The sequence below is a fragment of the Mixophyes fleayi genome, chromosome 9 (genome assembly GCF_038048845.1).
Source record: "Mixophyes fleayi isolate aMixFle1 chromosome 9, aMixFle1.hap1, whole genome shotgun sequence".
Taxonomy (NCBI): Eukaryota; Metazoa; Chordata; class Amphibia; order Anura; family Limnodynastidae; genus Mixophyes; species Mixophyes fleayi.
In genome coordinates this window covers 28258059-28330147 of record NC_134410.1, presented here as the reverse complement: position 1 = coordinate 28330147, position 72089 = coordinate 28258059, and the positions used below count along the sequence as shown (strand labels likewise).

Sequence of the window (72089 nt, the reverse complement as noted above, 5' to 3'; positions counted from 1 at the left end):
ACAGAGAACTTTCATGGGAACTTTTTACTCCAAGTACTATACACAGGCCACGCGGTCGCCCCCTAAGGTTAGAGGAGAGGAAATTTCACGAACAGTAAAGGAAGGGGTTCTTTACAGTAAGGGTAGTCAAGATATGGAATTCACTGCCAGGGAAGGTTGCGATGGCAGATTCAATTGATATGTTTAAAAAGGCTTAGACAATTTTTTTGTGGAAAAGGGTGTCCAGGGTTAAGACTGTTAATTCAAATAAGCAATGTGGAAGTAGTGGATCTAGGGAGAAATAGGACTGCAATATTGGGTCAGGAGGAATTTTTCTAGATTGAAACAGATTGGCGGTTACTTCATCTGGATCAATTTCAAATATAAGTGCAGGATCGCAGGAGATCCAAACTCATCCGAGAGCTTTATAATATCCGCGGGATAAAGAATTCTAGGACCACTCCCTTTTGCCCTCAAAGAGATCTGCAACTGGAGCGTATCAACCACACCCTCCTTAACATGTTGGGCACCTTAGAGAACAAAAGAAGGCCATGTCAAGCACGCATGTCAGTTAGTTGGTGCCTGCCTACAACTGCACAAAAAATTAGTCTGCTAGGTATTCTCCATATGCTTTAAGTTTACAGAGAATAGTGCACAAAACGATAAAAAGAAAAACATAAAGTGCGCACGTGTGTAAGTGTAGTAATGTCTTTTGTGCTGTAAATTCATTTGTGATTGTAAAACCTATTTCTCAAGACTGGTGGTTTGATTTACATCCAATTCAAATCCATTGCACAACAAACAGTACTACCTTGTCTGTCAGATGTGCAATGTTAGTAGGTATTAAAAAGACACAACAAATTACACAGCTGCACCCTGCCCGTAATGCTTTCTGATAATTATGTTCATATGTTAGGGATAGTTATTTGCCAAAGCAGATGCTTACAGTTAGTAATAAAAAAAATGTGTAAAACATGAGGAATAAAGGGCTAATAGGCTCTGTGAGGATATACTAAATATGTTTAATATGTTTTCATCTGCTTGTATGGAACTGCTGCCTTTTGCTTGCTGTAGCCATCGCTGAGCGTGCATCACACAACAGAAGACATCTAGGATTTTGAACTAATGTAATCTGCTTTCTATGTGCATTTATGTCCCGTTTAATACACTCTGTTTCTTTCCCTTTATTAATATCTCTAACGAGCTTGCTAGACACAAATAGGTCAGCACACAGAATATTATATAAAAAAAAAAACTACCAACAACTAACCAGTTTCTTTGTTTTTTTTGGCCTGCATCTGACTGATGAACTTGCTCTGGGCTATAATAAGGCACTAATCAAATGCGTTCTGTCTTTTCCTCACAGGCCTGTGACAACGACTCAAAATACAAACCTGATCAACCGTTTCACCCCATAGAGCCTGAAAACTGGGTCTACATCAAAGTGCGTCAAAAGAAATCTTTAGAGCTGCGTGGGTTTCGTCCGGGTGCTCCGGTTTCCTCCCACACTCCAAAAACATACTGGTAGGTTAATTAGCTGCTATCAAAATTGACCCTAGTCTCTCTCTGTCTGTCTCCCTCCTTCTCTGTGTGAGTGTGTGTCTATATTAGGGAATTTAAACTGTAAGCCCCAATGGGGCAGGGACTGATGTGAATGAGTAATCTGTACAGCGCTGCGGAATTAGTGGCGCTATATAAATAAATGATGATGATGAGATGGACTGGACTATACCAAGTGTGCCTGTCTATGTTGGGTGCTGGCATAACATTTCAAAAGATCATAGCTCTTCACCCAGACAAGGCTCCTGTGTGCCGGGAGTTTTATTGGCATCATCCCAGCTGTCAGTTTCAGTACTTATGGGTTTGACTTCCGCTCAGGGGTCTACTGTTTCAAAGTGTTATGGTAAGGAGGTGACAGTTGTCCATGCATAGTGTAGTAGGGTGCACTAGACTAACCTGTCTCTTCTCCGCCTAAGCCACTGTGATCCTAGCAATCAGGAAGTGTGAAGTGGACTACCATGTATCTGTTATTTATATTTGTTTTGTATTTCATCCTTCTGGTAATCTCATCAAGTATTGTTCACGCTTACCTGAGCAGCTTTATGGATGATGTTTTTCAACTTGCCAAAGACTTTACCCGGACAAAATTTGGGATTTACGCTCATATTTCCAATGACTCTGAAGGTAGCATACAGCTGTTACCTAATGCTTTTATAATGACAGATCATTACTGTATCTTCTACAGAGAAAGCAACTTTTCTTTTTATGGACAAAAGGAATAAGGTTAAAGCCAAAGGCCCAAATGCTTTAAAGTCTAGTAAGGTCCTTTAGGGGCAATTTATTTAAGTAAGAAACAATAAGAAAACTTGGGTAAGTTGTTATGTTCTATGCCAATTAGACACCCTAAGTAACATCTCTTACTCAAACCTTAAGTAATGCTTTAGCTTTACTTAAGCTGTTAGGCACTGCCTGTCTGTCTCCCTGCCTCTTTGTTTTGAGTCCTACCCCTTTTGGGTTATACGTTTATGGATCTCCGACTAACTGGCGGATCTTTTAAAGGGGTAGATGCCTCAATCGGTGGTTATCCGAAACAATTTTCAGTGATTTGCTGTAGATATAGAAAATTATTTTAAAGGCTAAAAGCTGTTAATAAAATTGCTGTTTTAAATAATGCCGGCAAAATGCTGAAAATCTGCATCTTCGTTTTTTTCCACCTTGGTAAGCTTTTTATTGATGATTTTCAAAGATAATCTGCGTTTTTGATACATTTATCCCTTTGTCTCCATTAGCTCCTCTCCTCTCTCTCTCTCCGCTCCTCTCTCTCACAAGCAGTTCCTTCCTTGCTGTACAAGACATGATCGGGATGTTCCATCCTTGCGCACACCCCTCTCTTTCCTCATAGGCCATAATCAAATGCACAGCTGGAGGATCGCTCCAGTCACATGGGGGGGGAGGGTGTGTCTCACAGTCAGACCCAAGCTGCCATTCTTCCATGTAGTCTCTCATCCGCCACCAAGCTTTAAAGGCGTAAAGACCCCTTTTCTCTTTACTGTTATACTCACATCCACTGGCCACAACTGACAATCACTATAACTATATACAATTGTCCTCCATATATATTATATATCTATGTACCTTATTTTAATTAATGTGAGGGATCCCTCATATCTCTACTATTTACACAGATATTCATTTTGCAGGGCACTACCATAGAATTGTATTTGCATTTTAAAATGTGACCTAAACCTAATGGGTAGTAAAATGAATTAAAGAGATGTATATTTGACACCTTATGCAAAAAATGAAGTAGCTGTATATGAAGAAATAAAAGTCACAAAAAGAATTCATGATATGTAGGTAGGTCATTAATTACTGTGGTTCGTATTGCACAAAAAACAAGAGTTAAACTTACATATATGTTTACACTTACATTGTATGTTGTAGAATAGAAAAACAAAATAACGCTTCCTTAAAAATACTTGTAGGAAATATTTTGTTTCTTTAATCTACTTGGTGTAATATTAACCTTGATTCGCCGTTCCAGACAAGGTGGTGTCCTAGGAAAAGTGCCAGCCAAATGTTTTGATTAAATAGGCGGTGTTTGCTATTCTAAGTGTTCTCATAATAAGTGTATTGTTGTATGAGGTGAAGGTGGTGTACTGCACATGTGTGTAATAGGTGTGCAAACATGTCTTCAGAAAGCATATAAACTGCTGTTTATTATTAGTCATGGTTGGCCATTTTAGGACATAATGATTGTTTTATGGCTCCAAAATAAATATATTTTATTGTTTTATGCTTTTGTATTTATATACTTTATTTATATACTTTCCCCCCACGCCTACCACAGGCACGTAAACACTAGCGCCAATTTAGTTAGAGGTCAATTAACTTACTAGTATGTTTTTGTACTCTGGAAAGAAACCACTTGAAGGAAAACCACATGGACACAGGCAGAACACACATATTCCACAGAGATATCACCCTGGTTGGATTCTAATCAGGTGCTCAGCATTGTGCTGCCACGTACCATGTGGACATGCATGATACACGATTTAAGCTTGCAAAGATTTTGGTGCCTCTCCTTTTAAAGGTACTGAGCCTTATTCATTAAGGCATGCAAAATGAACAACAACAGTTTTTAAGGTTTAGTTAAAACGCACTTAATTTGGGCATCAGCATGACTATATTCCACAACAGGCGGATCTGAAGAAACATGACGGGTCTGGGTACGCTCTGCTCTGACAGATGCAATACACTGCAGGTTATGTCCAATGCATATGTGGAATATAAAGTCCCAGCAGAACGCACAGAAAAAAAAAAATAATTATCAGCACCAGTTAATAATAAAGGGCCTGATTCAATAAGGAAGTTAAGCAAGAAATTGAGTAAGTTTTCTTATTTAAGTTTTCTGGACAAAACCATGTTTCAATACAAGGGGTGCAAATGAGTTTTCTATTTTGCACATAAGTTAAATATTGTCTGTTTTTAATGTGGCACACAAATCCTTGATAGCTTATTTGTACACTGAAATGCAAAGTTGATCTAGGGAAAAAAAGCCAGTATTTAACTTATATGCAAAATAAAAAAAATAATTTGCACCCCTTGATTGTTACATGGTTTTGTGCAGGAGAAAACCCAAGTAAAAAAATTGGTTCTTTCCTTAATGAATCAGGTCCATAGTTATTAATGAGAAAACATTTTTAAAAAAAATCCCATGCAATATAAGTTATGAATGTCTACTGTACAGAAAATGCATTTTATAGTTGCTCTTGATAGCAAACAGATATTCTATCATGCATACAGATCCATCCTCACTATCACTTGACACTTACACCTGACCTGTATCTGCTGCAAGTGATACCACTGTAAAACAAGTACCTTAGAGATTCCCACAGCTTGAATTGGAAGCTCCTATGTCATACTTGCCTACTTTTGAAGGCAGCTGTCCGGGAGGGGGTCCGTCGAGGGAGCGTGGCCACGTGTGGTGCACCGTTAGGCTCTGCCCCATGTCAATCTTAAACTATTTTAACCAATCACAGTAGGGGGCATGGCCATGATGCCGCATTTAGCCCCGCCCCCCACCATCTTAAACAAAGGCGACAGCCGGATCCGGGATTTTTGCCTGCACTCTCGGGAGTCCGGGAGAACTCCCACAAATTCGGGAGTCTCCTGGACATTCCGGGAGAGTAGGCAACTATGTCCAATGTGCCCTCGAGCTCGGCACGCCCTTACTGTACATTGAGTGCAGGCATGTGCCCATTCCCCTCCCCATTCCGCCCATGAAATCGTAGGCTGTAGTAAGTGTCCTTTGCGCTCGAACATTAATTGGATGTTTTCTTGTGTTCACTGACGTATAGTTCATTTTTGGGCATGCACAGATCGATTTTACACAAAATAAAGCATGTATTGGGATATATGTTCCTTAATTAATCAGACCCACTATTTTGCTGTCATGTTGTGCTGCACTTCTCAAACCACAAAAATTGTTCACAAGATTTACACTATTAAACAAAAAAATAAGTTTTCACAACATTTATGGGGAATATTCAATTGTTCGGCTTGACGGCCGAAAAACTCGGGCTCTAAAACTATTACCGTTAATACGGTAAAATTGCGCTTAAAAACCGTTCATACGGTAATTTACTCGCTGAATTTCAGCTCGCAGCTCAGGGAGCTACGAGCTGAAATTCAGCGAGTACTTACCGTATTAACGGTAATAGTTTTAGAGCGCGAGTTTTCCGGAGGTCCCGACGAACAATTGAATAGCCCCCATAGTGTTATAAAAAAAATACCAAACAAATCCACATTTGAGGTTTTAAATGAATGATTGAATTTAGGATATTTTCTGAATACACTGGGATTTTCCATCAACATTCTATTTTACAGTTACAATAAACACACTGAATACATCAACATGCCTAAAATGTGTTTACTGTACACACGGCTTTTGTCAACTAACAATGGCAAATAATAAGGAACCTTTAGTCTTTTGCTACTTTGAAACATGATAAACAATAACTTTGAAAAACCTGTTTAACAAACTCTCTGTTCCAATGTCTTGTGTAACAGTCTCCCAGAGGCAAGTTCTCTTCTAATACCTAAAACCCCAGGAAAATGGCTTGATTGCAAAGCTGGAAAAGGGTCCTGGGGTTTATAGATGGATAAAGAGGGCGGGCTCCATCCATTGGGTCTGTTAACCCGGGTCTTCCAGGTTACCTGTAAACCTGCTGGTAGTAAGGAGTTACACATGAATGATGCTGGTTAAAGGCTGCAGCTCAGTCAGTCTCTCACTGCCTGGGGACTGAGGCTGCAGATCCTCTGTGAGAGATAAGCCTGATATCTGCCTGTAAGTGTACTGTGCTCGAGCTGCTTATGTTTTATTTTAGTTTGTTAGCCAAGAATGACCGATGTTTAGCTAGAGCCGGGCGGCAAAGTGTTTATTTTGGAATTTATTTATTTTTACTCACTGAATAAAACTGGCTGAGGCCAGCTGCACGAATCCTGTGGACTTGTATGAAATCTCTCAGCTACTATAAATGTCATCTTCTCCAGGAGATCAGGAGATGGTACTGCCCCCCCCCCCCTTCTCCCCCGGGCACAGTATGTTCTGTTCTTCACTGTCCAGCTCCTCAGAGGAATATGACACCTTGTAAATAGACAACAATACTAATAGTTCCTCCTATTAGATGGTGGAAACATTTGTAACTGCTCAGTTGTTGCTCACAAATCCAGGCTTAGCCATAAAAATGGGTGTGTATGCACAAATATAGACACCTAACATTGCAAAGCAGCATTTACACTACTGTTCTGCATGTTTGTGAATTGACTTTTTAACTGATCTACCAAAACCCCCAGATATAGAGTCTACATCTGTGGCTTGCTGAAAGTAAGGCAGCACCGATGTAGACTTGATGACCACCAGGTTGAAGCAATTATAAAGGTACAAAGTCAGATTATTGCAGTACAAATTTCCACATTTGGACTAACCGCCTATTAAAATAATTTTTATTGGTTTCTTGCTATGAATTTCTCCTATGACACACATTAATTAATTAGCTTGGCAGAGTAAGAACACAATGGAGCATTCATTGTTCAAGTATCCTGTTTGCAGAGTTAATAACATTACATTGCACCATAGCATCAATTAGGATTTGCAAACAGCACCTTAATGGAAAGAAGGGGTTAACAACAGGAGAGTAAACAGACATTTGTGGGCCCTATAGCAGAATTGTGTAAGGGTCCCCATGTACCCACCAATGGTGATAAACTCACATATACACATAGAGACTTGTCAGGGAAGGAGGGTCCCCCTCAATGTGGGCCCCATAGCAGCTGTTCCCCATGCAGCTATGGTAGTTATCTGGTTAATGACATCCATAAGCTCATGTTAAAATTGAAAATCCTTACCTCTGTGTGCATCACAGGGGACATGTTATGCATATGTGCAAGGGTAGTGCTTGGGCCCTCCGATACGTAAGGAAAGGGGAGGGCATAGTGACATATTCCTTCTCCACTGACCCCTTGTCACATATGTTCCCTTCACTGTCCTCACCTTATTATGTGTGCCACAAGCCCATCCCCCCAACAGGTTCCTACTGCTGTGGTGTCCAGTAGTGGAGGATTTTGGTCTTCAGAGCGGCTCCCACCTCTGCAGCTCCATGTGGGAAGGAACTCTGTGCAAACACCTGTGACCTCACTAATGATGTCACCAACACTCTGCACTGTCAGGATCTGCCTGCAGCCCTCTGCATTACATGCTGCTTGCATTGGCAGCTCCTGCCTCCTGGACTTTCGACTTGGGTTTCATGTATTCTCTGCAATGCCTCAGTTCACCAGAGGTGCTGCTATTGTGCCTTTCCTTTTATCACCAGGGGTTAATTTGTTGCACTAATTATCCCTTGCACCTGGGTGTCTCTCTACTTATACCTGTCACTCCCAGCATACCTTGCTGGTCATTGTTGTTACTGTTGCTGTTCCATGTTGCTGTGCTATTCCCTGCTGTTCTTCTGGTTCACCCATTCCCTGGGATTTCTTCATACTACCTGTTTACCTGCATCAGCCGTGTTCCTGGTATCTGCTTTCTGCATCTCCCTGCAATGCTCATTCCTACACCAACCGGTTTGTACATTCCAGCAATAAACATTGTGTGTTTCACCATATTCTGGGCTCTTTGGCTGTGACTTTTGCATTGAAAAGTGACATGCACATACTGCCCACATCATGAAGCAGCAGCATATGTAATGGACTGCAGCACTTTGAACTCTGCAGCAGGGTAGAGCTGTTGTGGAATTGGAGAGTAGCAAGAAGCAGGACATACCTCATGACTGAGCAGGACAGTCACCCAAATTCTGGACTGTCCCATCAGAATTAGGGCAGTTGGCAGACTGTTGCTCTCCCCTTCCTGCTCTTTCACAAACTCTGTTCTTGTGTCTTAGGTTCAGTTGCTGTCTAGATCCTGGAATGTTGAAGCCCGGTTTGGAAAAAGGATAGGTACATATGGAAATCCAAACAATGAGTGAGCACGCTACGCCTACTTACCCCCAACCAGTACCAACAGTAAATCAATAGCACCCATGTTTAATAGTTATGCCTCCCTCCCAGCAATGAGCAAAACAATAAATTAATAACATTTACATTAAATAAAAAACTCATATTTCACCCCACTGAATCCGAAATCAAATTAATATTCATATTTAACCAATAGGCCTACTTCCATCCCAAGCAGCACCAACATTAAATTATTAGCATCTGCACAAATATCCCCTACAAGAAGACAAGAAGAGAAAGTTCTATGGTTGCTTAAACACCCTCAATGTTTATGCTGCCACTAACTTTGTCTATGCAGTCATAAAGAGGGGTGTATGAGATCACCCCAATCCTTTTTAAAAGTTAGCTCCTATGGCCCCACCATTAAATTAAATAGTCTCCACCAGCAAGTGAATAGCCCCCAGTCATCATTAAATGATTATACCCTTCCTCAACCCACCATTAAAATAACATCCCTCACCTACAACCAACATTACATTAAGTGTCTTCACCAGACACCTTCTTCCATCCAGAGTCAGGAGCTGAATGCCATGGCAAGAAGACTCTTCTCTCTGCCTTCCTTGCTGTCTGCACATGTGGGACTCTTTATGCAGAGGGGGGGGGGGTTGTCAGCACATGCAGAGTAAAGGAGAAATACGGATTACGCTGATCCATAAGACACATAGGGGTGTATTCAATTGTCAGCGGGTTGTTTTTTTTGACCGCGTTAAGTAATTTTAATGCTGTTTTTTATCATTTTCAAGCGGGTTAACTTTACCCGCGATTCAATTCCATTTTTAATGCTCAGTTTTTTTTCATGAAACGGTCCTCTCGCGCTCCAGTAGAATGTCTATTGAAAGTATAGGGTGTGCGAGAGGCAGCCGCGTTAAAAGCTATTCAGTTGTTTTTTAACGTGGCGGGTTAAACAGGCAAATTTGCTGTTTTATCTCGCACCTCTCTGGGGTGTGTTAAAAATAAAGACCAAACCCTCTGAAAAGTATTTCAAATCATGTAATAATGTGGAAAAAAAGTTAAACTTGTGTTTATCACTAATGCCTAACTCATGTAAGTTGATTATCTTGTGAAAAAATAATGAAATAAAATAAACTAAAAAACTAAATAAAATAAATCACTAATTAATTATATTTATGTATATTTTTGGTACAAATATGAATGTAGTAATGTGTTTTGACATGGTATAGATGATTGTATGGTAAAAAATAGTTAAATTCTAAAATATGCTAAATAAAGTACTGTAATGTAGATATTATCAATGTGTAATGCAACCTAACGTATGCAAAACCTTTTTTTTTGTGTTTAACATGACCGCGTTACAACTCCCCTTCACTCCCCTAAAATCTCGCAAACACAATGTTTAACGAGCTGGGGCACCGTTCCCTCTTTTTCAATTGAACTGCACGAGTTTTCCCGCTGCGCTATCTCAAAACGGTCACTAATGCAGTCGAAAACCTGCGGGAGATTTTTTTTTTTAACACGGCGGGGAAAAAGAAACTCGCTGACAATTGAAACAACCCCCCCTCAGTAATTCACTGCTGCATGAACAAAGCTTAGTAGGCACTAAATATGGATAGTTGAACCCTGTGTATTCGGTGCTGACCGGATACTTCAATAAAGGCTAGTTACAGCATGTATTTTGACGCCAGTGGGTTAGAGACTTTCTAGTGGCGATCGCATGTTGTGTGACTGTTTAATAAATTGTGTATGAGATTAAGTTTAACTGCTGTGCAGAGAGCTGCAACATTTTTGCAAAAAAATAAAGCTGTGTGCCTGGTTCTGTAAAAAAGAAGAAAAAAAAAAGGGCTTCATAGTACTTTTAGGGGTATATTTACTAAACTGCGGATTTGAAAAAATGAAGATGTTGCCTATAGCAACCAATCAGATTCTAGCTATCATTTTGTAGATTGTACTAAATAAGTGCAAACTAGACTCTGATTGATTGCTATAGGCAACATCTTCACTTTTTCAACCCCGCGGTTTAGTAAATATACCCCTTAGTCTCAGTAATAAGTTAGAACAATACATTTAATCAAAGAAAGAGACACCTGCAGGGGCGCACGCAGGATTGTCAGGGGGGGGGGGTTTCAGCAGCTCTGTATCGGCAGCGCTGTCCTATACAGCAGCTGTCAAAGAAGCGTCCGCGGCGGTGCTGTATTGTATACAGCGGCTGCTGTATAGGATAGTGCCGCTATGGCGGCCACTTAGTTAGCGCGGGGGGGGGGGAGTTCTGGAGACTCAGAAACGCCCCCTGCGTGCGCCACTGACCTGTCTGTAATAACATATCAACAGGCATTATAAACAAATCTGAAAATAAGGCACAAAGGAGCTGGGGGCCGCAGATGAAGGCTTGAAGGGCCACATGAGGCATTAGAGCCGCCTGTTGCCCATCTCTAGCTTAGGCTACTACTGGTACATGCCAGCTAAAATCACCAGTAGATCTACCCCGAACGAACGTTATTTTAGGTTTAGTGACCTTTTCAGCATAACAGACTAATGGGTCTATTTCACAAGACCAATCCATTATAATGATTTTATATCACTTTCTGCTATTGTGCAGTTTAACAAAAAAAAAAATGTCCTGTGCCCCCAGGCTAGGGCCATGCGTCCTGCACAGCCTCCCTACATCTCTGAATCTGGATCCCTACACAGTGAGGGTCCCAAAGTAGTATTAAAAAAGACAGGGTTACTTTTAGTAGTAAGTCACATATAATGAACAATAATTAAACTAAAATAAAAATATATTGAAAACAATAATTAATAAACTTAATTACTTATGTTAGTATGGTAATCTGGTGCACAACTGCAGCGCTGTAAATAATATATTTTTTTGTACTTGGTGTATTTTATATCATTGGTTCCTAAACATTTTGCTTTCAAGGCAAATCTAGTGCCACGTCTGGCAGGTAATGTTTGCTTGACACACAATGTTAAGACATTCTTTGAAACACAACCACAGTCATAGAGCAAACACTACTATAACACAAACAAACAAAAAACAAACAAACAAGAGCAAGGCAATCCTGCCTGATTCTTTCAGTGTGGAATAAAACCACAGTTCACCTATAAGTCCCATTACATAATCTGAATGTTTTATAGAACATTTCTTCTATTACATCTACATTCCTCATCCTGCCTGCTGTGGAGGAGATCTGTGCTGGGTACTAGCTAGTAAATTATTATGGGAGATAACCTTTACTCTCCAGTTTGACTGCTCTCATTTAGACCTCAATTTTGTTCCCCGAACGTAGACGTAAACCTAAAATGACCAGCGCAAGCTGGTGCTTGTATTTCTACAAATCCAGCATGACCGAACAGTCAATAGCTTCCTGGGAATTTTAGTTTCACAACCCAATTTTTGACTCTGGCAGTCAGTCATCCAAGGTTGGTGCTGGCTTCACATAATGACACACTGTGCATGTGCTTGGTATAATGTGACCACATCAGCTTGGTGCTGGATGACACTTTTGCATTTGGCCCCATGCTCGTTGTCACCTTTCTTTAGCGCTAACCTGCCCAGCCTGTAGCACGGACGCTGTTTACTTAGTTTATGGCAATGGGCACATCATTTTTAAAAATTATTAATATAATAAAATATACTTGATGATAGTGTTATCATCATTGGCACATATCTTTATACCATGCTTTCAGCAGCCGCAACAGATACACCTCCTAAGCGGTGTATCTGGAGATGATGTCTACTCTAGCTAGGCTGCATCTCCACTTATGTGTGCACGCCACTACTGTGCATGCCCCGGATCCACCAGGTCTAGAGGGATGGAAATGCAAGTTATGTTCAACGTGAAATCCATCCCTTTGTGTTTCAAGTATTTGTTGCTTCTACAACAGCAGAGTGTGTACACAGGTTGGGTACACAGGTTGGGTACACACTACAGGAAAATTGTAACGATTAGCGATTTTAACCAACAGGGAAGAAAAAATCCTGATCAGCATGTTGATTACTTTCAGATCTGTGCTCTTCATCTGTCATACCTCGGTGGTAATCGTAAAACGACGATTACCACAAATCCGACTATGACAAGCCCTACAAATAAAATCCGAATGTATCAAAAAGCGATTGTAAAATAAACATACTTACCTGAAACACGACGCTGCAGATCTCCGCCTGCACCAGCATGTTGACAGCATGTTATTCCGAATGGACAGGTCTTCAGCACTACAGCTTGACGTCATCGCGACCTCTGTCAATGTTAATTTAAAGCGGCAATGTCGGGTTAAGTGTTTAAACATTTAACCCGACATTGCTTGTCTTTGTCGGATTTCTGCTCATCGTTCAACAAGCCGTCATAACCACCAGCTGCAAGTGACAGCTGTCCTGGGTCCTGGGTTATGGTGTCAGTGGGTAGACACAGCATATGCAGACCGATCAATGCAATCTTCCAGCTGATAAACACTTAACTTGGATATAGTGTGCTTGTTTTCCTTGTCCAAAGGGCTTACTTTCTAACTTTATCAGTTGGAATAGATTGGTTTGTCTGGAGCACAAGGGTTAAGCAGGCATCCTGCTCCGTTTACCCTGCTCCGTGCACCCTACTCCTCCATATCTAAAAATAAAACAAGGTTCATTATGCCAGCAGTGGAGCCAAAAATTAATCGCTATTTTCAAAGGGAATCCTGTAGCATGTTTATATCAGTTAGACGTTTGTATACATAGCGCTGACTGTCAGTGACTCTTGTTTGTTCCCAGGAACCCATCCACTGGCCAGACCATTGGCTGTGGGCGGTGTCAGTCATGCTTACTCTCACATGTATGGCGTGCATACAGATAGACGTATTGACCAGCTGACTTCCTGTGAATGTTTGTGGCAAGCACTGACGTCTCCTCTCCAGTTATTTAAGATATGTGTGCCTTCCCCCCCCATATGTCGTTCCAATTCTGCAAAGCGCATACACACTGCAGAATTGGAACAACATTGTTCCATCGTTGAATAAGGTTTTCAGCTCAGTTTGAAAATCTCGTTCAACGATTTAATGTGCTTTGGAACAATAATCATTTATCTTTCCAGGGTACATACCCTGATTGATATCGGGTCTGATTGATTCTTGTTTTTCTTTTTATATTTTTAGTTTTAGTTTTTTTTTAGTATTTATTACTAGTAGGATATCCATATAGATCCTATTTTCTCTCCTACCATAATAGCTTCTTAGATACATGCTTATAGTTATGATTGTGTATGTATGAAGCTCTGTTTTCTTTGTTAGGCTAATAAGCATTCAGTGTTTTATTTACATTTAAATCAAATAACAAAGTGGAAGATTTAGTAATATACAGGTTACACTATGTTGTGTTTGTTTCCTCTTTTTTCCATATATTAACAACAGAGTCACAAAGAAGAATCATCTCCACATACTCTATTTAAGGACTATACTTTTGGACTCTCTGTTTTTTTATTCTTACTGTTTTCTATATGCTTTACATTTTTTTGTATATCCTTTGCATGTTTTGTATTTTTACACTAGCGAAGATATTCACTATCCTTTGTTTCTTGTATATGTCTTTGCTAAATGTGTTAGGGTAACATTTAGATAGTGAGGTCTACTGCAGGTGGAAGGGGCATGGTTTTATTGAACATTTCATTTGTTTTATGTTATCATCTTAAACTAGCTGCCTAAATCTGGGTACACACTACCACTCGTTCGAAAGTCGGGTCAGTGGGTTTAGTGACACGATGGTCGAAAGTCTGCCCAAATGGACGATTGTCTCCTCATTTGGTCGGTCGTACCGTTCAATATTTTCCGATCAGTCACCTAACGATCATGTAGTGTGTATGCATTGATGCTGACGGTCTCCATAGAGTTTACATAGTCAGGCTCTTTTTAGCCGATGTTAGCACTGAATGTCAGAGTGAATAAATGTAGAAAGCGCTGTAGAAGGAATAATTCATTTGTTCATTCTGAGACAAAAAATTTTGCTTCAGAGTCACAGAAGCTAACGAAATTCGTTAGGACATGTGGATAGCTATAACAAGGCAGTTTTAATGAGTGTGACAACTTGACAGTAGTGAATGAATGAATATTGTGCTGTCATTCTCCGGACTAGAGGACCAGATAAAGGACCAGATGAAGAGCACAGATCTGAAGGTAAATCATGTCAGTGTGTACGCATGAATCGCCAGACTGATCGGACCTTCAGTTGCATGTATAATCGTTTGAGATCAGGGCCATCTTTTCCATTGGGCACGATGGGCAGCTGCCCGGGGGCCCCACGGGCAAGGGGGCCCCATAGGCACGGCTCTTAATGAGAATAAATAATCCTGCAAAAGAAAAAAACCTGCAAAAAAACCTACAAGGGTCACTGAGCAAGTACATCTATCTATCTCTATATATCTATATCTGTATCTGTATACATCTATATATCTATATCTATATCTAAATCTAGGGGCCCCGGTGCAGTGCTTTGCCCGGGGGCCCATAATGTTGTTAAGATGACCCTGTTTGAGCTAGCACGTCGGTGGGAAAAATTCTTCAGTGTGTACCCAGCTTAACTTCGTCACATACTTTAGGTATAGATAAAATCTGTCAGTCTCAGTGACCCGATACAGATGTAAGTTCCCTGTTAGTTGGTGACATTTCTTATTTCAGCTTTAAATACCATTCCGTCAATGGAAATTCCATCTCAGGTAGCAAAAGGGGAAGGAGCACAGGATAATTTAGAAAATAAAATCTAACCACTGAGTGGTTGTTATGGTTTGCAGCCCAATGCACGTTCCAAAATGTTGTTGAACAAGTACCTGACAGTATTCCTCATTGGAAAACCAGGACAAAGTAGGTCCACCAACCTCATGGTCATCCACCATCCTTTTCCAAGAAACCACTCCACTATTGCAAAAATAAAATCAGGACAGACCCATGACAGGTAAGGATATGTTCATATATATAATATTTGAATATTTCTTTTCAAATACAGCATTCTTGATGAAACAATAAACATTTAGGGCTAGATTTACTAAGCTGCGGGTTTGAAAAAGTGGGGATGTTGCCTATAGCAACCAATCAGATTCTAGCTGTCATTTTGTAGAAAGTACTAAATAAATGAAAGCTAGAATCTGATTGGCTGCTATAGGCAACATCCCCGCTTTTTTAAACCCGCAGCTTAGTAAATCTAGCCCTTAGTGGGCTTATATTAAGAGTGACTATAAGTAAGATACTTTATCGACCAAGTGACACTCAGCTGCCCCTGTGATACCCGCCCAGAATAGTTAGGTTTAACTTACGGCTTCTCTGGACTCTGTAGTTGTCCACCTGTGTGTACTCAGATTTGGGTTTTCATTTAGTTGACAAAAAACAGTTCAAAATAGATAACCTTTATTTAAAAATACCCAAAAAATTAGAAAGCTTTATTAAATTAAACAAAGCGTTATTCAGTAACTAAAAATTAATTTTATTGTTTTTGTTCCATTATCACCATCCTGAGATAATACTTCCCCATGCCTTTGCACTCTCTTGCTCTAGCTGGTGGAGGCCGGAGTTTGATGTGGTTATCAGTGTGAAGGTAAGATCATTGGCAGAGTGGAGAGAGATTAGTGTGGAATGAGTTGAGGCTGGAGATGAAACTATGGGGGGGGATGGGAGTGACTGAGGCGTTTCTAATTAAAGGCGTGAAAATAAATAATTGGATTCTGTAGGGAAAGGGGAGTTAGTGAAGAGTTTGGTAGAGCTGGGATGCCGAAGCCAAACGGCAGGAGAGAAATTCAGTCTTGCTGTGGTGTTGAGGATGGATTGACGTGGGGAGAGACTGGTGAGAGTGAAGCCAGGCAGGAGTACATTGTAGTAGTTGAGGTGGGTGATAATGAGAGGGTAGATGACAGATTTGGTGGCACAGTGGCACAGTAAAATGCTTGGGATAGAGACTGGATGTGGGGCATGAAGAAAAGGGTGGCGTCAAGGGTGACACTGAGGTATCGGACATAAGAAACAGAGGACAGTGTAGTGTTGGCAATAAAGAGAGAGAGATGTGGGTATGTTTGGCAACTCTGGTAGGCGGAGATATGATGAGCTAAGTTTAGTCATGTTGAGCTTTAGGCAACGTTGTGGCAGTCAACAAGGTGAAGTGGTGGGGAAATAATGACAGCAGAGGGAGAAATATGATCATAATCCTGGAGAGGGGAGTAGTTTGGAGCCAGGTGTGGTTGGAATAGGTAAATGAAGGAGAAGGGGAATTTTGCAGGTTAAAAGAAGTATATATATATATATATATATATATATATATATATATATACTTGTTATATATACACATATATTTATTTTCAATGGAACTGAATGTTCAGATGAAATGGGGGCTCCAGAGCAATATGTAACCTTTATCACTCTGGATAGTTTTTGCTGAGCTGCCACATCCATAAGTTAATATTAAATTGCAGCAATAAGCAAGTTTTTACTTTACGGCGATAAGGTTTACACTTACAGCTGTAACATTAATATATTGACTGCTTTTCTCTAGTCTTGGCATCATTCTAAACAATTCTTGCGATAAAAAACTACAGCACATGCAGATTTTTCAATCAGGTTGGATGAGAGTGTTATGATTTAGATGCAAAGTTGCTCACCAGTATTTGGTGACACTGAAGAGGTCAAAACCTGGTCTTAAATGAAAAACAGTCAATGCCCATGTGCATATGAATGATGCCATTGCAGCTGGTAATGCCCACCAATGTCAACTGCCCTGTCACAGAAATGAGGTCTGAATTTATAAGACTCAATAATGATTTCTGAACTGTTCATACCTCCCAAAATTCCAGATTCAAAACTTGGGACAAATTATGCCCCATCCCTGATCCACCAAAGTAATGCCCCTGAACTGACTGGACATATTAGCAAAGCAGACTTTTGCCAATAAATCGCCTATTGCTTGCAGTAAAACAGGGCTAATTCATGACAAATGGGAGTGCTGGGAGGTACATATAAGATCAGTGGTCAAAGTGGGCTGGTATACAGTGATATACCATACCATCACTGCTCTACTGCCTTCATTGTAAAACTATCAAATTATAGTTGGAATTGTCAAGACGGGAGATGATGAGAAAATGGATAAGAGTGTTGGTAGCATGTTGAATAAGAAAAGAGCATATTCTGGCAATGTTTTAAGGTGGAGTCGACAGGACTGGGAGAGAGTTTGGATGTGGGGAATAAAGCAGAGTCAAGTGTGACACCAAGGCAGCGGGCTTGGGAGACTGAGGAAATTGAAGTGTTACTGACAGTGAGGGAGATTTGAGGGGAGGTGGTGGCTCTGACAGGAGTGAAGATGATCCATGTGGAGATAGCAGAAAGACAGTCAGTAATATGTTATTCCATTTCATTTCAAATTCCATTCACTTACATTTTCCATACAATCTTATAAATTTCTACTTCGACCACTATATAAGACAGATTATAATCAATGTGGACAAGAACAAATGACAGTGTTAGATGTGCAATACTATTTCATGTACAAAAATACAAGTTTTGCTATAACTATGTAAAACAAATACTACACTTCATTCAGTGTGAAATAACTTCATTACGAGGTGCATTTCCTTTAGCATAACTTCTGAAATGAATACCGTAACTTTAAAGTGCACCTGTCAGTTATAAACAGTGGAGGTAGCAATGTTGTGAACTGAACCAATATTCATAAAAGTGCATCCACAAAGTGCTTCTGTGATGTTACTGGTTTCTAGTAAACTGGGTGCTTCATAAGTGATGTCACTGGTTCCTAGTGAATTGACTGCATGAATATTGATTACTGCTTCCACTGTTTGTAGGTGAGAAGTGCATTTGAACAAGTTGTATACATTTTTATTCTTTTATTTTATTAATTCCGTCATGACCCCCGTAAATAGGGAAGATAGTAATATGTATGAAATCATATAATAGGTCACGGGTTGGTGTTAGATGTGGGATAGAGGAGGCACAGAGCAGCGCACAATACCCTTGTGGTCAAAGAGGATTTTTTTCATTCTAACACTTTCCGTCCTTGAAAATAAATGGATATAGAATATTTGTATTAACGAAAAAATAAATTAATATTTAATTGTCCGATGTCTTTCAGTCCTTCTTAACCAGTTCACATTCTCTCTTGACACGGGAAAAAGGTCCCAATTCCTTGCAGAATATAAAGTCCCAAAGCACACGTCCCCATGATGTGTGGTAAGGTAGTCTGTTGTAATACTCTGCAGCAATTTTACGTACCTGTCATACATAAGAAAGGAGATCGTATATTTACAGGCACATTGGAAACATCTGTATTTTGACAGCGAAGAGAAAGCGATAAAGGATGATAAATAGTTGTTTAATAGAGGAAAAAATGGGTCACTGACCCCACAGCACAAACAAAAAGTAGGAGAATGAGGGAAATATCAAAGAAAGGACAAACCATGTGTAGAAATAGAGAGGTGGAAGCACAGGCCAGGAGAGAGTAATGTACAGCAACACTAATGAAAGTCAAAGCGAGAGGGAATGATCAGCAAAATTTATAGGTGTGGTCATACTATCGGTTGACAAATCTACTGGTTTTAAGAGCGAGCAGAAGAATTTACAGAATGAAGAAAAGTGAGTGACAAAACCAGATTGTGTCATCACTGAACTTTTTGTGACTATTGAATTTATGATGTGATTAGGTAATGTTTTACAAAACTTCCCTGATCAATGATATCCTCGGTTCAAAGTCTGACCTTTCTGTACTACATCAAACCTTAATTACACTTTGGAACCTGGTCTGTTGCTGCTATTTTAGTTAACCAGTAACCATGACTGCTTCAACTGTATAGCTAGGTAACCTACCTTAGTGAGCTCATTAAGTGTAATGTACTGAGCCTCGGGATATAAATCAATAGGAAAACCATAACTACAAGAACAGTAAACCACTCTGCCTTGTGTAGGGGCAGGGGTCAAGTCAGGACTCCAGAGACAGACTTACGTGTCAAAAGGAGCTTTATTATGTCTAAGTATAGGGACAAAAAACACCAGAGGAACTGGAGTGAGGAGGGTGAAGGATGAGACTGAAGGGACTATACACAATTTAAACAGTATTAACGCTGGCAGAGAGTTATCCAACATATTATATTCCTCAGTAATCTAATCCCTACTGGTTCTTATAAAGGGCACAATACATCCCACTGTGATTAAAGAATGGATCCACCCCATGCCTCTGGAGAAGCTGACGCCTTCCTCATGGGTGACAGACTATCCACCTGCCACACTCACCACTTGTCAGACCAACTGAGGAAGAAGCATGGTTTCCCAGTCCTCTACAGGGGATAAAAAGGTGTGCATAGGGATGCAGACATCACAAACAATAAACCTCGAAAGAAAAAGTACGCACTTTGTCAAGCGAGCTTTAGCATCCCGCATAGAATGCAACCACCACGGGGCTTATGGTTGGTGATGAAAACAAAATGAACACCTCCAAGGTAATAACAGAGGGCCTACAACGCAATTTCACATCAAAACACTCCTTCCCCACAATGGAGTGCGGTCATGACCCAGTCCCACCTCAGAAGCTAACTTTTGTAGAACAGTGGTCACCAGTGGAATGAAAATGGTCAATCTACCATTTATTAGCAAAGTCTATTAAGGAAAAAATATACCATCCTTCAATTTAGTATTAGATGCCCTTGATGATGTCCCACTCCCTAATTATGTACTGACAAATTGCTCAGTACTACTTACTTGGTTTTGGTTGCTGATTGCAGATCTCTGTATGTTCTTTTTTTGCATGCTATATATGTTTAGAGTTTTGAAAGCTGTAAACTATCCAGAGTGAAATAGATTATAATCATGTTCAATGATCATGTGATGTTAGGTAGGTGTAGTGTCCTATGTCTAGGTAGAATTTAATAGATTATGCTCATGTTTCATGGTCAGCGTATGTTAGGCAGGTGTAGTGCCCTAAGACTGTATAGAACTGCAGTAGAAGGAATGTGCTGAGCCTTTACAAATAATATTTTTACCGAGACTGTAATAAAGGGAGTTCTTATTTGTTATGTGGGCACTGCAATGTTTTGAATTTAACTCACTTCAGTAGAGAGCAAGGTGGTCACTTACATCAAGAGCCATCCTGATAAAGTCAGACAATAGGAATGCTTTCCTGAGAATACTGAGCCTGGCACCCAGCGAGACATAACATAGCAATTCCAGGAGGTATAAGACTCTAGGCTGGAACTGCGAGGGGGCGTTCTGTGTTGTTGGGTGCTGCCTGGGCATTTTGGGTAATGCTTGACAAAGGTGTTATTTTCTATGCACCATTTGTGCAAGGACACAAGCAGTGTCCAGATGAGATCCTGCTTACCAGCGTGGGCCTTCCAAAAGCAGGAAAACACTTGACATTTGCCAACTCAGTTTTAGACTTGAGATCTTAGCATGAGAGGAGAGACTGTTTGGATAGCAGATCAAAAGTTACTGGTTAAGCCATCCATTCTTTTGCAAATTTGATAGAAAGCTTGGTGTCTTAATAAACAATTGTTTAGCTACATTGACTGAGCGAGTGTTCCTACCAACATCTCTATTCATTAGTCCCACAACAGTGTGCCACCTTTGCTGGGTGGTCACTGGTTGCAAGCAGTGAGGGTTGCCAAGTGGAATCGGGTGACCGTCTTTTCTCCTGGGTATTGTCAGAAAGGTATAAGAGAAAGATATTAAGATCATGTCCATGTTGGGTAGCTGTAGTACCCGTTGCCTATACTAGAGTAATACAATCATACTTTGATCATGTCCAATTGTAAGTTCATGTTGGGGGATGCAGTTAGATGTTTATATAGAGTGTAATATAATTGTATTATGATCATGTCCAGTGGTCAGGTTATGTTGGATATGTGTGGTGTCCTATGTCTGTATACAGTGTACTACAATTGTCTTATGATAATATGCAGTGATCAGGTCATGTTGGAGGAGCAGTCACCTATATCTGTATACAGTGTAATAGGGTTGTATTATAATTAGGACTCCCATATGTCCCAGTTTTCCCACAACACTTTTTCCAGTTGAATTCCATAAGAGCTGTAGTTTACCAATGGCTAAAGCACCAACGATTGCTACCCTATGTTCACTAATCAGAAATGTAAGTTCTCCAAATTAGAGTCCAGAAAAACATAACATATATAGTTAAATACAGACAAAAGTGACCTGGGGGTAAATGTATTAATTTCCGATTTTTTAAGGTCCGATTCCGAAAATCGGCAACTTTGCAGGGGAAATTTAAAGTCGCCGATTTCTGGCGACTTGCAGAAATCGGGGCTTAATTCCTTTACCCCCTGGTCTTTTAGAGTTGAAATATTACACTGTTGTAGACAAGTTGTGAATATTTCCATTGTGAAGATATGTGTGAATAAAAGTATAAATATTGCTGTTTTAGTTTGGATGGTTGCCTTGGATGGGCAGGGCAGTATTTTGAGTTTTTCTGCCCTACGTATTGCAGATTAATATGCCCTAAATCATAATAGTTCACCTCGCATTCTCATGTCCGCTTATCAAACAACCGTACTTCTAATGTTTCCAAGTTTGAAAACTTGTGGAAAGACAGTTATAAGAAAAATTGCCCATAGTGACTATTTTCCACAATAGAAACATGATAAGTAAAATGTGATTGGGTGCTATGGTAACAACCACTTTTTTTTACAATTGTCATAGCTCAGTTTTTAAGAATCTCCAGCCCAGTATCTAAAGTCTCATGAGCAGCTCTCTGAGTTTAAATCACGTGATCAGCTGACACCAATGCTGTTCAGTAAAAACTATCCCTCAGAGTAATACAATCTAACTGAGCAAATAAGGGTACACTGCAAACCAGAGATAGGCAAACTATGGCTCTCCCGTTATTGTGATAGTTGTGATCTTACCTCTGGAAGCTTACTCCCAGGAATACTTGGAAAGTCATGATGCTCCATGTGGTAGCCAACATTAAAGGTTAGCAGGTTGAGTGGTCCATAGTAAGAGTAGGTTTCGTAACCCTTTAAAAACATGTAGTGCTCTGCAATAAAATGTCCAGATATTGGATGGAAACCCATTGACAGAATGGACCCAGCCAGTAAGTATACAACAGGTTTCAATCCCCACAAACTGTATATCACAAAGTCAAAGGAAAACTGGACAGTTGCATTTATAATCTCCAATTGGGTTATGGGTTTGGGATTAAGATAGAGTGGACGTAAAACGTAGAGCAGAGGCTGTAGAAAGATCCAAATGATCTTGCGCAAAGGGGTGCAGAAAAAGTTTCCCTCAAAGTCTGTGGGGATGTCCACATCCAGGATATCTCCCCCTAGATATCGGTGATGATCAATGTGGTATTTCTTGAAGGATGTTGAGTAGGGCATGCCGATAGGGAGGTTAGCAAACATGCCAAAGTAACGGTTCCAACGTGCTGACTTGTTACCAAAAGCAACATTGTGGGAGATGTCATGGATAGCAAGAGTCAACGAATGGTTGATCACACCACCAAAAGCGTAAGAGAAGAAAAACAGCCACTTCCAGGGGAGATCACAGACAAGGTAGCAGCACAGAATCTGGACAAGGACCATGCAGGAGACAGTCCACTTAAGTTGTGGGTCAGGTCCCATCAAGCTCTTGATCTGAGGATATTTAGCTGAAAACAAGACAAGAGGTTATGTAAAGTCAGTGGGTGTAAAGCAATCAGCCAATGTCATACATTTAAAAAAAAAAAAGCTTTTTCAGAGGATAGCAGAAGACAAATCTGTGAACTCCCTCTAACACAAATACATACAATCCTAATAATCAGCTAACATCTGCTTTACAAATATCTTAAGATTATGATATAGTAATTGGGAAGACACCTTTTCATACTCAATCCCAAACTCAATTTACATTTAAATGGTGCTTTTGTTGGCATGGCCTGGTGAAACTGGAATATTTCAGTTTGTGTAAGTTTGGCTGATGAAATAAGGAAATAATTACAAAACCAAAGTTTATTATTCCTCTCCATAACGTGCTCTAAGCAGTACAGCTTTGTCCTGTTGCATTTCAGGAGGCGAATATAGTAGAACAATGACAGCTGTTCCCCTCTGTGTAATGCCCTTTACACTGTAACCAAGTGGATCCTGACCATTAGATTGCTCCTGCACAGTGTTCAGTATTGATGAACTGAGCATATATAATGATACTGCCATATTTCTATTAAAGTCCATCTCACATCCCAAATATCTGGCGTGGACTGATAATTATACAGCCGAGTTAGAAGCAATGTGTACTACAATTAATTATTAAAAAATTTTTAACGTAAGCAGTCAGAGCAAAGTGTTTCTGTGAAATATGTTTTATTTCAGCACAGTATGTAAGACTGGCTGTTCTCTTACTACCATCAGCATTAGAGACTAAGGGGTATATTTACTAAACTGCGGGTTTGAAAAAGTGGGGATGTTGCCTATAGCAACCAATCAGATTCTAGCTTTCATTTATTTAGTACTTTCTACAAAATGACAGCTAGAATCTGATTGGTTGCTATAGGCAACATCCCCACTTTTTCAAACCCGCAGCTTAGTAAATCTAGCCCTAAGAGGAATATTTACTAAACTGCGGGTTTGAAAGAGTGGAGATGTTGCCTATAGCAACCAATCAGATTCTAGCTTTCATTCTGTAGAATTCACTAAATAAATGAAAGCTAGAATCTGATTAGCTGCTATAGGCAACATCTCCACTTTTTCAAACCTGCAGTTTAGTAAATATACCCCTTAATGTGCAGTCATAGCCTCAAACAGCCCCAGAAGACTCAGTGATATTTGTGGATATGAATATTCAATCCTAAATACTGTTTTAATTTACATCATCAATAAATGTTGTAGTCAATTTGCATCCAGGCAAGCCTATCATAGTGCTAAAAAATGTAGTTATTGTCCACATGTATGACAAACATTTTGGTTTTTTTTTAAAAAAAAAGATAAAGTACCTGATGCAGAGTTGGCCACAAATTGGGCGTAACTTACACTCAAAAAAGGTGCCTGTAAAAATAGGGTTTGTACACATATATGCACAGCAGCACGGACCTTTAGATATATACATAACTGAGTGTGTATGCGTAAAGCATGATGATACGTCATTAAACATATAATCAGCTGATATACCTGTCTTATTGAGAAATAAATGCAGTTTTTGTTTTTAATCTATTTTTTTTTTACTCCTCCTATCCCTCCTCTTATCCTTCCTCCTATCCCTCCTCTTATCCTTCCTCCTATCCCTCCTCCTATCCCTCCTCTTATCCTTCCTCCTATCCCTCCTCTATCCCTCCTCTTATCCTTCCTCCTATCTCTCCTCTATCCCTCCTCTTATCCTTCCTCCTATCCCTCCTCTATCCCTCCTCCTATCCCTCCTCTTATCCCTCCTCTATCCCTCCTCTATCCCTCCTCCTATCCCTCCCCCTATCCCTCCTCTTATCCTTCCTCCTATCCCTCCTCTTATCCCTCCTCCTATCCTTCCTCTTATCCTTCCTCCTATCCCTCCTCCTATTCCTCCTTTATCCCTCCTCCTATCCCTCCTCCTATCCCTCCTCTTATCCTTCCTCCTATCCCTCCTCCTACCCCTCCTCCTATCCCTCCTATCCCTCTCTAAATGTAAGAAGGCTCAAGTGTCAGATGCTACAAACTCTGCGTATGGATGTACGCTATTATGTGTGGGCATGCGCAGTGCAAATTAGCATATTTTACAATTATGAAAGGTGCTTACACCCAAATTAATACACACTTAGGAGCTGATGCTAATTTATACTTCAATAATTTTATGAAGAAAATTAATCGAAGGCTGGGTACACACTATACAAAATTTCTCCCGATGCGATATCAGTAACAATTTTACCAACAACCGAAAAAAAAAATGTCCCGATCAGCCTGCTGATTCACGTATACACACTAAACACATTGTACTCTTCATCTGTCATAACCAGCGGCTGAAAATATGGCGACTCTGCACACTCCATAGAGATCTATGGACACTGCTGGTTGTGAGTGCATACACACTGCAGAATCGACAGAACATCATTCCATCGTTCAACAAGAATTTTAATTCATTTTAAAAATCAAACGATACGATACAATGGGCTTAGGAATGATAAGCATTTATCGTTGGAGCGTACACACACTAATGCGATTTCAGTCGAACAGTCATTTATCATGTGATTGGCCCGATAATCGGTTGAAAAACCTGTAGTGTGTACCCAGCCTAAGCCAGATGATTTAAAATCAGGATTTTTTTTTATTATCACCTATTCCATTGTGATATATAATTATCTGATTTGAATAAGTCTATCAAATAACTAAACATAGAACTATTGATTTTTACAAAATTTGTTTGCTTTTATGGTTATTATTTTGCTACAGAGAAGACTATAACGTTCTGTAAAAACCTCCACACGTTGCTGTGAATATACAAAATCTAATTTAAAACTCCTATTAATATTCTGGCTGGGAGTTTTTGTCAAACTTGAAAATAACCTACCAAATTTAGTACCAAATCTAAGAAAGTTTGCTTTATTAACTATATATTTTTTATTATCATCATCTTCAACATTTAATTATATAGCACCAGTATATTCCGTACTGCTTCATAATTGGGAACAAACAGTAATAAAACAAGCAAAGGTATCACAGACACTCTAGAGAGGTAAGAGAACTCTGCTCGCAAGCTTACAATCTATAGGACAATAAGGGTTTGATACGTGAGTCTAAATGCTACATATTGCATATTGGTCCAGCCAGATTGCAAAGGTAGAGAGGGTTTAGTGGGCTATGATTTAGACTAGACACACAGCAATGTTTGTCAGGGGGTCATAGGGTTGATTGAGTATAGAAAAAACACATGCAAGTCTTATGTAGACTGTGTAGAGGTTGGCAATAGGGTATCCTAGGCAGGTTAAGAGGGCGATTGAGGAATTGGATAAGCTAGCCTGAAGAGGTGGGATTTCAGAGAAGGTTTGAAGACTAATTGAAAATCTTGTTGTGCGAGGGAGGGAATTCCACAACGTGGGTGCAGCCCGAAAAATGTCCTGTAACCGGGAATAGAAACAGGTAATGGGAGACACAAAACTTGTGATGAGCAGAGGTATCGAGTTGGTAGATATTTTGATACAAGTGAGGAGATGTATGTAGGTGACGTTTTGTTGATGGCCTTGTATGTTAGTACAAGTATTTTATATTGGATTTGATAAAAAAAACAGACTACCAATGTAGAGCCTGAGACTGGATCAGCAGTGGAGATGCGATTTGCAAGGAAAATCAATCTAAACGCTGCATGCAAAATAGAATGTAGGAGTTACAGTCTGATTCAGGAAAGACCAGTAAGGATGGTATTACAATAGTCAGTACGGGAGATCATGAGAGTGTCTTATGTGTGTATTCTGGAAATGTTTTTTACATGTATGTAGCCAGTCATAGATATAGATTGGATGTGGGCAACAAAGGATAGTTCTGAGTCAAAGTTCACACCTAGGCAAATAGCTTGAGGAGTAGCATTTATGGCCATGATGTCAACAGAAATAGAAATGTCAGGTAGGTAACTTCATACTTGCCAACTTTTCCTCGTTGGCTTCAGGGAGATCCCAGGGGAGGAGGGCATTCGGGGGCGGGGCTTGATGAATAACATCATCATGGCCCACTAAATAGTTGTCACAATGTTGGCCAGTTACATCAGGGGGTGGGGCTAAGATGGCACAATATTTGCATCATTAAGCCCCACCCCCCACCACTTATCTATTGCGGGGGCAAGAACCAGGAGATTGTCCTGCTCTCCCGGGAGCCTGGGAGGTCTCCCAGAAATGCAAGAGTCTCCCGGACATTCCAGGAGAGTAGGCAACTATGTGTTAAAGAAAAGCAGCTAATGAATCTCTAGAGACTAAAGTGTCTTTTACATTTCTGTCTCCATTACTGAAGTCATGTTGTCTTACCTGTCAGTCTTTCGTTAAATCTTGGGCTCCATGAAAATGGCCACCTCCATAGGCATCAATACATGGACATAGGACACAATTTCTGAACTGTGTCATCATGCCACAGATGGCGAAGCCAACCACGTCTTGTACTGGCTCAGCATCAGGGAGAATGCCAGACTCTTCAGGGAGTGAGAGAGATCACCCCTATTTCAGGGAGTCTCCCTGACATTCAGAGAGAGTTGGCAAGTATGGGTAACTTCTGTGGTGGGTGGAAATATGATTATCTCTTTTTTTTTAAAGATTGAATTTGAGTTGGGGAGAGAATATGCAAGATGAAATGGCAGAAAGACGGTCAGTAACGCTAACAAATAGGATTACAATATATCTCTTACTGCCAGACATAACATCTGATAGACTATTTCGACCATTGATGGTTAAACTACGGCCCGCGGGCCAGATCCGGCCTACTTAGAGGTTCTATCCGGCCCGCCAATATTTTAAAAAATTTAATTAAAATATGCATAAAATTATTAGGGCCGACCCTGTGTGTCAGAACCTTCATTTTTATGCTTTCCCAGCTATTTCCTCCATTACACTTCATCCTCCTTCTTAAAAGGACACTTCGTATGTCAATCACTCAAACACCTGCCCGCCCCCTAATGGCTGAAAGTCATGTGAGAAGAGATGGGCTGGGCCATATACTAAGGTGGATTTCGATTGCTGTGTTGTCAGTTAGTGGCTCACCAGAAAGACGGATCTGCAACAACCTACTGAAATAAGTGCTGTGTCTGTACGATCGCTGCACTTATAGAGGTAACACTGCTATATAACACCCTCCCCTCCCATTCAAAAAATTTGTATTATATATTTCGATATTTGCGTTTTTGAATAAATTATATTGGCCCACCTAAAGTTTTTCTTTTTTATTTGGCCCGCTCCTGAAAAAGTTTGCCCATCACTGATTTATACTAATCATTACATAGCTCCAGATAATTGTCTGACAAATGTTTATTTATAACTTATCAAACTTTATATGTCTATACATTCTATATAATTCAACTTCTTCCTATACCCAGGCACCTAAGCAATGACATCCCTTATCAATACAGGGTTCTAACACAAAGAGTATTGCATCATATGTATGTACTTTTAAGCAGCAAGTATAGGGTGTTGGGGGAGAGGGACATATAGGGTGTGTGGTCAGGGAGGGATGTATAATTTGTGTGTTATTTTAAGCATTATTATTTTTCAAAAATAATGGAAATTTCCACCCACTAGCACTATCAATATTAAAATGAATCTGATTATATGCTTGGTCAGAAAATATTAAATTGTGTGTTTTAGTGTTCCCAGTGATAAGCATCTTAAAGAAAATAATCAATATGAAAAACAGGGTCATGTGCAGTTGAATTGCATGTAAATGTCTTTGCTGTTGAGTATATTCTCAATACATTTGGTTGTTGGTTCAACCTGTTTTCATTGTCTCAGAAAAAAATTCAAAATAGAATGCTTGTATAAGGATAAAGTCACACAACAGCATTACATCCTGTGAGTCATATAACAAACAATGTAATAATAACATTTGCATAAACTTTCTCAAAGTCAGGTACATACAAATTACATAATAAAATTGTAATTCCTATTTGCATTGGCACAATATAAATCTACCACTGTGGTCAATAGTTGGCTCATATATAATTAAATTCAGTCCCTCTTGAAATATTATTGCTAATTATGTCTTAGAAGACAATTCTCTCCATCGTTTTTAACCCATATGGACATAGACAATGACTGCCCCTAACCTCTTCACATGGCTTGGAACCCTTAGAATCCTTTTATCGGTGAATGGACCTTTCTCACATTACAATAAAAATAAGTTATATTTTATTAATAGAAATCGACTACTTGCACTTCTGTTGAAAAGTTTTTCAAACAGATTTTCCCTAGAGCAGTTCTGTTACTCTGTTCCATGCTGCAACTTTAAACCTTGAAAATCTTCTAAATACTGAATAGGGGGATACAAATTGTAGGGAATGGGATTAGGAGGACTTGCGGAAATGGTTTGACTTATATTCCTATGTTTTATATTATTTTTGAACACAAAATGCAGTTTTCAATTCTATAGGCTGTAGACTCAGATTGTCAGCGATTTGTTGTTTCGTTGATAAAATGAGCCCAGTTGCATCCTGGGCTGACTGTTGCATCCCCAACAGGTGCTTTGCAATCCATTTCTTATTGGTCAAGTTTGTGCTTATATTTTAAATTGGGAATGTTGGCAGATATATGTAGTTTTCTGTAAATTTAAATAACATGACACCGTGGTTTGCATTCCTTGTGATTTATTGCTGTGCATTGTCACCATGGCAAAAGTCATCTGCATGAACCTACTCTTAGGCTTGGTAAAAAACGATGCAATTATCGTGAAGAGCACACAATTCACAACCCTTTGGTCAGATATTGCAAGAGTGAATATGCTCTCACAATTATGTTTTATCGTATCTGTTGATTTGTTTTTGTAAAGTTCCTGAAAATCAAGATAAACGATGTTGAGCAAGTATGGAAGTGTGCAGGCACTCACGACTAGCAATTTAGGCAGATATGTGCAGAGTCACGATCTTTTCAGGTGACGACTACGAGAGATGAAGATCATAGATCTGAAGGTAAATTGTGCTAGTGTGTACACAGGAATCGGCAAGCTCATCTGGACTTTCTGTCGTTGGCAAAATCATTACAGAAATTGCATCTGTAAGTAAGATTGCATAAACGTATACCCAGCTTTAGTTTATTTGTATCAGCCATAATCATACTTGCCTACTTTTGGCAAGTTGTATCCGGGAGAGGGACGTGTCTAGAGGGCGGGGCGCAGCAAAACGCGCCATTTTGGCCACGCCCCTGCGACAAACATGCCATTTTGTCACGGGGGCGGGGCCAAAATGTCGCTATTCACCACAAATCGCTTAATTTTAGCCCCACAATTGCGGGATGCGGGAGACTTTCCAGCTCTCCCGGGAGTCCGTGAGACCGACCCAAATTTTGTGAGTCTCCCGGACATTCCGGGAGAGTTGGCAAGTATGGCCATAATACCGAACGATGTATTGCACATAAAATAAAACATTATATGTGACATTTCAAAAAAAATAACATATATCTATATCTATCTATATATGTGTGCCAGCTCCAGAGAGTCATTCTGAGGGGACCCCTGCAAGCGCTTTTCTATACAGATAAGCCTGTTTTATTGTACCCGATGTACGGGCATTTTATTGCTTTTTATGGATTTAGGCTGTAATTAAAACGGATTTTATCCTTTAATAAGGCTGTCTCTATTGAGTTTAGCTGTGCAGCTTATGTATAAACAGCTATTTTAATCTTGGGGAAATCCACCCTTGAGAGGCTAATCACTGCTTTATTTTATTAATTGGTTGTATCCATTACACATGTACTATATATATTATATCTATGTATTCAATTGCCACTTATTACTGGAAAGGTGGAGTTTATTGAAATTAGGTGTTGATGCATTTGAGGGAATTAACCTCTGACAAACGATTCATCATATTTCATCAACCCTAGAGTGTTTGGATTTGACTCATGCCTTGATGTAATCACACTATGTTTGGCGCTTCTCTTTTTGTGTTTTTTTACTTAGGTGTTACATCTGCAATCTGATGTTTTAGCGGAGCTGCCTACTGTATGTGATATACTAATTGTTAATCACGTTGTTACGTGATACTTTTGATTGTTCACCAAGCGCCTGTGTGTCTTTTCACTTATATATATATATATATATATATATATATATATATATATATATATATAAAATATTATATTTTGCAGTTAATAATTTACCTCAATGGAGAAGCCAGTCAAACAGGATGACTGCTGCCTGCATCTTAATGTCATCTTGCTTGGTAATAATTGTCAGAATATGGAAATAATGCTATTACAGGAGGAAGCCAATTACTCGTTCTCTTAATCTCTCATACAAGTCACTGAAACAGAGAACTTAGTAGGTGTGACTATTTCTGAACATACGTGATGGATCCCACCCACACCACCAGAATTCACACTACATTCCTTCCTTTTGTTGTCCCCGTTTCAAAATGCAGCCAATCGTGTTTTAGATTAGTTCACATTACACGGACGCCAATCCTGACATTTATTATTATTGATTTTCTTCATGATATGTAAAACATCTACACACCAGGGAAAATCAGGTGCAACTGAGTCACAATTGAGAGAAGGAAGGAGTGTCTGCAACTATAATCCTCATACAAAACTCACTGCAAGTAAATTAGATTACAACCATACTTCCTCCTCATGCATTCTTTTCTGCAAAGAGATTATTCCCAGCCCCGCCTCTCATTGGCTTACAAGGAGCTGCACCTATCACTTTTATGCTTATTTATCATTCTGCGGCAATGCACACTGAAACTGAAACCCCAGACTGTCAGTTCCACCAAGGGAATTTAAAAAACAAAAGGAAAAAAAAATATTTTAAAAAATATATATATATATATATATATATATATATATATATATATGTTAAAACTACTGCAAAATGAAAAAAATGATTTATTTTTTTAAAATCCGGTATGTTTTTATGTTTTTCTAAATGGTTTTCTACACAAAAACAAAACAATCAGACAGTTAAAATAGTGACTGCCAGCAAACATGCATCATATAACATATAGGGTACATCTGCATTGTAGAATAAAGTGGTTGCAAGTGCAACATCCAACAGTAATAGAAACACAACAATATGCGTGATACCACGATACATATAGTACATATATTAGTGAAATACCGGGAAATAAACATGAGGGGACAGAGAGCAAGGACAACAAAAAAAACGTACAAAGGTGCCCGTGGGTCTAATCCACTAGAGAGGGTCTCGCCAACAAAGGTAAGGTGTACATGGATTCTAGCCAGCATCCCCAAATATTTTAATATTTCAAGGGGCATTTCCTACTAGTATAGACAAATCGTTCATGACCTACCATATCATTAACTAATTTAATCCAATCACGAACATGAGAACTAACAGAATGGGAAGCACGGTGGCTTAGTGGTTAGCACTTCTGCCTTACAGCACCGGGATCGTGAGTTCAATTCCCAACCATGGCCTTATCTGTGTGGAGTTTGTATGTTCTCTCCGAGTTTGCGTGGGTTTCCTCCGGGTGCTCCGGTTTCCTCCCACACTTCAAAAACATACTGGTAGGTTAATTGGCTGCTAACAAATTTACCCTAGTCTGTGTCTCTCTGTCTGTGTGTATATATTAGGGAATTTAGACTGTAAGCCCCAATGGGGCAGGGACTGATGTGAGTGAGTTCTCTGTAGAATTAGTGGCGCTATATAAATAAATGGTGATGATGATGGCGATGAAGCCATCGATAATCTAGCAATACAGATCTTGTCCAACATAAACACATTTATTATATATTGTTGCGTCACTCTAACATATCCTCCAACTGCAGGCCAAAGAGGCACGTGCCAAGAGAATATAATGGTACCGTCACTCCAGTTTGGTTAATACACTTAATGACTCAAGACTAAAAGGACTTGATTCTAGAGCATTGTCATAAGAAATGCCAGAATGTGCCACACGGGTCACGACATTTCAGACATTGAGTAGTCTGGTCTCTTCCAATTTTTCCTAATCTACAGGGAGCAAAGTACACCCAATGTAGGACTTATATCGGAATTTGATGGAACCTCAGAGAGTCAGTCGAACAACGGGAGCTACTAAGAATTATCCCCAAGTCCTCAACTTGAAGAGAGCAGAGAACTTTCTCCCAATTCTGCCTTTACTGTACAAGATGATTGGTAGCAAATTCACTCAATAAATATGAATATGTGAATAAAGTTGGCTTTGCGTAACCTTTAGGCTTCACTAGGAAGTGGGCAGAATGGTCTGCTCTCCCTGGAGTCCAGGAGACCCATCAGGAATTAGAGAGTTTCCAAGTATGATCCAAATCCTGTTACATAGACCTAAGAAACCTTTCCAGAATACATATGTATCTCACACAAGACACTGCTAAACATTTAATATGTGCACTTTCCTGTATTGACTATTGCAATTCCTATCTTACTGGTGTTCCCCTATCTAGACTTTCAACACTACAATTTATTTTGAATGCAGTAGGTGGACAAATTTTTCTTGCAAAGAATAGAATTGTTGTTTGGCTAATTGCACATAGTTCTTCTTTCCATGACAATAGTCAAATCAGAAATCCTTACAATTGCTATAGTATCCCTGTTGGGTTGTACAAGATATTATGACTGACTTTGATAGATCATGATGTCAGCTCCCAAATATGCAAATCAACCACTAGTCTTTTTGAATGGCAGTAAAATCACAGAGGTAACAGCTATTGTTCTCACCAGCAAACCTTTGTATATATGAACCAGACCCTTCAACGTGATTTCAAATACTCTGCTCCCAAACCTCTCACTTAATTTCATACTTGCCAACTCTCCCGCAATGTCCGGGAGACTCACGAAATTCAGGTAGGTCTACCGGACTCCCGAGAGAGCAGGCAAATATCCCGCAAATGGCATTTTGCTGTCAAAATGACACAATTTGCGGTGCATTGCATTATTTTGGCCCCGCCCCCCCGCGTCAAAACTGGCATTTTGTCGCGGGGCCAAAATAGCACGATTCACCGCGCCCCACTACTCCCACCCTCCAACCACGTCCCCCTGCGTGGGATCTCACCGAAAGAAGTTTAAAAAGGTTGGCAAGTATGCTTAATCTACTATTATAGTTATCTGTGCTGGAATTGATGTTAAATAAAACATCCTTCTCATCAACTAAGTAATTCGCAACAGATAACTGCAATATGAAATCAAGTGGGATGTTCAGAACCAGGGGTTTTGTACATGTTGGACCGTCTGAAATACATGATTTGTTAAGGTTTGTTTTTTTAGTGTTCAATCTTACCAGTAACATTTTTTAATGTGTTAAATATCTGTTGGCTGGTTGTTCCATGTATTTATTTATTATCATTTCTGTAACATAGAGCTTTGGTTCATTAATTCTACACATCCTAGTAGGGTTCGAGATAATGATGACTGCTAGATCAGAATAATGAGCCCCCTTCACCTGAATCAAGTCCTCGGCACTTGGGAGACCTGACTTATTAATTAAAATCAACTTCTTGTAACCCCTTGAGAGAGGACTGAAGTTATGGAAGCAAAACAGGATTAATTACCTTAAAAATAAAACATTTAAGTTATAATTGAAAAGCTGTTTATCTACATTAGATTCACTTTAGTCCATACTTGCCAACTCTCCCGGAATGTCCGGGACACTCCTGAAAGTCGGGTAGGTCTCCCGGACTCCGGGGAGAGTGGGCAAGTATCCCGCATACAGAACTCACTCATCAAAATGACGCGTTTCGCTGTGAATCGCGTCATTTTGGCCTCACCCCCGCGACAAAATGGTGTTTTTGTCATGGGGGTGGGGCTAAAATGACGCGATTCACCGCGCCCGCCCCCGGATCTCCCGGAATTGCCTTCTCAAAGGTTGGCAAGTATGCTTTAGTTATTTTAAATTACACTAAATATGACAATCATAGTTATAATTAGTTTTATGATAACCCCTTAAAGAGTTTTTTTTAGAAACAGAGGCTTTAGTCCTTGTCCAAACACCAAATAATGAACATCAAACTGACCCTGCCATCTACACAGTGTAAGCAGCAATTTGTGCAGGCTGCACAAGTACTCATGATACTACAGCCCATCTATATTCTAGCAAGTAGTGACATCACTGACTAATGAGGAGGTTTGTGATGTCACAGGTTCCTTGCAAGCTGCATTCTAATGAATATTGGTTCAGCCCACCAAATGAAGAATATACAAATACCAGCGCCTGCTTATGACCTCTAAACGGAGATACTGAAAATGCACCAGCACCAACCTCTTACCAATAAAGTTGTAAAAATTATATAGATATAAAAGCATACAAAGTCCACCTATCAATAAAACCTTTTCATTACTAAAGATATAAACACACAATAACACTATTGTAAACACTCAATAAAATGGATGGCAAATTACTAATGTTCCCTCAGTTAGCTCATCAGATGTTACCAGACAGCTACTACCAGTAAGATTATGTCCCTCTTTGTATCAGAGAAGACTTGAGAATGAATTATAAATCACATCTGGTTTAAAACAACCGTCACCCACAAAATGGCTGCCTCCACTGCGTGTATGCAACAGTTGCACTTTTACTCAGGTCAGGTCTGGAATACAACAAAATGGCTGCTTTCTGCGGCTTTTTGTTCTATTGCCGATAAATAGAAGAAAACAAAAAATAGCTAAAGTATGTATTAGAAACTATACATTGTCGACATCAATGAATCCTGCATCACTTTGAGTGATATATGGTTACAGTATTCCTCTATAGCATAGATGCACAATCTGCCACCAGTTGGCCTCATCAGGTTATTTTAGACAATTTTTTTTTAATTACTGTTTGCACTTTTTTTTTTATTTGTGCTTCCTTAGTGATGGCTTCTGTTATTAGCAGCAGAAATATTAAGGTTGAGGCACATGTAGAGGTGTCTATAGAAACGCAATCCTACACAAATCACTGACAGGAAAAGCAATAGCATCATACTCTGGAGTACGTCACTTTGGAAGCCAATGGTGCTTCTGTTAGGGGCAAGAACTGCTAAGGGATGGACACTCCCCGTCTGAGAGCTATGACATAACTGCAAAGAATTTCCTCTCTCCTTGTTTTCTCAATGCTATGTATTTTACATTTTTAAGTAAATTAACAATTTATTGAGGTTCTTTCAAATTAGTAAGGTCTCCCAATGTGACCCTCAGACCAAAAAGAGTTGTGTCCCACTGCTGTATAGGTATAATATCTGTAGGTATAAGCTTATCATGTACACTGCATACTCACCCAAAATCTCTTTCCTCCGGTCAGTGTGTGGTTGGTCTGAGTAAACCCACTCAAAGTTATCCCTGACCACCCGATTACCCATGATGCTTTCACCCTGCAGAATGAAATGTGAATGTTACCACCTGTAGAATGAATTGCACGTTAAAGATTAATTACAAGAATCTTTGTAATATGATATGATTAATATTACATGTATACTATGAACATCTTAATTACATTGCAATCTCATTGAGGCAGAGCCCTCTTTCCTATTCTACCTGTCTAATTTTGTGCACTTTTGTACTTTGCTGTGTATCTTATGTGATGTTAAATAAATACATGTAAAAAAAATGGTTTAATCATTAGTGATAATTAAATATTTAAAATATGGGCTCAGAAACATTAGTAACTAACGTCCTGGATTCAGTATGCTTACTACATCTGATATTGCCATAAGTTATGCGATTGAAACATACACCCAAAGTAACTAACCATTCCTGTTTGTAAGTTATGTAATAAATGTTTATCGACGCTAAAAGTACAACTTAACATTTTAAGGCAATCCAATTCTAAATATACAAAGTCACCATTAGCTAGTAAAACAATAAGTAAGATTCCTGTGATATTATTGATTATATATGGGTACATTACCTGTACTGTGACTTGTTAGTGCAGCAACCTAAAATCAGAGAGACAGAGAAACAAGAGTGACAAGGTGTAGGACTGTGTCATCAGGGAGGGGAGGCTCTATTTCACCCCATACTCTGCACTCTTATAGGATACGCCTTGTGTCAACAGAAAAAAAAACAGATAAGATAGCCTTGTGACTACAAGTATAACCTGTTAGTCTTTTAATCCTCTGCATTCTGCCCAATGCAAAGTCACGCCCTGCATACTGTCATCTGTTCAACCTGTTCAGCCACATGCTGCAGGGGAATAAATTATTTTTCTAATTAAATCAATTAACTCAGGCATATAATAACTTTTACAGTTGCAACTAGGGAGCGTAGTCTCAAATCATCATTGTACACTGCTAACTACATTTATAATTACAATGTGTAAAGTCTATGCCTTCTTTCATGAGTAAAAAAGTATGGTTAAAAAAACATTCTTATTTGAGGTGCTCATATTCTGTTCTGGCAACTAATCAAATACAATTGTGCCAACATGTTTCGTAATAGTTAAACTTATTAAACAAAGTCAGATATGTTTCTATGAAGGTAATTTTGGAAGGATGTGTTAGTAGGCAACTAAACAAGTTTGAACACAGCGGTATAAACAAGTCGCAGATCATCCAAAAGCATTCATGTATTTTTATAGCACAGGACTGGCAGCTTTTTCGATTTATTGCCTTAAAGATGACCCACTGAGTCATAAGTCATTACATCCAGATTCTTCTAAATGTTACCACAACCAAATTCCAGTAGTTTTAAATCCCGCCTACTTTTGTGTTGGCCCCACCTACAGTTTACTTTGTCGCACCCACATGAAGCCAGGGCCATCTTAACAACATTATGGGCCCCCGGGCAAAGCAGTGCACCGGGGCCCCTAGTTATAGATATATAGATGTATACAGATATAGATATAGATATAGATATATAGAGATAGAGATAGATAGATGTACTTGCTCAGTGACCCTTGTAGGTTTTTTTGCAGGTTTTTTTCTTTTGCAGGATTATTTATTCTCATTAAGAACCGTGCCTATGGGGCCCCTTTGCCCGTGGGGCCCCGGGCAGCTGCCCATCGTGCCCAATGGAAAAGATGGCCCTGCATGAAGCCACTTCAAGAATTTTTTCCAGGGCCACTTTAAGTTCCCAATCCACCACTGCTGGGCCTTGATAGATGTTCTGCACCTTCTGTGCCCTTACTAAAAAATAAAAATTCCGGAGACAAACTATGAAATGCTTAAGAGACTTCTCTGTTAGACAATTGGTAGATGATGAGTTTTTCTTATCAACGGTAAAGGTTAGACAGGAACTTGTATTCACAAAATACTCTTTAGGTCTATTATGTCTATTTAGTTTAGAAGTAATTAAAAGTCCACAAAGGTGAACAAGCCTTAGGAAATAGAAAGGTATACCTGCTTGAGAAAGTCTGTTTCACAGACGAAACGCGTCGCTTTGTCTGCTGCCTATCATTTAGATCATATTGTTATAAAGTATCACCTTATTACCCAATTGGAACTTTCATTTAGGATTACTGCTTTCTATCCGGCCGTCTGAATTGGTGCGCACCGAAGACTGGATGTAACACGCTTTCAATAACCGTTCATACGGTAAGAAGATATACCTTTCTATTTCCTTTCCGGATAAGAGACTATCTTCACCTACTTTGAAGGCAGAACGATCGGAGGTACGTGCTTCAATAACTGTATAGCCGCTTAGACGGTAAGAAGTTGTCTATTACGTGCCGAATCCGATATTAGCCTCAAACATTGGACTGAATTTAAATATGATTATTTCTGGAAGCAAACCCATTGGAGGTATTTGATTCAACTATTTATTAGCCGTCCAGGCAGTAAGAAGTTGTTTTATATGTGTCCAGTCCGTGATTAGCCTCAGGCATTTGATTCATTACGGACGCTATAAATATACTTGTGATATACAAATTAAGATATTTGATACATAACCCTGAAGGATTTGGATTTGAAGATATCTAACTTTACTCTGGACTGCAAATATATATGTATATATGATCCTCCATTACTAGACCACTGTCTATATTTTTTGTGGAGTTTATTTTTGAAAGACGCATGCATGACCGTTTAAATATTCAGGAGGGATATCCCTGTTATATTTGTCAATTTATTTTGATATTATAACATTTGTCCATCAGCTGGATAATATTATATATCAATTACCATCTCAGACTCAAGGGATATTTATGAGTATAAAATTATATTACATTATCTGCATCAACACCTGTGGTTTAACTGTGGCTTGAACATCTATTCAATTGATCTTTTTTATTGTATTATATATTGTGCACTTATTTTATATGTTTTATTTACCCTCATTGATCCATCGAATAAATATTAGGAGATTCTGCGCAACTTTTTGTTTTTTTATTTGTTACATCCTTATAGAGGTTTAACACTGCCTCTTTTTTAAGTTGCTGCATTTGATACCTTAATGTTTTTTATTTATATATTTTTTTAATTTTTGTTTATTAGCGCCAGAGAAATAAGGTTTTTTTGATTGCTGTATTTTAGGTAGAATGTTGGAGAGAAACTGAGGTATTGGTATTACTAAAATAGATTAATATATCATCAGCATACTCCATAGCAGTTTACAAATAGCAACAAACATAGTAATAAAACAAGATTGGTTATTAACAGACAGATCATCATCATCATTTATTTATAGGGCGCTACTAATTCCGCAGCGCTGTACAGAGAACTCATTCACATCAGTCCCTGCCCCTTTGGAGCTTACAGTTTAAATTCCCTAACATAGACACACACACACACATACAGACACAGACAGAGTGAGAGGGAGACAGACAGAGAGTGAGAGACTAAGGTAAATTTTGATAGCAGCCAATTAACATACCAGTATGTTTTTTGGAGTGTGGGAGGAAACCGGAGCACCCGGAGGAAACCCAGGGAGAACATACAAACTCCACACAGATAAGGCCATGGTTGGGAATCGAACTCATGACCCCAGTGTTGTGAGGCAGAAGTGCTAACCACTAGGCCACTGTGCAGCCCTAAACTGATATAAATTGTTAAACAGGCCCTGCTTGCAAGTTTACAATCTATAGGGAAATAGAAGTTTTATAATTGAGGTTAAGTGTCACTTATTGCATATTGGATCTGCCAGATGGCAATGGCAAAAAGTGCTATATGATCCAGTCTGGGGTCAGAGGGGTTTAGAATAACGAAGGAGAATAAATGTAAAGTTGTGTGAACTGTGCAGGATGGTGGTAATCGGGTAGCAGAGACTAGGGACGTTAAGAAGGTGGCTCAGGAATATGGTAACCTTGCCAATGACTTTTCATAGAGATAATACTGAATTTCAAAGAAGCTTATTAGCTTTCAAAAGGGCCTAGCACAGAGCCTTGTGGTACTGATAGAGGAGACAGGGATCGGGGCAGCTGAACTGCTAAGCTCATGTTGCAGTACTGATCTTGATGCAGGTTGTGATACATTCAGAACCAGTGTGCTGACAACTTCTTACAGTTTGATGAATGTTTCTCAAGAGCCCACGCAGCATGCCCCATGATAGATGGGATATTCATGAATATTATACCTGCCCAGGAGCTGCAGACATGGAATATGTGAGTTTAGGAGAAAGTATAAAGCTGTAACACATAGAAAAAGTAACGTATGTATAGTACAGGGCAGAACAAATCCCAGTTGTCAGGACAACTAGAAAAAGCATTTTTCTTGTGTTTTAGACCTGCACGCCCCCCTAGAGATATATAGTTGTCTTCAACTTGTATAGTATGTGGGGGCTCCTTTCCCACTGACAAATATCTTTGTGTTGTGTCAAGACATAATGTGACTATATATATATATATATATATATATATATATATATATTATAATACTTGTGATGTTGGGAATCAGCATCGGGTGATACGACCACAAGTATGACATTACTACACACACTTTCGGCACCCACGTCATCATGTTGAAGTCAGTTTGTGTTTGACATAGAGGGGACAGAGAAAAGAGATAAGTAAAGACTCAACAGTCACCAACACTGGTCTTTAGTTTTCTCTGGGTGTGGAAATATTGAAACACAGGACTTGACAAGTCCTTGTGAAAATACCAACCCTATTCTTCCATACTTTTTATCTTAACACTGCTGCATATCTCCACCACCCATAAAACATTTCACATTTCCCAGTGATCAAGTTGCCTTAGTTTGACCTGTCTTATAGTTTGCAGACATAGCAAAATTCCATACCTTACAGCTCATCCAGTAAACTTTCCAGTGTCATGTTGAATAAATAGGAGATTGAACTGGAACGAAAGGTCTTGGTCCAGCTGATATTGTTCCTCACAGTCATGATACTAAACAAATAACCTAATTACTGGTGAGACCTGCCACGAATGGCAAAAATATGGTAGACCCAAATATAAACAGCACAAAGGCAAAAAGGTAACAATGAAAGCGGTCCATCCATTAACATAAAACATGTCCTGATTCTAAAACATACATAAGAGATAAATAGAGCAATAAGAATAAATCTCACTGGATGAACATGGAGTAGCAGAGAGAGAAATGCAGTGTAAAGAGCAGATAATGCTGCTTGTGGAATGGAGTCTATGCATCACATATAGTGAATAAACGTTAGAGGGTACAACAAATATAAGACAATCTACAAAGTATGCTCCAATATACAGCAACGAGTCATATATAAAACACTCAGAGTATTTGGGTATTAAGCCACGGTGAAGGTTTAAAATTGTGACTAGCATTGTGTTGTGCTGTGAATCTGTCATTAAATGGGTTAAAAACAAGCTTTGCTGGAATGTATCAGAAGGGTCAATTGCGCTAGTCACATGTATCGGATTCATGGTTTAATTACTGGTTAGTACCTTAAGTGCTGACATGAGCAGACTTCTGACAAATTAACCTTCCCTATAATTGGTACCTTTGATGTTGAAATTTTGGATGATTTAAAAAAATGTTTAAAGTAAAAAGTTTGATGACGAGAGTAAATAAGTAAAAAAAATGTTCATCCCATTATGTGCTGCAGATGTATGTATATGGGAGAAAACGCTAGGCAGTGCGAGGAGGGTGTTTCTATGATGGTAGCGGCTGCACAGCAGAGAGAGTGTGTGTACCCTCCCTTTTCTGTATCCTGGGGTAAAAGTATTGGTGTATTAGAAAGAAGAAAAGGGGGACTGTGTGGGGGATTGACAAATATTGTGCACTATGAAAGAAGTCTTGAAAAAAATCTAGTGCTTTGTTTTTCTAACATTGTTATATATTGTCTTTTTTTTTGCGAGTATACTTCAGTAATTCAAGAGTAATTAATATGTCTCTGGAGTAGTAACAACACATTGAATCTGATCAGTATTTAATTTTTAAAAGCCTGCTGGGACTTGGGAGTTCCACAGTTATAGGTTGTAAGAAATCAGTCAGTTTTTTTCTGTTTCAGCGAGGGAGTGAGTGTCTTTGTTTTTATTTCATAGTGGATTACTAGAGAGTGAACAGTAACGTCTGTTTTCTGCTTTTATATTTTATATATGAATAGACAGTAAGATGTAATTGTCTACCTTCTAAAATTGTACAAGTATAATTTAATGCATTTCTGAATTGCATTCTGATTTTTGTTAGTAATTTGACTTATGTGTAAGTGATTTCTTTTTTAGGTGAGACACTGTGGGGGTATGTTGCTTTATAAGATAAAGATTACGGGTTTGATTCATTACAGGACACATTCTCAGTGCAATTTGCCTAACGTAATATACACACAAAAGCGCATGCAACGTATGGACGGATTCATCAAGCAACGGCTCTTCAGATACGTACCAAGGTGAATTCGGTCGCAAGTTGTCTACACAACGTAAAAAGTGACGTAACAGACACTTGCGTACAACCACGGAAATCATGCGCACAGGGCAGCACGGACTACAGACTTTAGAAAACGCTATGAAATGTCCGTATACAAATAGATCAGTTCCGTGGATTTGCCTTGTGTTAAGAATGCTTGAGAATTTTTTTTAATACTTATTATAATGAGTGTACTTTACAGAACTTTAGCACACAATAAAATACCACATTATTTGGCTTTACATTAAATATATATTTATATATATATATATATATATAAATATTATAAAAAACTAATAAATGATAATATTAATAATAATAATGATGGTACTGATAATAATAATAATAATAATAGAGCTGTAGCAGCAACTAATTGAAAGGTCTGCAGATATTACCCTTGGACAAAGATATCCACAAGCAGTAGAAGCTTTGCTAACTTGTAAACAGACACTACACATTACTACTGCTAGGCTTACAAAATGGAAACTCGGTTTGCTGGTTCCTTCTAACATCAGTTTGGAAGGATGTGTAGTCCATAATCCTGCTACACTTCTGCCGCTACCTGAGGAAAGTGAGTTTTTTACTGTCAGATGTTGGAAGTTGTATACATCATGATTGTTTACAAATTGTTGAACAAAATATCGATGACACCCCATTGGAAAACAATGATCCTACTTTGTATGTTGAAGGGAGTTGCAACAGATCTGAGCATACTGTTTTACAGTCGGGAAATGCAGTAGTCACTGACAATTAGGTAATGGAAGCCAAGGCATTACCACCTCCACACTCAGCTCGGATTGCAGAACTTAAAGCACTCACTAGAGCCTGCCAACTTGCAAAAACAAAACTGCAAATATATACACAGATTCCAGGTATGCTAAAAGTGTAGTCCATGATTCTGGGGTCTTGTGGAAAATGAGAAACTTTCTCACATCAAATGGCACACCTATTGCATATGCTAAGGTAGTACAAGATGTGTTGAATGCATTAATGCTTCTAAAAGCAACAGACTTCATGAAATCTCAAGCACACCACGGATGTGGTGTCCACATGTAATGACAGAGTGTTAGGCTGACGGTCTGATCACCAACTCACGGAACAAGATGGCGGAGGTCTTCGCTTATAGCAGCCGCCTTTCCCTTAGAGCTTTATATGCTCACCGGTACTCAGATGTCCCCAGGACTTAACTCCAGACGTAGTGTGAGTTGGTAATACAGGGCCGTAGCGGCAGGCCAGGAGACTGAATAAAAGGCAACGGATAGTCAGACGGTAGCCGAGGTCTAGGGTCACAAGCAAGAAGAGTAGTCAGTAAACACGCCAAAGGTCAGGGTGACAGGCAAACAGGGTACAGGCCAAAGGGTCAGGGTCACGGGCAAACAGGCAGAGTCCAAAGTCCAAGCAGAAGGTCACAACAGGAAAATCCAACAGGCAGAGTATCACAGGATTGGATCCAACAAAACAGACAGGAGCAGGTCAGCAAACTGGGTCAGTATGCGCTATAACCGGCAGTGAGGCTAAGCCCTCCCTGCCTTTAATACTTTGATGCGCCAATCAGAAAAGAGGAGGACAGGGTTGACAATCTGCCTCAAGAGGCTGATAATTAATTACTAGCTTAGAACTGGCATAAATAATAACATAAACAAGGAACATTTATATATATATATATATATATATATATATATATATACATGTACATATATAAATGAACCAGTTTAAATCATAGGAGAGTTCCCCCTGGTGTTGGAGGATGCCCCTACACCCTCCTACTCTAAGCCACAAAGAGGAGCCCAAGGAAGAATAACAGTGCATTGAAACTAATGCACGCGCCTGGCTGTTAGATCACGCCAGGATGCGGCATACCGCCGCGGCTCGTGACACAGAGCTGACAAAGCAGCAAAGTCAGCAGCAGAAAATGGATTACAAGAACAAAATGTAAAAATTACTGTAATTACTGATAAGAAAATGTTAATTGCTGTGCAAAATGCTTGTTCTCCACAAGAGGTCTCCAGCTGGCAGCAAGGAGGATGTGAACCAGATCACACAGGTTTGTGGCACATTAGGGATTGTAAGCCTTTTGCACCAAAAAGTTTGTACCCTGCTTTGGTATATCCTAGTCATGGTTCACCGCACTTATCAAAGACTGCTATGGCTCAATTGATTGGGGCCTATTGGTATGCTCCAGAATTCTCTACATTAGCCACTTAATTCTGTGCTAGCTATTTAACCTGCTTACAGACAAATCCTGGATGCATTGCTTCTACAGAACAGGTACCCTCTGCTAGAAATTTCCCTTATTATTTCATCCAAGTTAGAAATTAATGTTTCCCGTTCGCTAGTAATCCTAGCACCATTTAGCATTTGAGAATATGGTAAACCTAGATTTAATACTTGGGGATGATGACTGGAAACTGCTAATAATGTACTTCTGTTTTTTATGAAAAACGGACGTATTAAGATGATTGCCCTATCTCTGCATTTTAACATCCAAGTAGTCAATTTTATCCTTGCTATATTTGTATGTGAACTCGATGTGTGAATTAGTTTTATTAATGATATCCATTCTGTTAATGAACAAACCACTTCCAGTCCAGAGCATTCACAAGTCAATGAAATACCTGGTGTACATTAGTATATCCCTATATAATAACCATCATAAATACAAACGAAATTTCTTTTAAGTGTGAGTTCCAGCAATTATGTGACCGACTCGATGGATGGACCAACATATAAAGGGTTGTTACTGTTTACTGACTGTATTACTGGACTATGCAGTATGTATGCATATAGGTTGTACAAGTCCTTTGTGCATAAGAGTAGATGTTGTGGAATGTTGATTAAGTCACTTAACTTACTTAATAAACTTGTAGTCTCTTTGAGGTATGTATAACACTGGGTTACCACATAACCATATCAATGCATTTAAAAGCTGCAAGATGGGTTAATACAGGGACCTCCTGACTGAGATGATAGGTCTACCAGGTGAGCAGCTCTGCATGTTTATGTATTTTTGGTACTGTGGATAACAGGTGTCGAAGTCAGCAAATTGGATAAAGTCATTTCAATTAAAGTCTAGCAAACTTGGTTGTCTTTGTCTGAAAAGATGCGTACGGTACGCTATGACGTACAAGGGCACGCTACGGCGTGAAAGGGCGTACGCATCCACTACACGTGGCAGCAACAGTAATTGGTCTTTTACCATACATTCGCACAAACACGCATACTTATAAAATAGTACACATTATTGGTAGTTGCAACACATAGTCAGTTATGTCGAAATATAGTAGTATTTATATGTTATATCAGAGTTACATGCATATTAGTGAAATACACAGAACGGGTTAAAGGAATAACATCATGAGTGGTATCATAATGAACCTTGTTACATAGCCTACTGTTTGGTGCGCTCTGCGAGGGAATCGCAGAGTGCATACGCAAGTTATAAATGATAGGGAATTATGAACTACTTAAGACTAAGGAATTCTGGCGGGAAGAGCAGAGCATACCCCCTGCAGAGATGACCCCCTCCTTTGGATTCCTTAGGATGAACTAGCCAATGATTGACGACCCCTTGGACATTCCTGAGACCCGGACCAATAGATGCAAGCCATACCATCTTCATTGTATTACTGTACTTGATTGTGTATATAAGCAGCAGCTTGTGATCCAGAGTGCAGACTTCTTGTCCCCAGACTTCAGGATTGAATGACTGCACTGGATCCAGAGTGCCTGCGTTAAGTAACGGCTGTATTTACTATTACATCGCTTGAGCATATTTTTTCCACTTATTGCGAATAAATCTTTGTGCGTTGGAAACACAAATCGAGGTTCGACAATCGTTATTGGTTAGCGACAATACGCACATTACAATTTGGGGGCTCGTGAGCTTTGGAGGTTTCGTTGCCGATGATACGCAAGACCAACGGATTTCGGTTCCTCAACAAAGGGTGGAGACGCGTCATAAACGGGTAAGAACGCATGGTGTTCAAAACCTGAATTTTACTCTGTGTTGCGAAACCGAATGTCCGTTTTGCATTATCTAGAGCACGCTAACTAGAACCTAGGGACAAAAGAGAAAACTGTTTCTTTTTTCTGTCATTGTGCGTTTTAACTGTATTGCATTGTTTAGCGTATGTGTACTTCCTGCTGTGCGTACGCGAACTTCCGGTAAACTTGCCACGTGGTTAAACAATCGTGTTGATAGTTATTATACATGCATAGTATAATTACTTGTGAAAGCCTCTGAGACATTATTACTATTGTTGGGAACTTTTGATTTTCTGTGCAGAAAAGGTGTATAGTGTGTGATGTTGTAACGTAGATACACTGTTTTATTGTTGAGGTGCTCAGTTGCTGTCTGACGAGGCGGATTGCCCAACTGAAGGACGGTATACAGGGCAGGTATACCGAATGCGAAAACTGGGTTTTCGCAAAGCGCTACCAATAGATCGCAAGGTTTGCTAATAATTAGTATTGGTAGGCAGTGCGATCCGGTCGCACCGTTAGTGCGAATTGGTGAAGCAGCTAGGAGGAATTATACTGAAAAGGCAGGTTGATTGTATCGACTTTGCGCTCCCAGCGATAATAAACTCAGCAGATTTTGTGGTTTAGCCAGGGTATCGAGGAGCTGATAGCCCTTGGGGCCCACAGTGATATTTCTGTATTAGGGAAAAGCGAGTGAGCGTGGCTAAAGGAAATACGTTCACCGAGGATTATAGATCTCTAGCGGTGAGTATAGCAACAGAGTTGAAATTATTAGGTGGAAAGAACAGAGCATTGCGGTGTGTCTGTATTTCACATTTGGCCGGAAGGAACAGAGCATTGCGGTGTGTCTGTGTTCCGGGTAGAAGGTATATTGTTCAACATGGGTGCTAAGCATACGCTAGAGATGGTCAGTGTACTGCCTAAGGAAGGCCCTATTGGTTCAGCGAGGTTTCTCATGTGTAAGAAGTATGGTGCATATGCAACTGTGTATTGTGACACGTGGGTCGGGATGACCAAAGCTTGTGATAGGCCTTTCCCAACAATAGGGAGTTTTAATGCAGAGGTACTGAATACTGTAAAAGATAGAATATGGTTGATCAAGTCAACGAAAAAGAGAAATAGACATAATGATTGTTTAAAATTGTGGCAAATGGAAGGTAACACGTGGCAGAGCAGTGAATGCAAACCGGAAATAGGCGTGGCGAAAAGCGCGCGCAAGGCGGATGTAACCATTGAGAAGCGTGGCGAACTCAGCGCAAGCGCGCCCCCGCCACCTTATGTGGCGGGAGGGGTAAGTACAGCCGTTGTTAAAACTGAAAATAGAAAAATTACTAAGTTGTACCCTGTTTTAAATCAGTTTCAATCAAGTGTATCTGAAAACGAAGATGAACCCACTGTGATTTCGGCCATTGCCCATGCTGTTAATGTACTAGAGGCTCAGCGCAAGTATGAGAAAATGGCTGAGATAGGTGAGAGTAGCGTGATCACTAGGAGTGAAAGTGTTCTAAATCTAGGGCCTGTAAATCCTGTAGCGTCCCCTGAAGTTAGTGTACCAGAGGGTGTGTTCCCGGTCCGCACAATATCAGTTCCCAATGGGAAACCGGATAAGGATGGTGTAGTTCCTTTAAGAAATGTTACAATGCATTGTCCCTGGACTAGATCAGAATTACGTTCCATTATGACTGAATTCCCAGATCCTAGAAAAGAGTTAGCTAAATGTCAGAAATTTGTTAAAGACTTAGGGAATGCTCATGAACCAACCAGTAAGGATTGGCGGGTAGTGTTGAGGGCGTATCTTCCTCCCAATACTAACATACAAAAATTTATTGGAGATTGTTTGTTGGAGGAAGATGACACCCTGACTGATGAGATTAACCAACGGAATATAGAACAAATTGTCAAACACTTAGCCATCTGTTTTCCAGTAGTAGTAAATTGGAGTAAGATTTTCACCATTAAACAAAAGGATAGTGAAACTGCCTCAGATTACTTTGCTAGAGCTATAACAGCGATTGCACGATTTACTGGGATATCCAACATAAGTGAGGACCCACATCACAGAGAGGTAGCTGTAGGGGTACTGATGGATGGCCTTAGGGAAAATTTAAAGACGAGAGTACAAACCACATTACCTAATTGGAGAGGCGTCACGGTAGACTTCCTTAGGGAGTCTGCTGTGGAGCATGACAAGAACCTTTTTAGAAAAAGGGAAGAGAAAAGTGATAGGTTAATGACGGTAAGTATACAGGCTCTAGAAGGGGTGCATACACGACCACCAGCATACAACCCATATAACAGGAAACCTAAAGTGATCAGGTGTTTCAACTGTAACGAGGAAGGACATTACAGGAGAGATTGTAATAAAGAAAGACTCAATACACATAGGGGTGGGTCACATAGATATCCTCCAAGAAAGGATTCACATAGACTAGAAGACTCACATCTACCCGCGCATATTACGGCAGCAAATGCTGCGCGGGAAATCAATAGTCAGCGCTAGGGGTCAGGTCATACCTGTAGTCTACAGCCAGTGAGGTTAACTGAGAGTCAGAGTGAAGAACCAACAATGATAGTTGACATAGCTGGCAGGAAACAAACTTTTCTTGTAGATACAGGGGCGGCCCGATCTGTGATAACCTCTCCTTTCAATCTACAGGTGACCAGCAAAACTATTCCAGCTATGGGGGTGACGGGAAAAGTGTTACATTATCCTCTAACTAAACCCGCCGAAGTTACTATCGGGCCTCTGCATACTAAGCATTCGTTTCTCTTGGCTGCAGCGGCTCCTACTAACTTGCTAGGGAGAGACTTGTTATGTAAAATGGGATGTGTCATATACTGTACTTCAGATGGTGTGTTCCTAGATATACCCGAGAAGGTTGCACATGAGGTACAGGACATATTGGACACCCCTCCAAGGTTAATGTTACACTCTCCTGTTATAGAACAAAGTCCATCTCAAGTAAAGGGGATGTTGCTGGAAATACCAGGTTCCCTATGGACCAGAGATGGACAGGACACTGGACTGATGGCAAACGTAGCCCCTGTCATGGTCAATCTAAAAAGTGGTAGGATAGCTCCAAAAATCCCACAGTATCCATTAAAACCGGAGGTGGAACTAGGGGTATATCCTGTTATTGAGAGGCTGTTACAACAAGGGATTTTAATTCGTACAGCCAGTACAGCAAATAGTCCCATTTTCCCTGTGAAGAAGAGTGGGGGGAGGGGCTATAGATTAGTCCAGGACTTAAGGGGAATTAACAAAGTTGTTGAGAGCCAATTCCCCGTAGTGCCGAATCCAGCTGTCATCCTCATGCAGATTCCACCGTCTGCCAGTCATTTTACTGTCATTGATCTATGTTCTGCTTTCTTTTCAGTCCCTCTTCACCCTGACTGCCAATACCTTTTTGCATTCTCCTACAGGGGAGTGCAATACACATGGACCAGACTACCCCAGGGGTTCATTGACAGCCCCAGTATTTTCTCCCAAGCCTTACATGACTGTTTGCAATCCTTTCAACCCCACAATGGGTCTGTTCTAATTCAATATGTGGACGATTTGTTGTTGTGCTCTGATTCTTTTATGTCATGTTTACATGATACTAAATTGTTGTTGCTTCATCTTTCACAAACAGGGCACAAGGTGGCAAAGGATAAATTACAGCCATGTCAGACTAAGGTCAAATACTTAGGACACTGCCTCACTAAGGGGCTAAGACACCTGACAACCGACAGAATTGAGGCCATACAACACATGACCCTGCCGCAGAGCCAGAAGCAGATTCGTACTTTCTTGGGGATGTGTGGATACTGTAGGTCCTGGATCCCAGGTTTTTCTATTCTGGCATTACCATTGCATGAGCTAGTCTCTTCCTCAAAACCAGAACGTGTCATACACACAGAAGAGTCGGAGCAAGCGTTCTTTAATCTTAAAGACAGTCTGACAAGAGCACCTGCATTGGGAATACCTGATTATGAAAAGCCTTTTGAGCTATTTTGTACAGAAGCTGATGGCTGTGCAGCAGGTGTCCTCACACAGAAACATGGTGACGCTAGCAGACCGGTAGCATACTACAGTGCACAATTAGACAATGTGGCAAGGTCACTCCCAACATGTCTCAGAAGTGTAGCAGCAACGGCCCTTCTAGTAAGTAAGAGCGAGGATGTAGTATTAGGACATAATTCAACCATCTATACACCCCATGCTGTATCAGCTCTGTTAAATTCAGCCCAAACCAGACATGTTTCTTCAGCTAGATTCACAAAGTGGGAACTAGCCCTGATGGCACCCTCAAACATCACCATCAAACGATGTAGCACCCTAAATCCAGCTACATACCTTCCGTATGTGTCTCAAGAGACACAAAGGGTGGGAGGTGAGGAGACCCTGGTTGATGATGAGTTAGGCAAGAATACTGACACGCATGACTGTATGGAACACCTGAATCAGACCTTTACTGCAAGGCCCGACATATGTGACACCCCCTTAGAAAATGTAGATTTTACGTTTTATACAGACGGAAGTTGCCATAGACAGACAGAGACAGGAGAGCTATGTACTGGTTACGCTGTTGTAGACGATCAGGATGTGGTAGAAGCTGAACCCCTTGGTCCACCTCACTCAGCCCAGGTGGCGGAACTAGTAGCACTAAGGAGAGCGTGTGAATTGGCAGAGGGTAAATCAGCCAACATATATACTGACTCTAGGTACGCCTTCGGGGTAGTGCATGATTTTGGGGCCCTTTGGCGTCTTAGAAACTTTACGACAGCAGCAGGTACACCAGTGGCACACTCACAACACATAAAAGGACTTCTGACAGCGATACAGTTACCCAGAACAGTAGCCGTCATAAAGTGCAAAGCCCATACCTTTGAAGAAGACCCAGTGTCATTGGGCAACAACAGGGCAGACGAAGCTGCTAAATGGGCAGCAGGGCAACCTATGACTGTATCGACCGAGACTATGATGGTTTTTCAGACATTAGACACGCAGAAATTAATTGAAATGCAAGATTTGTGTTCCCTGCAGGAGAAGGCGGTCTGGAAGGCGAAGGGATGTGGTCAAGAGTCCTCAGGACTCTGGAGGGATGGACAAGGTAAGCCTGTAGCTCCCCGAACATACTATCCAAGCCTGGCTGAAGCAGCACACGGCCTGACTCACCTGGGTAAAGAAGGTATGTGCAAACTGGTGAGAGCATACTGGTGTGCTCCCGGATTTTCCTCTCAAGCTGGTAAGAAAGCAATGTCATGTCTTACTTGTTTGAGGAAAAATGTTGGGAAAACTATTCCAACTGAGCCATCCCACATCCCTCCTACAGACGGACCTTTTCAGGTAATACAAATTGACTATATCCAACTACCACCGTGCAGGAATCTGAAGTATGTGTTAGTGTGTATTGATGTGTTTTCCGGTTGGGTAGAAGCATATCCGGCAGCCACTAATACTGCTGTGTTCACTGCAAAGAAAATTGTACAAGACTTTGTGTGTAGGTTCGGTATCCCTAGAATCATTGAAAGTGATAGGGGTACCCATTTTACTGGTGATGTCTTCCAAAATATGTGTAAACTCATGGGAATCAGTAGCAGACTTCACACCCCTTACCGACCACAAGCCAGTGGTAAGGTGGAGAGAGTAAACGGTACTATCAAGAACAAACTAGGTAAGATAATGGCTGAAACTGGGTTGGCATGGCCTGAGGCTTTGCCGTTGGTCCTCCACAGCATTCGAACCACTCCTAGACCTCCTCTTAATCTGTCCCCCTTTGAGATACTGTTCGGACGACAACCTCATTTGATCGTGAGTCCACAAGACGACTTAAAGTGTAATAATGAAGTGACTGTACAATATCTTATAAGAATGAGTAGACAGCTGAAACAACAACAACAAAAACTAAAAATGCTGTCACCTGGTATGCCAGAAACGAACTGTCATGATGTTGAACCTGGAGACTATGTTATGATCCGCAATTTCTTACGTTCAGGTTGTTTAACAGACCGTTGGGAAGGCCCGTACCAAGTGCTGCTGACCAGTACTACATCACTGAAGGTTGCAGAGAGAGACACTTGGGTCCATTCCACCCACTGCAGGAGAGTCCATAATCCGGAGAAAGTGCAAGACAAGACTCAGACCGACGACATAGAGCTGTCACTTGTGAGCCTGTTCCGGGAGACCTAAAGCCTGCAGTTAAGACACCTGAACCAGAGACGTTGCCTCAGAACTATCTTTCCAGCGATGGAGTGGCGGTTTTTGTTTTTCTTTTGTTCCAGGATTTTCCTTGTTTTTACTTTTTCTAGGACATTCTATTTTTGTGAAGGAGAATGGAGGATGGAGGAGAGTTCTGGGAGTGATACGGATGAAATGGAGGCCGAAGAAAAGTTAATAGGATATCCTGAGCAGCCCATTATCAAACTTGGTCCAGGGGTTATGAAAAGGTCTGCTAGCTCAGGAACTCGGAGGCAGTGTGAGGGGCTATTGTCTGATGAGTATTGTATCTGCAAGTTCTGCAACTCCCTAGTTGACGAGAGATGCATCCAACGATGCCAGTCCCCCAGTACTCTGAATATAGGCGGACATCCTTTGGAGGATTATCACTCCCTGGTGGGTAAGGTGCTAAACCAAACTGAGTGCTGGGTGTGCTCTCACGTGCCTCAAGGGCAGCATAACATAGGACTAGTGCCATTCCCGCTAAACATATCCGAAGTACTCGAATTAAGGGGTGGGAGGCCCATAGAAGGGAGGTACAATAACACTAGGTCCCCTAGTTTGACGCTTCGACAATACTCCATAGGCAGATCTTTGCTGTGCCTAAACATATCTCATGCAAAGCGCCTGGAGAATTGGGAGGCTGACCTATCAGATCAGACAATGGCTCGCCACACTCATTTTAGAGAGAGACTCACAAGGTCACTACTAGGCAGGAATGCTGATGGAAGTCACAAGTTAGGGCGCATAACCAAACATAAGAAGGTATCTATTGGAAAAGTCTCTACAGATAAATGTGAAAATATCATTAATGCCGACACGTGTCTAGAGCAGATGGAGACACTAGGCATGGGTAGTTTTATCAAAACTCTGTGTGATATCATTCATGGGCATACTGTTCCTTATGTTCTCCCTGATGATGTGTATTTTGTTTGTGGGAGGAAAGCTTATTCCTGGGTGACTCCGAGTTCCAAGGGCTTGTGTTTCTTAGCTAAACTGGTTCCTGAAATCATGACTATTACTCATGAAGAAATGGTAGATATTCACAAGACTACATCACCACCATACATACACACACAGTATGAACACCGTGGCAAGAGAAATATGATTCCTGGTGAGGAACCCATAGCTACAAAATTGATTAGTGAAACTGCTGGTTTCCAAGTTATGGTTGCTCTAGATCTCACCAGGACCGCTCGGGGAACATTAAACTTTAAATATATCCAAGACCTAGCTAAATTAATAGATAATATCACCGAGATGTATGATGACACTTTCAGGTATACTGGAAGGGAGCTACAAGCGTACAAGAAGGAGTTGGTGCAACATAGACTGGTACTAAATTATCTCACCTCTATTACTGGTGGGTACTGTGTGACACTGGCCACCCAGTTCGGTGTCAAATGTTGCACGTACATTACTAATAATACGGAAGACCCTAAAGAGGTTATAGACCGGAAGATGGATGAAATTTTGCAGCTGAAATGGGAATTTCGAAAGAGCCATAATTCTTCGTTATATGAGGTCGGGGAAAAGGTGGCGGGTTGGTTCTCATGGTTGAACCCAGCAAAATGGTTCTCCGGTCTGGGGGAGTGGGTACAGGAAATGATTGCGAGTGTAGGTAAGCTCCTTCTCCTTATACTGGGTGTCATCTTAGCAATTGGTTTAGTTGTCAAATGTGTTCCTACTGTGTTGAAGTGTGGAAAACGGTCTCATAAGAGTAACACTGAGAAAGAGACTGAAAGGGTGGTACCAGATACCGAGATCATGGTCTGTGAAGAAGTATTGTATAATCCTGAACTTGAAACGGTGATTGGGTGATAGTTTATTACACTATCAAAGGGTGGAACTGTCGAAGTCAGCAAATTGGATAAAGTCATTTCAATTAAAGTCTAGCAAACTTGGTTGTCTTTGTCTGAAAAGATGCGTACGGTACGCTATGACGTACAAGGGCACGCTACGGCGTGAAAGGGCGTACGCATCCACTACACGTGGCAGCAACAGTAATTGGTCTTTTACCATACATTCGCACAAACACGCATACTTATAAAATAGTACACATTATTGGTAGTTGCAACACATAGTCAGTTATGTCGAAATATAGTAGTATTTATATGTTATATCAGAGTTACATGCATATTAGTGAAATACACAGAACGGGTTAAAGGAATAACATCATGAGTGGTATCATAATGAACCTTGTTACATAGCCTACTGTTTGGTGCGCTCTGCGAGGGAATCGCAGAGTGCATACGCAAGTTATAAATGATAGGGAATTATGAACTACTTAAGACTAAGGAATTCTGGCGGGAAGAGCAGAGCATACCCCCTGCAGAGATGACCCCCTCCTTTGGATTCCTTAGGATGAACTAGCCAATGATTGACGACCCCTTGGACATTCCTGAGACCCGGACCAATAGATGCAAGCCATACCATCTTCATTGTATTACTGTACTTGATTGTGTATATAAGCAGCAGCTTGTGATCCAGAGTGCAGACTTCTTGTCCCCAGACTTCAGGATTGAATGACTGCACTGGATCCAGAGCGCCTGCGTTAAGTAACGGCTGTATTTACTATTACATCGCTTGAGCATATTTTTTCCACTTATTGCGAATAAATCTTTGTGCGTTGGAAACACAAATCGAGGTTCGACAATCGTTATTGGTTAGCGACAATACGCACATTACACAGGCATGTCAAACTCAAAACCCCAATTGGGCAAAAAAATCAAAGATTGTGTCGGCCGCAAGAAAACTAAAAAGTAATAAATAACCATCGTCAGCACAAATGGGTAATACATTTGAAAAACAATTGACAAACTGTCATATAAATATACTTGGACACCAACTTACCAAACGGATAATGATTACGAAAGCGTACTGTTCTGACTGCATACGATAACATACAGCGTGGGTGGAAAGAGACGAACGGAATCCACGCGCAAGTGTCACATGACACTGACGGGGAAGGTTGACTGAACTCACACGCAAGCTGTTCTGTCGAACTTAGTGAATTTTTAAGTCACTTAGCAGATTAAAATAAAATGTGGGCCGCATTCCACTTGTTTACCTCAAGTAACAAGGGGCCTCCAAAAAATATGCGTTTGGGCCGCGAGTTTGACACATCTGGTGTATAACATAGGTGTTAAAGGGAATTCCTGTTGTAAGGATTTACAGTTTTCCAACAATTTGTCCACTCTGTGATACGGCAAAGTATTTAGTTCAACTAATGTCTAAATTGAATAGTTGGTTTACCAGATAGTTTGCTGTATACTTATAAATCTGATAGTTGCCTTTTGATTTAATTTCTGTAATCAGATGTGTTTGGTATTACAATGGCACCCCCTACTGGTAGCCGGTCTTTTGATGATATCCTCATAGTGACTCAAATTTAATAGTTTTATATAGCGCCACTGATTCCGCAGCGCTGTACAGAGAACTCATTTACATCAGGCCCTGCCTCATTGGGGCTTATAGTCTAAATTCCCTAACATTCACAGACAGAGAGAGAGAGAGAGGCGGGTCAATATTCATAGAAGCCAATTAACCTACTAGTATGTTTTTGGAGTGTGGGAGGAAACCAGAGCACCCGGGGAAAACACACAAATTCCACACAGAAAAGGTCATGGTTGGGAATTGAACTCATGACCCCAGTGCTGTGAGGCAGAAGTAGTAACCACTTAAGCTGGGTACACATTACAGAAATTTCAACCAACTATTTATGCCGAGCTATTTTACATGCGATCGATGGTCCGATCGCTCGGTCCATGGACTGCATACACACTATCCTTGTTTAGGACGATAAAGGGAAGAGCGGACGTCCCTTTAGCGACTTATACAGCCATGTTGTCATGAGCAATTACTGTAATTTTGTACTCACTGTTGTGGATCGGTCGGAAGTTTATACACACTACACAACGGAAACGAGATTGGCACGAAAATATTAAACGGTACGACCAACCAAATGAGGCGACAATCGTCCATTTGGGCAGACTTTCGACCATCGTGTCACTGCACACACTGACCCGACTTTTGAATGAGCAGTCGTATGTCGGCTGATTGAGCCGATTATTGGATGAAAACCGTGTAGTGTGTACCCAGCTTTAGCCACCGTGCTGCCCCAATGTGCTATGTGTGAAAACAATAGCACTGAAGTGAAGCATTTGTGGAAGGGTGTAAAAGGCAATAGAGCTTTTGCCACCTGTAAAATACCTTCTAATTCAGGTATACAGTGCACATTGGAGAATTGATCTGACACACACAGTTGTCTGAAATAATCAGTTCTGTTTTACTGAAACTCGTATACAAATATTTATACACAAAAATACGGCATACCCTCTTGTGGTTACATAGTATAATAATTAACACAATCCTTTACATTGTAGTTATGACCATCAATCAATAGTTTAAAGACATCTGTAATACTTTCTCTCCAGACTTGTCTCGTGTTCTTGTCTCTCTCTCTCTCTCTATATTACCTCTATACATGAGTTATTTCTAGGGGGTTCAGAAATAAACCCTCTCACCCTTGACACATAGCTCATTAATCTAATTGAAACTTCTTTAGCTATGAAGGTCTGTAATGAATCATTTTTAACTAATTGGCTTCTACATTAACTATTTCTATGAAAGCTATATATTGCTTAATTAAAAAGATCATAACTTCTTTTACAGGGGGGAATGCAATTTTCATTTTTTTGGCACCTGCTTGAAATAAACCATACCTCCCAACCTATTCCTATTTAAACGTGCAAAATGGGTGCATGTCTTGCATGGATCGGGTGCATGGCTTATTTTGTCTAGATAAATGTTGTGACATATGAATGCTTTCACAAAAAAAGAGGGTGTAAATCATACTGGCCAACTCTTCCTGAAATAGGGGTGGTCTCCCTCACTCCCTGGCATTCTCCCTGATGCTGAGCCAGTACAAGACGTGGTTGGCTTCACCATCTGTGGCATGATGACACAGTTCAGCTATTATGTCCTATGTCCATGTATTGATGCCTATGGAGGTGGCCATTTTCATGGAGACCAAGATTTAATCACAGACTGACAGGTAAGACAACATGACTTCAGTATTGGAGACAGAAATGTAAAAGACACTTCAGTCTCTAGAGATTCATTAGCTGCTTTCCTTTAACGCATAGTTGCCTACGGGAGACTCCCGCATTTCTGGGAGACCTCCCGGGCTCCTGAGAGAGCAGGGCAACCTCCCAGTTCTCGCCCCCACAATAGATAAGTTGGCGGGGGAGTTGGGTGTTAATGATGGATGTATTGCGTCATCTTAGCCCCCTGCTGTAATTGCCCAACAATCATTTAGGGGGTGGGGCCAAAATTATGCAATTCATCAAGTTCCGCCCCCGCACGCCCACCACCCCCGGGATCTCCCTGAAGCCAAGGAGGAAAAGTTGGCAAGTATGGGTAAATGTCTAATGCATACACAACACGGTTAGATTTATTAGCAATATTTCCACTTCATAAGAAACTCTGCCTACTTGTAATTTAGTTAAACTTTTGACCACTGCTTCTGCTAAAGAGAGAGTGGGGTATGAGGTCTGGTGAAAGCAGGGTGAGTTTGGAAAACGAAGGGGGGGGGGCGGCATGAAGCCCCAGGAGCACCGTGTACCTGGAGTGACAGGTGGGCAAAGTCCGTGTGTTTTTGGCGCCCAACAGCAAGTTACTTATTTGCAATGTCATGCCTGTGGCATGTGGTCAGGTCACTAAGGTACGAAATACATCAGTCATTAAGGGGTTAATACGACTAATGCGCACTCATACTACTGTACAAAACAAATCAGTCTCCTTCCGCCATAACAGTGTGCGTTTCATATGTTGCTGCGCATTACACCCATTAGCTGGCACCATCTCCGTGCTGTGATTGGCTGTGCATAAGGCGCCATATACACGCTCATTGGCTCCGACACAAACAATTGTTCCGCCCTAAACGTAGAGCGTCTATGTTAAACAGAGCGCTTTCTTATTGGTTCGTCAAAAGAGTGTGCCCAGACACTATCGCACTGGTCTTTCATGCGTTTGGTCCCTTTAGTCTATGGTTGGCAAGAACCAGACAACGATTGGCTGTAACCAAGACGCCTTATTGGATATCCTCATTGGCTGACGGGAAGACAAGTCCTTCGTTGTTATTGGTTGATCGGTGTTGTACGTCCTCTGATTGGGTGGATTTTTTTTTTCACTTCTCGTCGATACCGGGAGACTTGGAGCAGCCGTCGCCTCAGCCATGAGCTCCGTTACCGTTCGTTCGTCCCCGGTCGTGACCGTGGGGATCAGCAGTAGCCTAAACACCTTCACAGCGGAGAAAAGGCTGGACCGAGGGCATACTCTGGCAGAGCTAAAGGTTGGGAGAGAAGATAGCGGCCTGGAGAGGGGAACACGTGACCGCTGTAGGGGTGGGGTCTCAATGGAGTCTGGGGCTCAGCATGATGTTCTGATACAATGGAGTCATGTGTCTCTGTAGTCAGTGTATAGTAATGTAAGAGGGAGCGTGGCCACTGTTTAATATAATAATTATAATTAATCCCTGTACCACACCCAGAGAAAGTTACAGTATTTGCACACTGACAACTGGGAGTTTTCAGCAGGATATTGGTGGCTGACAATGGGGCATATTTAATAAAGCACGATAGTGCTTTTAACGGATAATTAAGGTCCCACAGTGTCCTCCGCAAATTTATTAAGGGGGCATCGCAGCAGATATCATGGATATCTGCTGCTTTGCACTCCTCTTCGTTTTTGGGAGCAGTCACCATTCAACAGAATGGTGACTACTCCTGGCCGCAATCTAACAAGTCCCGAAAAAACATTTTTTTCGGGAACTTGTCATGTTAATGCTGTCAGCTCTGCTCCGGAGAGCAGAGCTGGACAGCGCATGTGTGGAGGTATCACATGATCCCTCCCTGTCACTCACAGCTCTCTCTGACAGAGAGGGGATCTGTGTGCGCATGTCCAGTTCTTGGAACTGGACATGCGCAATTGAAGAGTAAGGAGAAGACCCGAAGAGGGGGGTAAGTATGTTTTTTGTTTTTTTTATCACTGAAACAGCGGTTTTTCGGAACTGCTGTTTCTCTGCACGGCTGTACATAAATGTGAGAAGTAGTTCAATCCTTGTCATTGCGATAAGGATTGAAAACTACTTTTCACTTTATGTGAATAATGATAAATGTGCCCCAATGCCTTACAGCAACCACACAAACTGTTAGCTACAATTGTTATTCTGCTACCTTATCAATTGTACCCTACACATATTTGATTCTAAGCTCATTTGAACATGGCCAGCTTTACCTTTTTTTGTTTAATTTTATTTACATTATTTGTAACATGCACCCCTCAACAGTTCTATTGCACCTGGGCAACCCTGCTTATAAACTTCCAGATAGGTCGCAGTCTGCCCTCCTGTATTGTAGTCTTGGTTACTAAGATCTGTCCCACCCATCTCAACCTTCCATTAGAGCCTCCCTCTGCATTGCACTGATTTTACTTTGGAAATAATGTGCTCATTTTTAAGTGCAATTAGATTTAAAGATAGGGATTACATATCCCCATTTTGAAGGAGAATGTTGTTTAAAGAGTTAATTTTTAACAATCCCTTTCAATCCTTATTGCAAAGATGAGGTTTGAAAGATTGTATGTATTTATTAAACTTCAACAGGAACAGCAGTCACAAAAGACTGCTGGTCTTTGCAGGAACCCTCTCCTATCTTTTCTATGGTCAATATTGCAAAGTGACCACCTCTGTGATAGTGACCCAGGGAAGAGCAGTAAGATGTGAGGGATCTGAAGATCCCTCTACAGCAATGTTCTCCCCATAAAGCAGACCTTAAAATTTACACATACGGTAATGTATGCCAGCTTGAGCTAGCGTACTTTACCGTATGTGTAAAAGAATTTTCAGTACTTGTTAAATTACGATACATATCAGTCCTCATAGATATCTATGGGGGACTGCTTTGTATTTAAGAAAAAAATGCAAAGCAGCCGATATCTAGGATATCTGCATCGGGACAATGGACAGTGCGTCACAGCAGATATCTGCTGTGATGCACTGTCCATAAAGTTGCGTGCTACTTAGATATGTGTCGGTCTGTCGAAAACATTAGTTTTCGGGGAAATATAATGAAAAAACCTATAATAAATTGGCCATGAAGTGTCTAAGTTGGTATACAGCCATACCTTCTCGAAAAGGGGGTGTGGTTGCATCATGTTGGCTGCATGTCCCCATCACAATTACTGTGGCCACACCCCTGCAGACTAGCCTTGCACTTCTCAAGTGCTAGGTCGCCCCCTCCAAAACTCCTCCCCTCTCTTAAAAAAACAAATCATGACCGTTGGGATTAGGTAGCGCCAACCAACCACTAAAATCTAACCCAGATTTGAATGGGCCTCAAGCACAGTTAATTTAATTCTAGTATATGTAGCGCACTTGCCCACAAAGAGAACAGATGCATATGTGCCCACGCAGATATGCACAAATCTGGCACTTGTTCCTCTTTACAATAAAAATTTGGCTTCTGACAAAGATGCACCTTAGTGTGCATTTGTGTGGTAAAGAATTTAGACTGTACCCTTCATTGGGGCAGCGATTGATGTGACTGATTCAGTATTTTCTAGCAAGCTCTGCATAACATGATTGGTGCTATAGATATATCAACGATAATAATGACTGGTAGCTGGACTTCTGGAACCCAGTAAGTCACCTTTCTTTAATGTCAGTTGCTGAGCTAGGGTTCATCCACGTATGTTTGACATGTTTTTGGGGAAGGTGCTTGAATATGACACAATGACATCATAATTTCACAGCAATTCTCTGCTCTAGTATTGTTAAATAGATGCATTGCCCCCATATCCGAACACATGATTGAGCCCTAAGGATTTGATAGTATGCTTGGATCTCCGTGTCTATATGTGACCTAGTGTTATTGGCGCTGCTGTAAACCTGTCACGGTCAGAACAGTTAATATGTTTATATTAACCTCACATTAAAAAAAAAAAAATAGGTTTTGATGTGTGTCAGCTAACCTTTGGTAGCAAAAGAATGGTAAATACTATTCTTCACAGTGGTGACTTTTAAATGTTTCTTTTATTGCAGTGTAAATTGGAACTGGTGGTTGGGTCTCCAGCCTCATGTATGGACTTGCAGTTATACAGTGCAGAAAATACCTTTATCCAGAACCTGGATCAGGATGATGCGCTGCTAGGCTCGTACCCTGTGGACGATGGCTGCAGAATCCATGTTAGTAACCCTTAATTGTTTGCATGTATTTAAGAATGTTTTGGAGCTTCTAAATATACTAATGTACCTGCAGGTGATAGATAAGAGTGGTGCCACTGCTGGGGAGTTTGAGGATCTATCTAGAGTGGAGAAATATGAAATATCACAGGATGTCTATGAGAAAAGAACAGGTATGTCCTTTATTCTTACTCCCATGTGCTCTCATGTAAACTGCCAAATGATTTCCTCTATAGCAGGCCTGGCCAACTCGTGGTTGTCCAGGTCTTGTGAAACTACAAGCCCCAGCATGCTTTGTCAGTAAATATCGAGCCGATAGCTGGCAAGGTATGCTGGGACTTGTAGTTCTCCAACACATGGAGAACCACATGTTGACCAGGCCTGCTCTGTAGGGTGGGGAATTTGGAAGGAGCTAATTAGCAGCATATATATTCAGTCCCTGTTGAAGACACAGCACTATACTGTCTCTTCATTTGTTGGTGCAGGATCACATTGAGACTGTGTCCTCCGGCATCCAATTAATGTAACTGCTAAAGGAAAAAATAATGTAATAATGAGTTGGCTCTGAAACTATTGAATATGTAGGGATGGTGTGTACTTGTGAATATTCCATCATAAAGACCACCTTATCGCCTGCCTGATTGCATGTTTGCAATACCCTCGCAAATAGATAATAAATATAATATTGAACTGCAGATTTCAAAACTGCTGTTGTGGGCAGGACTGCCTGCCAAGAAAGAAACATTTTCCGCTGAAGGCATTGTTGGATACACTCTTAGTAAAACTACCATTTAAATATATTAAACATAATATAAAAATAAACTTAGATTACACAAATTTGGAGAGCCGAGAGTCGCAGATGCTACCTAGATATTATTACTTACTATTAAAAATCAGTATTGGTACAGGTCACCCAAAATGGGAGCAGGGTATCGGTTACGGCTATTTATTTAACAGTGCAAATAATACACAGATCCTGCAGCTCAGAGGTCTGCAAACTTTTCCTATCAGTGTGCCGGCTAAAATCTAGCACAGGTGTGCCAGTTGTACATGAAAAAAAACATGTAACTATTCCTAATTTTATCATGATAATATTAATAGTGATGGGACCAACAAAGAGATGTTAATATTATGTCATGCAGTAGTGTCCCCAGTTCGTTTTATGCCACACAGTAGTTCTCCCAGTTCAGCTGGAGGCAGCTGTTTTATGTCTTATGTGTGACTGGCCTCTGGAGTCAGCAGACACGTCTTCAGTTCAGCAACGGAACCTGGGAGAAGCTGCTATGCATCCGCAGCAGCTCCGGTTCAGCCATCTCCGACTGCTTTAGTGAAGCAGCTCTGTCATGCCGGATTAAACTAATACGAACGCCATGTCTGGCACGCATGCCAGGGTTTGCCGACCCCCGCTGTAAAACATAACAACTAATCAGAGCATTCATTAGACTAGTGCAGGTTAGGTCATCATACTTAGTATATGATTCATTACTGTGGGTCACTGCTTCTTGCCTCCCCCCTCCATTATAACAATGAGCAGTACTGGATGATTGAAACCTAGACCATTTGAAACCCTAGCAGCCTGCAGTGTATGTAGTAATGTTCTTCAAATTACTCTGTCTGTTCCCTTCAGACTCTGTGCGCTCCTTCTTAAAGCGGAATAAGTTGGGGAAGTTCAATAAAGAGGAGGTTGCTCAGAATGCAGCAGAACAGCAGCGTAAGCTGGAGGAGGAGAGGTTGACGGCAGAATCCATCACGCCAGGAAGTCGATGTGAGGTGCGGGTGGCTGGACAGCCTACGAAACGGGGCGAGGTTATGTATGTTGGTGAGTGCAAGTAGCGGAGTAAGTTATTCACCTCACTTCCTTGATGCTGACAGCCTAATTATTTGCAAAACTGGATGTCCAGGGTATGTTCATTGAGGTGAGTGAGCCTCTTTCTCCAGTCACACTAGTAGATGCTGATTGAGGCTAAAGTTGCCCATATATACGGTTACGAGCCACCAGATTTAATTACATGCGTGTAATAAACAAGTTAGAAATTGTTTCACCATTTCTGATGATACATTGGCCACATGGGCTATTGTTCCACCAGGGTAGTGATGGGCAACAGGTAACCAGAAAGCCTTCACCTGTAGGAGGTAGGGCTGGTGGTTTGAGTGTCGCGGGGAAGTATTAATGTAGTTTTGGAGTACCTGTCTGTTCTGAGGGCACTTTGGGGGTAGTGGAAGCATTTAGTCAGAAGTAAAATGTCTGAATGGCAAGGGGGGCATTTCTTGGGAAGAGTGATGTGGAAGTAGTTTTTGTTTGTTTGTCATTAATACTATTACTGGGTTTAAGGGTGATGTGGGCTGCACATGCCCATCATTGTACTAAAGTCTATGGATGAGATTTAGTAATTTGACTGCTACCAACTAGTTTTAATGGACAGCTACACTTAAAATAAGTTGCCTTATTTAATAGAACTACTGATATGTATATTTTTATGAATGGCTAACTGTTCTCATACCTTGACAGATCTTAAGATGTTTGACATTGTTTGTACCTTTGCTGTCCTTAGCTTTTTTTGGGCATTTTATGTAACAGGAGACTGAGAGAGGCTGGCTGTAGTGTCCTTTAATGTGCTTAATGACAGAACGTTGGCTGTGTATAGGAAAATAGATCAAAAGTCTGATATGTATATTTGTGACTGTTATTAGTGTGTCTTATATGTAATACTTGTATTTTAAGTTTAATGGTCCAATAACAACTACTTACATGCAGGCTTGTACATAGGGCTCTCTACAGATAGACTAGTATACTGAATATTGTTAGAAAAATAAGTAATGCTTATAAATATGGAAATTTTATATTTCTGTGTTCAGGCTTTCTGATGAAAGCCACTGTTAGAATAGAGCTTGTGTATCCATTGCATCACCTTAAGATAATTTTCTGTAACAGGTTTTCAATACTGGTGCACATCAGTGTTATGATCACCATATTGTACTCTAGTGCCAAAATTGGGCAACCTTTGTTCCCTGACCTCCCAGCCTGGTTTCTTGCTTGTAATATGTTTTTGTGATGTCTTCTAGGTATAACAGACTTTAAACCAGGGTACTGGGTCGGTGTGAAGTATGACGAGCCTTTTGGAAAACACGATGGAAGGTGAGGAATGATTTTGCTGTAAACCAGGAAGCGTGACTAGCTACTGCTCTGTCCCATGACCTCGGATTGTTTCCATGGTCTGACACTGAAGATGATGGGGGTCTTGAAAACTGATGGGGGGGGGGGGGGGGAATGGTGTTCCCATAGCAACTAATCTGATTGTGTTATATTTCACTATGTTTGGTGCTAACTAAAGTATAATAAAAATAATAGTGTTGCTTAAAATAAAAGCAAGCACCAGCTGTCATGGCCTTAAGCCACTGTTTTCATTAATATTCCTCACGGTATTGTTCTCTGGATGGTAACCAAATGACAAACACTCAGTGATTGAAGAATCATCTCTTGTCTTAACTTAATGTTATTTCTTTTCTCTATTTTGTTCAGCGTTGAAGGGAAGCGTTACTTCACGTGTTCACCAAAGTACGGCGCGTTCTTGAAACCGCAGTATGTGACAGTGGGTGACTTCCCAGAGGAAGACTATGGTCTAGATGATGAAATGTGACAACCTTGTGCCATGTCCATCTTCTACGTTCAATCTCCAATATTCATCGCTGCGTTCCATTTGGTGTATTAACATTGTGAAGAAGTAGATTTTATGTTGGGTTTTTTTTTTCTACAAATTCATCAAATGCCTTGATCTTCTGCTCTACTTCAAGTACCTTGATGCTATGGTTCTGGAGACCCCGGAGTTGCCCATGTTATGATTTCTATGTCATCAAAAGGGACACTTGGAATCAACAATTTGGACACTTGCTTTAATGGCTGCTTCAATACAGACTGTGAATGGTATATAATGGGAGAGAAGCATGTATGTGTATAACATTTATATTTTTGCACTTATTTTCCTAGATCTTCTGCCAATTAACTTAATTTTGTGACCTGGACTTCACTCCGTCATGGAGTCATTGTTGCCTACTTAGAAATGGGGGAGGGCTACCAATTATTTCCTGGACACTGCCTATCACTTGCTGTTATGTTTCTCCAGCCTCTAATATTTCAGTATACAGAAGTTGAGTAGAAGCCCCTTCAGTTATTTTTGCAGGATAACTAAGAGTTGTATATCTAGCCAGCAAGTGCAGACACTTACTCATCGGTGTTTATAAGTATACATATATGTGCTCTCTATATACTGCATTGTGCTGACTGATTTCATTTTCTTTGACCAAATGTATAATGTGTTAACTAATTTATTTTCTTCACTGCAAGTTAAGGGCGTTTTACCACCTCAATATCACTTTTATTTATTGGCTTCTACACACCCTTCTGGAACTTTTACTAGAGACAATGCTTTTTCTTTTTAGCTTAATTCTGTGCCTTACAGCCACAACTTTATATAATCAAGCATGGTTTATTATGTTACTCTGGGCTACAATGCAACAGAACACTATCAAACCATGGGGCATCCAAACCAAAACGATGGCCTGCTTATATAAAGACGTGACTGAAAAGCACGTAAAGAAGAGAGCCATTATTCCGTAAAAGATGCAGAAGGGAATTTTCAAGCCAATAAACTGAAGTTGTTGTAGGGTGGGTCGCTTAAATGAGGAGGTGTGGTTTTGGTGGATGTAGACTAAGGGCTCGTATTTTTAAATGTGTTTTCAACACATGTAAACTGGTCCCACACTAGCATCCATTGTGTTTAGCATGACAATGCCGTCAGTGGTTTACTTGGGTTGGGGTACAGGTTTTCAGATGCTACTAGTTCCATTTTTGTGATTACAGCATACATTGCGTAGAACCGATATCCGATTTTACTAAAACTACAAGTAAAATGTTAGTAGGAATGAGGCCTGATGATCATATCTGCCGGGGATTAGTGACCTAATCAATTAGAATAGGTTTTATTGCTGGGTATGGGGTTAGTTAGACAGTGCGGAGATCTAGTGTGCATAGCTGTACTGTCCATTTAGACATTGGTTTTCAGCTCTCCATTGTGATTCAAGTGTTGAATATACATTGCTAAATAAATGCACACCGCAGTAGCCATCAACACAATCTTGTTATCCAAAGTCATTTATTCTGTATCCGAGTTAAAATTCCTCCGGGAATTTCTGGATGAAAACTTAAACATCATCATCATTTATATAGCGCCACTAATTCCGCAGCGCTGTACAGAGAACTCATTCACATCAGTCCCTGCCCCATTGGAGCTTACAGTCTAAATTCCCTAATATAGACACACACTCACATAGACATATACATACAGACAGAGAGGTAGAGACTACGGTCAATTTTTGATAGCAGCCAATTAACCTACCAGTATGTTTTTGGAGTGTGGGAGGAAACCAGAGCACCCGGAGGAAACCCACGCAAACACAGGGAGAACATACAAACTCCACACAGATAAGGCCATGGTCGGGAATTGAACTCATGACCCCAGTGCTGCAAAGCACAAGTGCTAACCACTAGGCCACTGTGCTGCCACTTCATTCACCATTCTACTTCTGCTGGTGCTGCCTTATTCTTTGTTGAAAAGAAAGATTCTACCTTACGCCCCTGTATTTATTATAGGGAACTCAACAAGATTACAGTCAACCATTATCCACTCCCCTTAATTCTTGAATTGTTGGAGAGACTACAGAAGGCAAAGATCTTTACAAAGCTTGATTTATGTGGGGCATACAATTTTGTTCGTATTCGACCCGGGGATGAGTGTAAAACCGCCTTCAGGACAAGAGATGGACATTTTGAGTCTTTGGTCATGCCTTTTGGCCTATGTAATGTCCCTGCAACTTTTCAGCATTTCATCAATGATGTCTTGAGAGACTTATTAGATCAATTTGTTGTTTCCTATCTGGATGACATTCTTATATTCTCCGATAATCTGGAGGAACATCGTAAACATGTCTGTACTGTACTAGAAATTGTATATCAAATTGGAAAAGTGTGAATTTGAAGAAGCCAAGATTCAATTCTTAGGATACATAATTTTCCCTGATGGTCTGAGCATGGATCCCAGTAAGATTGATGCAGTCATTAACTGGCCTATACCTAAGAACGAAAAGCAAGTACAACGGTTTATTGGTTTTGCCAATTTCTAACGGAAATTCATAAGGAACTTTTCTGGAATAGTTTCTCCTATTACGCAACTTACCAAGAAGGGCGTTCCTTTTAAATAGTCATCTGAAGCTCAGGAAGCTTTTACCCAACTTAAGACTTTTTTCACATCAGCACCAATCCTGATACATCCAAATCCTGAATTTCCCTTTATGTCGAAGTTGATGCCTCTGATTCCGCGGTGGGAGAAATTCTTTCTCAACGTGTCGGTGAGAAGATGTTGTTGCATCCTTGTTCTTATTTTTCTCGCCAGATGACATCAGCTGAGAAAAACTATGATATTGAAAACAAGGAATTACTGGCCATTAAATGTGCTTTTTCAGAATGGAATCACCTTCTTGAGGGTTCTATCCACCCTGTGACAGTTCTTATTGATCGCAGAAATCTTGAATTTTTACGCACTGCTAAACAATTGTCTCCTAGACAGGCCAGATGGACTTTATTCTTCTCTCGCTTTAACTTTATAATTTCTTACCGACCGGGATCCAGAAATGGCAAAGCAGATGCACTCTCAAGAATGTTCTCTGAGCCTCATCTAAAAGAAAATTCTGGAGAGAATATTCTACCTGACCCCAACTTCTTAGTGGCAACTGTGTCTATGGATTTACTCAATCTTTTGAAGAATGGTTATGACGCTGATCCTTTCCTCAGAAGTTCTTCTTCAGGTGGTAATTTAACTTTTCATAATGGCTACTGGACTCGGCTTCATCGCCTTTATGTACTCGAGTCAGTACGAGTTGAAGTATTGAAATTAGTCCATGATTCCAAACCCGCTGGACATTTAGGAGTATACAGGACTCAAGAATTGTTGGCCCGTTCCTTTTGGTGGCCAAATTTTAAAAGCGATGTTAAAAAATATCTTTCATTATGTCTGACATGTGCCCGAAACAAGACTCCTCGCACCTCACCACTAGGTTTGCTACAACCTCTTCCTATTCCATCTCGTCCCTGGAGCTTTATCTCTATGGATTTCATAGTTGATCTACCTCCTTCAAAAGGGATGACAACAATTCTTGTGGTAGTGAACCGTCTAGCTAAAATGGCTCATTTTATCTCTGCTAAAGGAGTACCCACTGCTGAACAGACTGCAGAGCTTTTAATTCAGGAAATAGTCAGGCTTCATGGCATCCCTGATGACATAGTCTCTGATGGAGGTGTTCAGTTCACTTCTAAAAAGAGTTTTTGCAATGCCCTGGGAGTAAAACTTAATCTGTCCTCAGCTTTTCACCAACAGTCTAATGGACAGACTGAAAGGACTAGTCCGACACTTGAGCAATATTTAAGATGTTTTACTGGTTACCTTCAGGATGATTGGATGAATTTTCTACACACTGCTGACTTCTCTTACAATAACTCTGAACACAGTTCAATTTCCGAGACGCCTTTCTTTGCTAACTTTGGACTCCATCCAATGTTTATTCCAAATCTCCCGGTTTCCACATCAATTCCAAAGGTGACTGATAGAATCACAACTTTACAGAAGTGGAAGCTGCTCAAATCAATTTATAGGCCATAACAGGTGCTTGAAAGGATGGGGTTATCCTGCAAGGAACATACACACAACATTTTTTCCCCCAGCACACTGCTATAGCCAGCAACAGATCTGCCATTTCTACTGTAGATAAAAATGCAAAAGTCTTTGTTGCACACATTTGCAAATGTATGTTTAAGCCATCCGCCACGCCAAGGCGCTTTTGCTAATAGGATGGTCCTACTCTAAACAATGAGAGTCCCATATATTTGGGCCATACATATGTGTTTTTAAATTGAGAGCCAACTTACCAAAGAGGTACCCCAGAAGCCTCCAAACAGCAATTCAGTGCCAGTACCCCCTCTCAGCTACTGAGATCTGGCAGATCTGTTGCTGGCTATAGCAGTGTGCTGGGGGAAAAAATGTTGTGTGTATGTTCCTTGCAGAATCACAACTTTGCAAGGAGTTTAAAAGAGTCTTATTGAAAATTTGAGAGAAGCCCAGGAACATTACAGACAAGCTGCCAACAGACACCATAGAGATGTACCTAATTTTCTTGTTGGAGACAAAGTCTGGCTATCCACTAAAAACCTTAAATAGCTGATACCCTCATAAAATTGGATCAAAAGTTTATTGGGCCCTTTAAAATCCTATCCCAAATTGGTCAAGTTGCCTTCCGCCTCTATGAAAATACATCCGGTATTCCATGTTTCTCTGCTCAAACCATTTCAAGACAACCCCCTTCCCTGGACGGATTTCGGCCCCACCACCACTAGTCATGGTAGAAGGAGAAGAAGAATTTATTGTTGAAGATATCCTGAACTCCAGAATCCACATAAATAGCTTACAATACTTGGTGAAATGAAGGGGATATGGTCCAGAAGAAAATTTGTGGGAGCCTGCAGAAAATGTCCATGCCTCCAGATTAACCAGACTATTTTACCAGAAACATCCTAGCAAACCAGCTCCTGAAATGTCCAGAGTACATACTGGAAGGAGGGGAGTACTGTCAGGATTTGAACCCAGGGCTTCTGCCTCTGTGGACTGCTGACTGAGCTATTCTGGAAGCTGGACAGTTCCTTGCCTTTATCATCATCATCAGTTATTTATATAGTGCCACTAATTCTGCAGTGCTGTACAGAGATCTCATTCACATCAGTCCCTGCCCCATTGGAGCTTACACACACACACCTACTAGTATGTTTTTTGGACTGTGGCAGGAAACTGGAGCACCTGGAAGAAACCCACACAAACACAGGAAGAACATACAAGCTCCACACAGATAAGACCATGGTCAGGAATTGAACTCATGACCCCAGTGCTGTGAGGCAGAAGTTCTAACCACTAGGCCACTGTGCTGCCCTTTATCCTGTGTTCCAGATCAGTTCTAGTGATCTCCTGATGTTCCAGCATGCCTTAGCTCCACCCCTTGACTTCCTATAAAAGCCTGGCCGGTTCCTGTCTCCAGTGCCTGATTATTGTGCTCATTGCCTCTGATCTAGCTAGTAATCATTTATTTAGTACATTCTACAAAATGACAGCTAGAATCGGATTGGCTGCTATAGGCAACATCTCCACGTTTTCAAACCTGCAGCTTTTTAAATTTACCCCCAGGACTGCTGTTCCTTTGGGGCACAGTTGCAACCAATATGACTCCTGGTGCTACGTAATTTAAGGATCACAAGTGCAATTTGAGTCAGGTCTGTGCCTAACCTTTCTGCTGCCTAAAATACGCCAAGCAAAATGACACCCTTTTCCCCCCTAACAACAGTTATAAACATTTGTAATCATGTAAACTAAACTGAAAGACTGTAGTGTCACTTTCATCATGATTTTGTTGTTCCACCCCTCAGAATCTGCTGCATCACACGGCTCTCAGTTTGCCTCAGGAAAGAACCCTGATTTCAGTGATTCTGCATTTTGTCCCTGTTTTCTGATTTTGTAATATTGTTATTATGCAGTGCTGTACTTAGAATTAGTAAAGTTGCGTTCTACACACATTCTCTCATTTACATATACGTTATATATATTGCCCTATTACTCAGCCACCTAGAGCCCTATAATCACGTTATTTGTAAGGATAAAGTCCAAGCCAGTCCCATGTTGACCTAACAGCGCAGCAGTGTAGCTAATATCTATTATACCATAATCCCATAGACAAACAGGCGGGGAGCTAGTTCCTCTTTCTGTTAAACAGAAGTGGGTCTATTAGG

At 40.5% G+C, this 72089-nt stretch overlaps 3 protein-coding genes and 1 long non-coding RNA gene across 5 annotated transcripts in view; 3 read left to right on the top strand and 1 right to left on the bottom strand.

Annotated features, from left to right (window-relative positions):
- The window catches only part of LOC142102343 (uncharacterized), a 6308-nt gene extending 2559 nt beyond the window's left edge, over positions 1–3749 (top strand). Inside the window, exon 3 of the long non-coding RNA XR_012679249.1 lies at positions 1346–3749. This is a non-coding gene — a long non-coding RNA (uncharacterized LOC142102343). The remainder of the gene's footprint in view (positions 1–1345) is intronic.
- A 12083-nt stretch (positions 3750–15832) lies between these two features.
- Positions 15833–37035, bottom strand: LOC142102341 (sphingolipid delta(4)-desaturase/C4-monooxygenase DES2-like). 2 transcript variants are annotated; one of them, XM_075187155.1, is made up of 4 exons: positions 36928–37035; positions 36298–36391; positions 22353–23095; positions 15833–18711 (listed from the first exon to the last, which is right to left on the bottom strand). In XM_075187155.1, exons 2-4 carry the CDS (start codon positions 36377–36379, stop codon positions 18568–18570), a joined length of 969 nt encoding a protein of 322 aa, XP_075043256.1. In that variant the 5' UTR covers positions 36380–36391; positions 36928–37035; the 3' UTR covers positions 15833–18567. The 2 variants fall into 2 exon arrangements, with proteins under 2 accessions (XP_075043256.1, XP_075043257.1); XM_075187156.1 differs by having other exon boundaries at positions 36298–36419; positions 36928–37033.
- A 22108-nt stretch (positions 37036–59143) lies between these two features.
- On the top strand, positions 59144–67343 carry TBCB (tubulin folding cofactor B). The gene is made up of 6 exons (XM_075187154.1): positions 59144–59323; positions 62072–62215; positions 62289–62385; positions 63840–64031; positions 65276–65348; positions 65733–67343. Exons 1-6 carry the CDS (start codon positions 59207–59209, stop codon positions 65848–65850), a joined length of 741 nt encoding a protein of 246 aa, XP_075043255.1. The 5' UTR covers positions 59144–59206; the 3' UTR covers positions 65851–67343.
- Positions 67344–71981: 4638 nt separating this feature from the next.
- Positions 71982–72089, top strand: part of LOC142102339 (NTPase KAP family P-loop domain-containing protein 1-like) — an 18871-nt gene continuing 18763 nt past the window's right edge. The window contains exon 1 of the mRNA XM_075187152.1: positions 71982–72089. This exon is cut by the window's right edge and continues 16 nt beyond it. The gene's annotated coding sequence lies outside the window, so the exon portion shown is untranslated.

Coding starts and splice junctions, on each gene's coding strand:
- TBCB (XM_075187154.1), top strand. CDS start 59,207: ATGAGCTCCGTTACCGTTCGTTCGTCCCCGGTCGTGACCGTGGGGATC. Junction 59,324..62,071: donor ATACTCTGGCAGAGCTAAAG/GTTGGGAGAGAA, acceptor CTTTTATTGCAG/TGTAAATTGGAACTGGTGGT. Junction 62,216..62,288: donor ACGATGGCTGCAGAATCCAT/GTTAGTAACCCT, acceptor ATGTACCTGCAG/GTGATAGATAAGAGTGGTGC.
- LOC142102341 (XM_075187155.1), bottom strand. CDS start 36,379: ATGGGTAATCGGGTGGTCAGGGATAACTTTGAGTGGGTTTACTCAGAC. Junction 23,096..36,297: donor CCGGAGGAAAGAGATTTTGG/GTGAGTATGCAG, acceptor TCTTGTTTTCAG/CTAAATATCCTCAGATCAAG. Junction 18,712..22,352: donor CTGGGAGTAAGCTTCCAGAG/GTAAGATCACAA, acceptor TATGTATGACAG/GTACGTAAAATTGCTGCAGA.